Genomic DNA, 72089 nt, shown 5'->3' with positions numbered 1-72089 from the left:
CAGGCAGCTTTCTTCCAGGGGGGCTGATGATAACTGATCTTCACAGTACAAAGCTCCGCAGTCCTTTTCATGTCACCTTCATTGAGTGGAGGGGCTGCTGCTGCTGAACTGGAGGATGAAGTGGCTGGCCTATTGAAGAGAGTAAAGAGGCTAGTAACAGACAATGCTCCACTGCCATCGCGGTACCACTGAAACACACAACCAAAATAGGTATCATACAGAGACAGAGAGACAGAGACAGAGAGACAGAGACAGAGAGACAGAGACAGAGACAGAGACAGAGACAGAGAGAGAGAGTGGTGAGCTCTTTCATATATTACATGGAGCACTGAGAAAATGCATACACACATGCACGTGCACAAAAGAACTGCAGCAGTGCAACACAATTGGCAACCCTTTTGGATGCAAAATATTATTAGTTACGCACTATAATAAATCCACAATGAGATGAATAATTGCAAACAACACAGGAAAAATGTGAAATAAATCAGGCCAGGCCCCTGATTGAACTGGTCAAACATTCAAGCTACCTTTTTTAAACCTACTTATATAATATGATGGGCACAATGTTTTTCAGGACACGTACACTGCTGGTGCCATGGACGAGCCTCTCTGGATCTCAGTGTCAGGTGGAGCCCTGCAGTAAGATGCTCGAGTCTATGTTTGTCTGCAGTTCCCCTCCTGTGACCCCTCACCTTTGGCTGCTCATTCTCTCCTGCTCTCTTCATGGTCAACCAGCCCTGTCTGACCTGGGTGAGTGAGAGGCAAATGAAATACAGGGTGCACAGTATGTATGCTCTCGCTTTTGTTGCTGTTAATGCCGTTTAATGTTAAAGAGTGGGGCCAGATGTGGTCATGAACTTGGTGTTGCCTAATGATTGTATCCATAATTAATGCATAGACTGGTTGCTGCACAATTATTGCATAATACTGGTGATTTTTTACAGAACAATGTTTTCATTAGATAGGTCCACCTTTATGAATTGCAACACTAATAATACGAGATAATTATGTGTCAATTAAATACTGATAACTATCATGATTTCTGCAATGATCGAGACCAGTTTTTCTAAATAGTCCCAATGCAAATTTCCAGACCCCATGTATAATGTGACAAAAGGCTTTAAAAAAAAACCTGCTTCATCTGTCTCCTAGCAACATGCAGCTTCACACCACACTGTAATCTGTGATTTCACTCAGTCCTCAGGTAGACTGGATGTTTGGGAACATATTCAATCATTAGATCTTTTGTAAATTCATATATTAATGTTATTGAATACTCTTATGTTTTTATTTTATTCTGCAGAGTAATAACTCAAAACAATACTCACTTTTGCTGGGTACTTCACTGTCAATGATTGCATCTAACATGAATGTTTTGAAGTATTCATTTTACTATACATAACTAGCAATGTGGGTGCCTAACTGGTGCACTGATCATTGCTGTATCCTTTCCTATGACAAGTTACTGACAATTAGACTGACTGGGTCTCATGTCTTACTTAACATAACTTATAGGATCAACCCTTAATAGGGAAGTCTCAGAATACAATTTGTCAATTTGCCGCCTGTTCTCTCTCTCCGGTTTGTATCTCACACTTGTGTCTGTGTTCAGTGTTCTCCACCCATCCAGAGGATGGTGTTGGTGTACTGGGTGCTCCCCTCACACTGTACTGTGCAGTGTATGACTCCAGCAGCCAGGGGGAACTGTCTGTTAGATGGGAGAGGGCCAGTGGAGAGCCAGCAGCATTGAGTCCTGGTCCTGGCAGAGGGATCCACCAATTGGCCAACGGATCTCTGTTCTTCCCCCAGCTGAGAGAGGGGGACCTGGGGAGATATGTCTGTAGTGCAGGCATTGGAGCCAAACACATCATGACTGTTGTCCAAGTGATGGAAGCTGGTTAGTTGTCCTTCTCAGCTCTTCTATATTTTCTGCTGAAATAATACAATGCATTAGCTTTAATACACATATTATCTGGCTTTTTTGTGAAATCTGTCTCGGAAATTAGAAAAACATAGATACATTGGATCCTTTGTTTGATACTGGTGTCTTTGTGTGTAGACCTGGAGGGGGTGTTCTTCAGTCCTCAGTCTCAGACAGTCAGTGAGGGTCGGGCAATGTTCCTCCAGTGTGTCTCAGGGGACAGCTCCCCCCCAGCACACATCACCTGGCTCAAAGACAACACACTCTTCACCAAAGGCGCTCAGATTCAGGTATCAAATGCATTAGGCTTTGCATGTATTGTATGGATTTGATTGCATGTCAATTTTTATTTTTGTGTATGTACAAAAATGGATATGATCGCATGTCAATTTTTATCTTTGTGTATGTAAATTTGATTGTGTGTGGCTGTGTATGTTTAAATACAAAGTGTGTTTCTCTAGGGGCAATATGGAGGGGGTAACCAGAGGAAGACCTCGGGCACTCTTCACCTCTCTAATGTCTCAATGGAGGACGACGGGGAATACGTCTGTGTTACACACAACGCCTTACTGAACACCAGCCGGGAAAGCAAGGCAGCTACACTCACAGTACAAGGTGAGACAATGCACAGCCTCTCCCCTACTCCCTATCCCTTCTGTCTGCCCTGTCCTGTCCTCTTAGAACAGCATGGATGACGGAACTAGTGTTGAGGTCGGTCTGTTTCTGTATCCTGTATCAAAGCAGTGGTGGAAACAGTACACAATTGTCTAACTATGAAGGTAAAGATTTCACCTTTATTTAACCAGGTAGGCTAGTTGAGAACAAGTTCTCATTTGCAACTACGACCTGGCCAAGATAAAACAAAGCAGTTCGACACATACAACAACACAGTTACACATGGAATAAACAAACATACAATCAATAATACAGTAGGAAAATCTATATACAGTATGTGCAAATGAGGTAGGATAAAAGAGGTAAGGCAATAAATAGGCCATGGTGGCAAAGTAATTACAATATAGCAATTAAACACTGGAATGGTAGGATGTGCAGAGGATGAATGTGCAAGTTGAGATACTGGGGTGCAAAGGAGCAAGATAAATAAATAAATAAATACAGTATGGGGATGAGGTAGATTGGATGGGCTATTTACAGATGAGCTATGTACAGGTGCAGTGATCTGTGAGCTGCTCTGACAGCTGGTGCTTAAAGCTAGTGAGGGAGGTAAAGAGTCTCCAGCTTCAGAGATTGATGCAGTTTGTTCTAGTCATTGGCAGCAGAGAACTGGAAGGAGAGGCGGCCAAAGGAAGAATTGGCTTGGGGGTGACCCGCGCTACGGGTGGGTGGTGCTATGGCGACCAGTGAACTGAGATAAGGCGGGGCTTTACCTAGCAGAGACGTGTAGATGACCTGGAGCCAGTGGGTTTGGCAACGAGTATGAAGCGAGGGCCAGCCAACGAGAGCATACAGGTCACAGTGGTGGGTAGTATATGGGACTTTGGTGACAAAACGGATGGCACTGTGATAGACTGCATCCAATTTGTTGAGTAGAGTGTTGGAGGCTATTTTGTAAATGACATCGCCGAAGTCAAGGATCGGTAGGATAGTCAGTTTTACGAGGGTATGTTTGGCAGCATGAGTGAAGGATGCTTTGTTGTGAAATATGAAGCCGATTCTAGATTTCATTTTGGATTGGAGATGCTTAATGTGAGTCTGGAAGGAGAGTTTACAGTCTAACCAGACATCTAGGTATTTGTAGATGTCCACATATTCTAAGTCAGAACTGGACAGAGTAGTGATGCTGGACGGGCGGGCAGGTGTGGGCAGCGAGCAGTTGGAGGCCACGGAAGGAGAGTTGTATGGCATTGAAGCTCGTCTGGAGGTTGGTTAACACAGTGTCCAAAGAAGGGCGAGAAGTATACAGAATGGTGTCATATGCGTAGAGGTGGATCAGAGAATCACCAGCAGCAAGAGCGACATCATTGATGTATACAGAGAAAAAAGTCGGCCTGAGGGATGAACCCTGTGGCACCCCCATAGAGAATGCCAGAGGTCCGGACAACAGGCCCTCCGATTTGACACACTGAACTCTGTCTGAGAAGTAGTTGGTGAACCAGGTGAGGCAGTCGTTTGAGAAGCCAAGGGTATTGAGTCTGCCGATAAGAATGTGGTGATTGACAGAGTCGAAAGCCTTGGCTTAGTAAAGTACAGATACCCCTAAAAACGACTTAAGTAGAACTTTTAAGTATTTTTACTTAAGTAAACTCAGCAAAAAAATAAACGTCCTCTCACTGTCAACTGCGTTTATTTTCAGCAGACTTAACATGTGTCAATATTTGTATGAACATAACAAGATTCAACACCTGAGACAAACTGAACAAGTTCCACAGACATGTGACTAACAGAAATGGAATAATGTGTCCCTGAACAAAGGGGGGGGGTCAAAATCAAAATCTGGTGTGGCCACCAGCTGCATTAAGTACTGCAGTGTATTTCCTCCTCATGGACTGCACCAGATTTGCCAGTTCTTGCTGTGAGATGTTACCCCACTCTTCCACCAAGGCCCCTGCAAGTTCCCGGACATTTCTGGAGGGAATGGCCCTAGCCCTCACCCTCCGATCCAACAGGTCCCAGACGTGCTCAATGAGATTGAGATCCGGGCTCTTCACTGGCCATGGCAGAACACTGACATTCCTGTCTTGCAGGAAATCACGCACAGAATGAGCAGTATGGCTGGTGGCATTGTCATGCTGGAGGAGATTGCTTGCAATGACAACAATCTCAGTCCGATGATGCTGTGACACACCGCCCCAGACCATGACGGACCCTCCACCTCCAAATCGATCCCACTCCAGAGTACAGGCCTCGGTGTAACGCTCATTCCTTTGACGATAAATGCGAATCCGACCATCACCCCTGGTGAGACAAAACCGCGACTCGTCAGTGAAGAGCACTTTTTGCCAGTCCTGTCTGGTCCAGCAACGGTGGGTTTGTGTCCATAGGCAACGTTGTTGCCGGTGATGTCTGGTGAGGACCTTCCTTACACCAGGCCTACAAGCCCTCAGTCCATCCTCTCTCAGCCTATTGCGGACAGTCTGAGCACTGAGGGAGGGATTGTGCATTCCTGGTGTAACTCGGGCAGTTGTTGTTCCCATCCTGTACCTGTCCCGCAGGTGTGATGTTCGGATGTATCGATCCTATGCAGGTGTTGTTACACGTGGTCTGCCACTGTGAGGATGATCAGCTGTCTGTCCTTTCTCCCTGTAGCGCTGTCTTGGGCGTCTCACAGTACGGACATTGCAATTTATTGCCCTGGCCACATCTGCAATCCTCATGCCTCCTTGCAGCATGCCTAAGGCACGTTCACACCGGGACCCTGGGCATCTTTCTTTTGGTGTTTATCAGTCAGTAGAAAGGCCTCTTTAGTGTTCTAAGTTTTCATAACTGTGACCTTAATTGCCTACCGTCTGTAAGCTGTTAGTGTCTCAACGACCGTTCCACAGGTGCATGTTCATTAATTGTTTATGGTTCATTGAACAAGCATGGAAAACGTGTTTAAACCCTTTACAATGAAGATCTGTGAAGTTATTTGGATTTTTACGAATTATCTTTGAAAGACAGGGTCCTGAAAAAGGGACGTTTCTTTTTTTGCTGCATTTACTTAACACTACTTTATCAATGTATACCTCATTCCTGTAACTCATCCAACTCATATGCTGTATGCTAAATCAAGGTTGACTAAAGTAGGGCAACTAAACATGAAGAAACTGAACCTAGGAAAGAAAGCCACTGTATAGTATTGAGGCACACCCCCATGTTTTTCTGTTGCTCTGCAGGAGTTCCTACAAGGCTGCAGATCACTGAGGGCCCTGACAACATCACAATTGCCATAGAGACGGAGGCCTCCATGCGCTGTGCTGTCCGAGGATTCCCACCTCCCACAGTGCAATGGTTCAAAGACAGCCATCTCCTTGTGAACAACTCTGGCTTGAGTCTGCAGAACAAGGGACAGCTGCTTGTTTTCAAGTGAGATCTTGAGGACATTAAGACATTATAAAAGTTGTTTACCTTTAAATCAAATGTAAAAAGCAAGCAGAGATAACAAAAGTGATATTAATGTGTGTGCTGTGCTGTGCTGTGCTATGCCCTTTATCCCCAGGAACGTGTCTGAGGATGATGAGGGTTCCTACCACTGTGAGGCCAGGAACAAGAGGGAGACAGTCAGGTCTCAGACTGCCTTTCTCCTTCCAGCAGGTACTCTGGTTGTTGTCAATCAAACCCAAATATCATATCTATACTAGCCCCTTTACTGACATACAGTACCTCCCTCCCTCTCCACAGTGATGGGGTGGACCTTTGTCCAGCAGCCTACCAACAAGGCTGTGAGGATGGGGGAGTCTGTTACTCTGGTTTGTAGACCCCCCTACAGCAGGCCTCCAACAACAGTGTCCTGGTTTAAAAACAACCGCCTCCTCGCTCCCAAGACACACTTCACTGTCAGGCCTAGTGGAGACCTCATCTTCCACAGGTGTGTGTGTACAGTGTGTGCGTGTGTATGACTAGATTATTTTTCTGTATGATGGTAGTCCTCCAGTCATACTGTACCAGTTTCAAGCTGTATTTAACTGCTTGTTTCTCCAGTGTCTATGACACAGATAGTGGAGTCTACTTCTGCAGAGCATCCAACGTCCACCTGTACAGATCTGTGACCTCCAGCGCTGCCAGACTGACCGTTCTGGGTAGATACTGTATGACATCACACAGGATGTAGGCTTATTATTGTCTAGCCATGTGTCTGTATAGGAGATATTCAGGATGATACCTGATACAGCATGTTAATATTCATACAAATATACTTGTAATCATAATCAAAGACACAGTTTATTATCTGAGATATACTTCCTTAGGTACAGAAGTAACAAGCTCACCAGCCTATTCTTCCTCCTCCCCCTGACCACCAGCATCTCCCTCTGTGAGGCTGTGGCCACCAGTGGTGACGGTCCCTGTAGGGGCCCAGGTGGTGTTCCAGTGCCAGGTTTGGGGACAGCCCCTCCCCTCCATTGTCTGGTCCAAACAGGGACGCTCCATTCAGACTGGTGGCAAGATCGCTGTGGGGTACGTTCAGTGTAATAGAGGTGGTTCTGTGAGGCTTTAGCACAGTGGGCGAACACAGTCTTGTGCTACTGATCACTAGAGGAAGTATTTTGCGTAATCAACCAATCTGTCAGGAACCGTTAGCTTGCAGACCACTAACCTGCTTGTGGTAATGAATGACAAGCTTCTCTGTTCTCAGAGTGAGAAACACTACCCTCTACATCCTGTCTGTCAGGAGCTATGATGAGGGCACGTACACTTGTGAAGCCTCCAACACTGTGGGGCATGACCGGAGAACAGCTACTTTACGTGTCGCTGGTAACTTACCTCCCCCAGTACAGTACACACATTCTGTTTGATGTTATACTATAGAACTGTGTGTATAATGGATGTCTGGATGCCTTAATAGAGCCGAGTACTGTTGATCATGCTACAAATCTTGGCCTATATCCCATGTATGGACAACAAAGTTAACTTCATCACATTAGCCGGAAGTGAAGCTCAGGCGTGTGATTAAGGTGCTTAGTACCTGAATGTATTGAGACAATGTGGTGCTCTCTCTCTCTCCCCCTCTCTCTGGCTTAGTAAGCCCCATCATAGTGTCCTTCCTGGGGGCAGTGAGCAGCTCAGAGGGGTCCTCTGTGGTCCTGCCATGCAGGGCAGTGGGGGACCTCCCCATCAGGTACACCTGGACCAGGGGACACTCCATCACCCCAACCCTGGAGAGGCATGTAGATGGTGAGCCAGTCACATTTTAAATAAAACTTACACCTGCCAAGAAAGATACCCTACCACATTCCCTTATGACGGCATAGTCCCTTCTACTTTAGTGTTTGCAGATCTGAAGAGATGAGATTGGTGGTAAGGAGAGTAATGAGAGCTTTGGTGAATGTGTGACTGTGCCTTCATGTGTGTGCAGATGAGGGGGCTCTGCATATCTCCAGTGTTCAGGTGTCTGATGCAGGGGACTATCACTGTACCGCTGAGAACATAGTGGGACGACAGCAGAGAAGAGCCACCCTCACCATCTCTGGTTTAACCATGTCTTTATGATATCACCTCAACATTAAAGTAGACCACTTTTGCAGCTTCAAAATGACTAACAAATATATATTCATAATGAGTGAGACATAAGGTAATACACTTGACATCAACTTCTTATACATGTGTAGTAACTTTGAATATTACAATAGCAACATTGTTGTTACATAGGACTTTGAAAATTGCAATATAGTGCATCACTATTCCTCTTGTGTACAGTAGTTACAAAAACTCTCAGCTCATTGCTATGCATTTACCAAAGTATTATGGAACAACATACTAATAAAATGTTGCTCCAAAAGTAATTACAGTTTTATTACACAGGCACAATACCAATTTAATGTTAAGTGTTATTGAGAATGATAACAGTAACAAAATATGTCTATTAAGTGTTGAAAGGAAACTAAATATATAAAAAACGACCTTCTTGAATAAACTATGGCCAAGGTAGGTGGAAAATCATGTTAGTTTGTATTCAGTGTAACTATCCCTTTATAAATGGTATAGTGTGTGTTTGAAACAAAAACACTTTCCGTCAGATGGACAAAGAGGTTCAAAGTTGTTTTTGCTAAGCATCCAACTTGCTGTTTGCAATTGGATTTGAATTTCTCTTCAGTATTTTCAGGTATCATAAAATTAATGCCGTGGCTACAGATAAATTGTTTTCGCCCCACCTCGCCCCTCCTGAAACCGATTTCTCAAAGCTAATGCTTCTATCACACCTACATCATCTTTGCATTTTGGTACACCAGAAGTACATTCATTTCCAATGGAATGTTGCGTTTGCCTTGCAGCATTGCATTGCAGAGGCAGTGCATACATTGGAATTGACAGAAATGGTAGCAGAAGGTGAATGTTGAACTGTTGTTGCACCACACAGAACGCACTGCAACTGCCTCTGCTGGGCAATGCTGCAAGGCAAACGCAGCGTTCCATTGGAAATTAATGTACCTCTGGTGTACCAAAACGCAACTTCAATGTCGATGTGATATAGGCGTAACGTAGCTGCTGCTCACCCTCCCCCTTCCTTCGCATTTCGGTCTTTACTCACCCTCTTCTACTTCTGGGCAGCCGAACGTTCTAGGCAGCCAAGCATTTAACGTTATCCGAAAAAGTAAAAACTCATGTCGATAATGTATTTTGTGCAAAACATGTAAATAGCTGCATGTAGCCTACTCCCCACCTGAAAAAATAACATGACATCGCGCCTCTGCTTTTCTGAGGCATAGAATGCAATAGTTCGAAAAGTTTTGTGTATGACATGAAGTTTGTAGGAAATCGCGCTTATGCTAAATGGCCTACTGAGGGAATGCAATAGTTCGAACAGTTTTGTGTCCAACATGAAATGTGTAGGCTACACCAGTGACCAGCCAAAGAGGGGGGAGCGACTGTCAGATGGATTGGAATAGTACAGGAGATTGTTTGTGCTCTATTTATTTTATTTATATTTATTTTATTTCTATCTTCAACATGCAGTTCCAGATGCAGCCCTACCAATAGTTGAAGGCAGCCAATCCAATAGTTTCTGAAAAGTAGTTACTTCTCGAGATCTGTATTAAAATATATATGTTTAAGTAGTTGCTTTCTCAGATCTGTATTCAAATAGTTTAAAAAGTAGTTACTTTCTGGGATCTCTATTCAAATAGTTTCTGAGATCTGTATTTAAATAGTTTTAAAAAGTAGTTACTTCCTGGGATCTGTATTCAAATAGTTTTGAAAAAGTAGTCACTTTCTGAGATCTGTATTCAAATAGTTTAAAAAATAAGTTACTTTCTGGGATCTGTATTCAAATATGCTCATCATTATCTCCTCTATCTTAAGCCGAAGATGACCCAGCTGATAGAGAAAGGCAGCATAGACAGATTGTGTCTGCAGTGAATAATAATGAGGTTGGTGTGAAAGTCTCTATCGCTTGTCTGCTGAATTGTTTACCATAATCAGTAGTAGACATGTCTAACATCCTGAGTCACATATTTGTGGCTCTCTTCAGTTGTGTAATTATTTCAAACTGCTGTCAGTGGCTCTGTGTGTTATGCGTTTTATCAATGCCAAATTTCATGAATCTGACTAACATCTTTTCACAAATTGCAGGTCACAAAGACTGAAGCAGAGCAGAGAACTCCCCTGTCCAGTAATGACCTGAGTCTAGTTCAGCATTCTGAGATGACCCACTCACATGTCTCCCTACAGGGAGGAAGCACAGGTGTGTACAGACAAAACCATAAACTGTAGTATGCAGTGCAGGCACATCCTTGTACTAACTACCCTTTGCTGTATTTACTTGCCAAAACAATATTTTACCTTTTTTATGTAATGTGCATTCTTGATTTTGAATCACACTCTTTGACATCAAACTTTATACAGTCAGCTATTGAGCCTAGAAACACAAAGAAAGGAGTGGTTTTCTTGGTGTTCTACTAGCATGCATTGTTTTGTTTGATACAATTATTTTATATTTGCAGTCCGAGCAACTCAAAGAGACTCAAGCAATGACATCACCCAAGTGTCTACTCCTGACACTCTACGACCGCTCTCATCTCTCAGGCAGACAGCTTTAGGACTAGCAGGTCTCTTCAGAGGACAAACAGGACTGCTGGTGCCACCTGACCTTCACTCTCTGCTCCCATTGGACCTGGCCTCGGCCAATCCAACCCAGCCCCCAGTCACACAGATCCAGCATCCAGTGCTACAACCCCCACCTCCACCTCTATTTGAACCCTTAGACCTACTCACCCAGCCTTCAGTAACTCATAGAGTCATCTCACTCTCTCAGATTCAAATAATACATAAGCAGCCAACATTAACACACAACCCACCCCCAGTGACACATCGGCAGGTTTTAGTCCCACATAGCCAATCTCCATTAACACAGTCCATATCCCAAAGCCTCCACAACCAGCCATCAGTCATGCATATCCAGCGTCAAGTCACTGAGCAACCAATTAAACCCCTAAACCACATTGGCAGTATTGCCCAGTCTCTGGTCTCACTCCCGCAGCCTCCAGACTCTTCCAGCCACCCTTCTGATCCCTTTACCCAGCGTCCTGATTCTCTTACCCAGCCCAAAGAACCTTTGACTCAGTCTCTACTCATACAAAGCCTGCATGCTCCCGACTCAATCACTCAAACCCACCGTCCTGGAACTCAAAGTAATCCTTCAGACCCACATATCCAGGATCCTAGCACCATCACCCTGTTTTCACTCTCACAAACCCAGACTCAACCATCCAAAACTCAGCCTCAGCCTCAGCCATTACCAACCCAGCCTGAACCTACACAAACCCAGCGTACAGATCTCCTCACCCAGCCTTCAGGCTCAAACACCCATCTTCCTGACCTGATCACCATACCCCCCACCCCTGACCCCCAGGGCCCTAGTGCCCCCTATGCCTCCACCCCAGACCACCTGCAGCAGAACACGAGCCAGCCTGCTAACCCAGCTCATCCAGCCAAACCAACCAGGCCCAATGACACAGAGCCCACAGAGTGGCTGAAGAGGAACACCTCTCAGTCCCCCATGAGGACCAACGAGGACCCCAGGTAGGGCACCATGCGGTACAGAGAGAGGAGGCGGGAGACAGAGGGGAATTTTATTCCTCCCAGGCTTGCCTGCTTACATCACGGTTCCCCAACTAGCAGCTCACCACAAGTGATTTTATTTGGCCCCCCATGTTTTCTGAGCAAAAACAACACATTTTCTATTTTATTTTTACTGTTGCACATTAAAGACTGTAAAAACACCAGCAAATCAGTTCCAAGTTCCAACAATAAGGCTTAATCAATGCAAGAACTTTCAAGACCTGAATTTCTTAAAATAGATAAGGATCAGCAAAAGATGTCTGGATTTGGATTGGTGAAGATTGTAGATACCGGTATGCAGCTTTTATCTATCTGGGGCTGACAGGCTTAAACTCCGGATGAAACTCCACCACAGCTGATATCACTTTATCTTGCTTACATAGTTGCACGAGTTACGACATGCACGTGGGCGTATTATTCTGTTGACTGTAACGACCTAACTTTCTGCATAATGAGACCATGACTTGGTTATGTTCCTAATTATTTTGATTGGATAATGTTGCAAGAGAAATGTACATCACAATTGAACATCCTAATATCCAAAGTCTGTCTTTTACATACTGTATTTGGATCTTTTGACAATTATAATCACCATTAACAATGAGAATATTTGAATAATCTCTCTCGCTCTGTTTCATTCCCTCTCTCTCCTCCCCCAGAGTAAAGCCTCCTCCTCCGTGGCTTCCAGTACTGGAGAAACATGACATCCCCATCGTGGTGGGAGTGGGCGTGTCTATGGCCTTCATCTTCATCACCATGGCCTTCTACTCCCTGGTCCAGAAGAACGAGCCTGTCCCCACTATTAGAAGTCAGTGGGCCTGTATAGCTCACTCTGTACTGTAACTTCCTCCTATTGTCCACCCTTTGGCATACTGTACTCATTGTTTAAAATACTCTAAGACACACTCATAACAAACCAGGGCACTCCCTATTAATGTGGGAACCCCTATAAAAAATATATTTTTTTTTTGCTCATTGCCAAGATTCTGTATGTGATTTGAACCCTGCATGGTGTCAGAAGTGGAAATATTAATTTCTCTTATTGAATCCCATTAGCCTTGTCTTCCACAGTTCCCAGGAACCTGGGCGTCCCATGCAGACATGCTGAACGTCTGGACACTGGGAGGACCTATGAGAACAGGTGACTGTTTTCAGCACCATTGTTGTTGTTGTTGTTGTGGAGGATATCTCTATGAAAATAGGGCCGTACTTTCCGTGATGGCTAATATTAAGTACATGTATCCTCTGTTCTGAAAGGGCGTTTGAGGATGATGATTTGGTGGCTGTGATTGAACAAAGCCCCAACACATCAGATACACGTGCCAGGCCTCCTGCCCCCAGCCCAGTCACTGTGATGATAGACCCTGCCTCTGATGAGACACAGCCCCCGCACACTCCAGAACACTCGTTCATAGCAGAGACCTACCCTGAGCCCAGCGAAGACACACAGGTCAGTGTGTGTGTGTGTGCGTGCATGAATATGTAAAATCAGGTCAAATATAACATTTCCCACACATTACCATACCAATATATTACAAATTCGGTTGCAGCAGCTGTCTGGATCCTCTCCACCTCAGGTTGACCCCTTCCTGGATGAAGAGAAGGAATGCAGCCTGTCTCACCCCAGCATCCAGCTGCAGTGTGTGGAGGACTGGGGGGGCGGAGGAGTAGAATACGGACAATGCCAGGGCCAAGAAATCTTACCCCATCCCCCCTCTCTCTCTCCTTCCCCCCCTCCTGCGCGTGAGGAAAGCCTGCGCTCCTCCCTGACCCTCCAGACCGCTGAGCCCTATGCCACGCCGGTCCGCCACAGTGTCAGCATCTGCCACGGTAATGCCCCCCTCCTCCTCTCCCACTGCATCTCCCTGGGGCTTACCACCGTCGCCGTTGATGTCCACTTCTACCCAGCAGCCCCTGCTTCCACCACCACCACGACTGTGGCAGCCGTCACCCAGATCAATGCTACTGCCGCTGCTGCTCCAGGGCCCCAGCTCAGCTCCCGATTGGCCCACAGTCAGGAGTATGACCAATCGGCTCCTAGCGTGCGCCAGAGTAAGTAACTAGATATTGGGAAAGGCAGATGGAGAGATTATTCCAACACAGATGTTGCCATTAGTCCCCACTGGAGAGTTTGGCTAGATTGTTGGTCGTCTTCACATTTCAACTGTCTTGTTCTGTCGGTGGTGAGGAGAATGTGTGTGTATGAGAAAGAGGGATCCATCTGGATTCTGGAACCATCCATTGAAGACTATAGGACAACAGCCTTTACTCTGATGCCTTTTATCAAACCTAAATGTGCTACACATACTGTACCAGTCAACTACAAATGTGTCAATAACATACAGTAATTTCAATGTATTCTGTTTCTGTCCTTCGCAAAGAAAAATCATGAGAATAATTTATTCATATTTATTATTTCTGCTCAGTTTTCTATTTTCTTACTACTGAAGTCTTTGAATAGGGAAACAATGTATTATGGCTTCAATGTGTATTAGAAATGTCAGTTACATAATGGTTCTTTAGGCCTAAAATAATGCATTCATAGGAAGCAAAAACAATATGTAATATAGGCAAAAAAGTATTAACTGCTTCCATAATATTCTACATGCCATGGTTTCTGACTTTACTGAATATATATAGTGTTGTGTACATGTCCATTATATTTATATACTTCATGAACTAGTTTGAATGTGGCAAATACATTTTTATCAGTTGTATATTCTACAATGAAAAAGCCAAGGAGAAAACAGCAGTGTACAAAATATTGCAATCTTTGTTGCTGTACACTTCCTATTCAGGTAACCCTCTCTCTCTCTGTTGGGCCATAAACAGACTGTTACTTCTGTGCTGAAACCAAAGGAAGATGTTATGACGACAGGGCTTAAGTCCCAACTGAGACCCAGCGGACCCAAAATTGAGATGATCAGTGATTTTGTGTTTTCATTATCTGGATCAGTTCACTTTATGTTCAGTGAAATGTCTCAATTTCATGAATTTCCTTTTCTACTGCCATGAATTCATCCCTCAGACATTACTGTGTAACAATTTAGAATTCTGTTTTTCCAGTATTTATCATTTTATTTGTTTCAACAACATATACAGTATCAATTGTTGCTAACAATTACAATGTCAACAGAAGTGATTGTAAACAAAGGTTTTTATTTTGTAATCTTACATATTTATTTTGGTGGATAAAAATATCAATCTTTAGTGATCTTGTTACATTTTGTATGGGTGATAAAATAGCAACTAAAAATATTAAAGTTATTTGACACAGATCTAACATTCACATACTGTGAAGTAAAACAAACAAAAACAGTACTGTATCAAATAGATTTTTTATTTACTCAAGAATGGCCAACAAGAGGTTAAAATAATACTGCTGTACTTCATTTGACAATATTCTATTACAGTTTCCACAATGTGATTTTCGTTTGTACCTTTTTGCAAAAATACTGTTAAATCAATGACCATTGTTAGATCATTATGGATGTACTGTAATGTAGACCTAAATCAATATAAAATAAACTGTATTACAGACTATTTCACTGTCGGACTATTTTATGAGTTTTTATCCAGGCTACTTTTCATGTTCACAAAGTACAACGTACATAGGGAACTTGGTGATGATTCATAAATGCAGTCCTTGCATTGTAAACATAATATACAGTACAGGCATCAAAGGTGGGCAAGGGCATTACAATAATACCATACAACAACACTAACGTAACCATGAATTACAGTAAACTCACTATAGCTTACAGTTCAGTGGACGGTTTCCTTGGCGGCGGCTCCTGCCCGGCTGGAGGCACACTGAAGGCTACGTACGGACACCACTTACTGTTCAGACACACCAGTCTCTCCAGCGAGGCTGAGTTGACTATATCAAAGCCTGTCTGGCCTCCGAACGTGCTGGGCTTCCAGTACTCAGGGGAACAGATCGGGTTACCCAGAAGGCCTTTCAGGGAGAACGGAGCCCCCATCTCCACCATGCTCTCGCCAAATATGGCGTTGGGGCGTGTCTTCTCCAGCATGAGGGCGGGGTAGAACTCCAGCGCATCGATGTCACCATAGAGCTCCTCCAGCTCCCTGGCTATCTCCTCCTCACCTAAGAACAATAGAATAGATCTTTATTGTCCCAGAAGAGCTATTCAGTTGCAGCACAATTACACAGATAGGGCACATTTAAAGCAAATTAATACAACATTTATATGTTGGTTATTTAGCAGATGCTCTTATCCAGAGTGACTTACAGTTAGTGCCTTTATTTTAAGATAGCTACAGTGCATTCGGAAAGTATTCAGACCCATTGACTTTTCCCACATTTTGTTATGTTACAGCCTTATTATAAAATGGATAAAAAATTGTGGATACAGTACTTCGTAAAGAGGTAGGTTTTTCAGAATTTTTCGAAAGTTGTGCAGGGACTCAGCTGTCCCGACGGTAGGGCGAAGCTGGTTCCACCATTTGGGTGTATACAATACAGTAAAGAAGCGTAAAAGGGTTCATCAGAAACACATGAAGTTAAAGAGAAGACTGGTTTAAGATGACAGGACGACAGACTGCAGTTGGTTTCTTAACCCATAAGAGTCTAAGCCCCGTCTAATCTGGGGGAACCCTATTTTTGTTGTGTCTGGGTGTATTGATACACCATCCAAAGTGTAATTAATAACTTCTCACCATAATCAATGAATATTCAATGTCTTCTTTTTAACATTTTTACCCATCTATCAATAGGTGCCTTTCTTTGCGAGTTATGGGAAAACTTCCCTGGTCTTTGTGGTTGATTCGGTGTTTGAAAATCACTGCTCGACTTATAAGGTATGTGTGGGGTACAGAGATGAGGTAGTCATAAAATAATCATGTTAAACTACACTATGCAGGGCATTCAGAAAGTATTTAGACCGCTTGACTTTGTCCACATTTAGTTACGTTACAGCGTTATTCTAAAATGGATTAAAAAATATCCTCAATCTGCACACAATACCCCATAATGACAAAGTGAACAGGTTTTTAGAAAAGTTTGCAAATGTATAAAAATTAAAAACAGAAATACCCTAGTTAGATAAGCATTCAGACCCTTTGCTATGAGACTCGAAATTGAGCTCAGGTGCATCCTGTTTCAATTGATCATCTTTGAGAAGTTTCAACAACTTGGACAAGATTTGGAAAGGCACACAACTGTCTATATAAGGTCCCACAGTTGACATTGCATTTCAGAGCAAAAACCAAGCCATGAGGTCGAAGGAATTGTCCGTAGAGCTCCGAGACAGGATTGTGTCGAGGCACAGATCTGAGGAAGGGTACCAAAAATGTTATGCCGTATTGAAGGTCCCCAAGAACACAGTGGCCTCCATCACTCTTAAATGGAAGAAGTTTGGAACCACCAAGACTCTTCCTAGAGCTGGCCGATGGGAGAAACTTTACAAAGGACAACCATCTCTGCAGCACTCCATCAATCAGGCCTTTATGGTATAGTGGTCAGACGGAAGCCACATGACAACCCGCTTGGAGTTTGTCAAAAGGCATCTAAAGGACTCTCAGACCATGAGAAACAAGATTTTCTGGTCAGACCCAAAATTGAACTCTTTGGCCTGAATGCCAAGTGTCACGGCTGGAGAAAACCTAGCACCATCATTACGGTGAAGCATGGTGGTGGCAGCATCATGCTGTGGGGATGTTTTTCAGTGGAAGGGACTGGGAGACTAGTCAGGATCGAGGGAAAGATGAATGGCAGAAAGTACAGAGAGATCCTTGATGAAAACCTGCTCCAGAGCGCTCAGGACCACAGACTGGCGCGAAGGTTCACTTTCCAACAGGACAACGACTCTAAGCATACAGCCAAGACAACACAGGAGTGGCTTCGGGACAAGTCTCTGAATGTCCTTGAGTGGCCCAGCCAGAGCCCGGACTTGAACCCGTCCGAACATCTCTGGAGAGACCTGAAAGTAGCTGTGCAGCGACTCCCCATCCAACCTGACAGAGCGTGAGATGATCTGCAGAGAAGACCGGGAGAAACTCCCCAAATCAGAGCCGGTCAGCCCTATACATTCACTGCGGAAATTGTGTAGGGCCCCGCAAATTACACAAGGGCCCTGCCTCCCCCTCATGTCAAAGTGGGTGTCAATGTTTACAACTTCAATGAGAGGATAAAGCTGAACTATCCTTCTGGTCACGAAAAGAGAAAAAATAAAACACCAGAGTGAATTGCGGGAACAGCAATCAGGTAAACTTGTGTTCTCTCCTCTCCAAGTTTGATGTAATCAAATAACAGTACCGTTAAGTTGATGTGCTAGCTTGCAGTGCATCTCTCTCTAGTCTGTCTGTCTTGCTAACCTAGCTGGGCAGAGCATCTCTTGGTCTGTCTGTGTCTTGCTTGCTAGCCACTTCCACGGCTGTGTTCTGTGACTTTGTGCCTGACAAAGTGAGAATGAAATACAACTATTTGGGGCAACAGTGTTTATAAACTGCAGTTCGGAAAAGATAACCGTGTCGCGTGTGAACATGCGTTCATATGCGCGTGCACGAAATGAAACTTGCGCTTTCCAGCAGCAACCTCTGTGGGGACCAGTCCAGACAATATATGGGCGTGATGACACTCCTCATAGGCGCAAATAATTTTAAAACAAGACAATGATTATCTAGTCTCTCAGTCAAGGTTTAGTTACAACTCTGGACTAATGCAAGATGGAAAGCAATGGATTGACATTGACTATTGATTTATATATTGAATTTAAAATGTTGATTAGCTGGGCGTACTGGGCAATATGGATGCACATCTCTCAGTAAATAATAACCATCATTCAGCCAAGTCAGAGTATAAATAGGAGGGAGCCAGTTTGAATGGGCCTGATGCAGCTGATAAAATTAATAATAGTATTGTTATCTATAATTTACAGGTGCTATGCTTACGTTTGTCAGTAGAGGAGATGCTGGATCATCAGCCAGTACAAGCACAGACTCAGTTGATCCACATCCAGCCAGTACTAATACAGACCCAGTACAGCCGGTTTCAGCAAATACTAACACAGACCCAGTACAGCCGGTTTCAGCAAATACTAACACAGACCCAGTACAGCCGGTTTCAGCAAATACTAACACAGACCCAGTACAGCCGGTTTCAGCAAATACTAACACAGACCCAGTACAGCCGGTTTCAGCAAATACTAACACAGACCCAGTACAGCCGGTTTCAGGAAATACTAACACAGACCCAGTACAGCCGGTTTCAGCAAATACTAACACAGACCCAGTACAGCTGGCTTCAGCAAATACTAACACAGACACAGTACAGCCGGTTTCAGGAAATACTAACACAGACCCAGTACAGCCGGCTTCAGCAAATACTAACACAGACCCAGTACAGCCGGCTTCAGCAAATACTAACACAGACCCAGTACAGCCGGTTTCAGCAAATACTAACACAGACCCAGTACAGCCGGTTTCAGCAAATACTAACACAGACCCAGTACAGCTGGCTTCAGCAAATACTAACACAGACCCAGTACAGCCAGTTTCAGGAAATACTAACACAGACCCAGTACAGCCGGTTTCAGCAAATACTAACACAGACACAGTACAGCCGGTTTCAGGAAATACTAACACAGACCCAGTACAGCCGGTTTCAGCAAATACTAACACAGACACAGTACAGCCGGTTTCAGGAAATACTAACACAGACCCAGTACAGCTGGCTTCAGCAAATACTAACACAGACCCAGTACAGCCGGTTTCAGGAAATACTAACACAGACCCAGTACAGCTGGCTTCAGCAAATACTAACACAGACCTAGTACTGGCAGCTTCAGCAAGTACAGTACTAACACAGACCCAGTACAGCCGGTTTCAGCAAATACTAACACAGACCCAGTACAGCCGGTTTCAGGAAATACTAACACAGACCCAGTACAGCTGGCTTCAGCAAATACTAACACAGACCTAGTACTGGCAGCTTCAGCAAGTACAGTACTAACACAGACCCAGTACAGCTGGCTTCAGCAAATACTAACACAGACCTAGTACTGGCAGCTTCAGCAAGTACAGTACTAACACAGACCCAGTACAGCTGGATTCAGCAAATATTAACACAGACCCAGTACTGGCAGCTTCAGCAAGTACTAACACAGACCCAGTAAGTACTAACACAGACCCAGTACAGCTGGATTCAGCAAATACTAACACAGACCCAGTACTGGCAGCTTCAGCAAGTACTAACACAGACCCAGTAAGTACTAACACAGACCCAGTACAGCCGGCTTCAGCAAGTACTAACACAGACCCAGTACTGGCAGCTTCAGCAAGCACCAAGGAGTACAACTGCTCCCCAAAAAATCCCAGAGCCGTGTTCGTCCCATGTGTAGCACATACTCTAAACCTTGTCATTGCAGATGCTGCCAAATCTTCAAAAGATGTAGTTGGGTTTAGTGCAAAAGCTCTTCACCTTCTTTTCAGCTGGCACATAAAGATGGAGTGTTTTCAAGAATCACATGAACATAATCGTGAAGTCATGGAGTGACACAAGATGGGAAAGTAGGCTCCAAAGTGTTCTGCAATCAGGTATCAGGCTTCTGAGGTTCGGGAGGCATTACTGGAAGCCAGACAGACGACCACAACAATCCTGTGGCCAAAGTGGAGGCACAAGCACTTGCAGAGGAAGTTGGGTCCTACCGCTTCTTGATTTGCTGTGTCGTATGGTGTGAGATACTGACAATGACAAACAAGGTGAACAAGCTCCTCCAATCCGCCTCAATGCAGTTGGATATCGCAGTGAATTTAGTCTCAAATGCAAAAGGCCTCCCTCACTACATACCGGGAAACTGGATTCTGAGGCCCAGACAACAGCCAAAAGCATTTGTGAAGAAGTGAGTGCTGCATCAGATGACCTGGCCTCCACAATCCCCCAACCAAATTGAGATGGTTTGGGAGTCGGACCGCAGAGTGAAGGAAAAGCAGCAAACAAGTGCTCAGCATATGTGGGAACTCCTTCAAGACTGTTGGAAAAGCATTCCAGGTGAAGCTGGTTGAGAGAATGCCAAGTGTGTGCAAAGCTGTCATCAAGGCAAAGAGTGGCTATTTGAAGAATCAAATATATTTTGATTTGTTGAAAACTTGTTTGGTTACTACATGATTCCATATGTGTTATTTAATAGTTTTGATGTCTTCACTATTATTCTACAATGTAGAAAATAGTTTAAAAAAAACTGAATGAGTAGGTGTTCTAAAACCTTTGACCGGTAGTGTATGTAAACGTGATTTCATTTTATTTTGTGGGGTTTTATACATTTGCAAACATTACTAAAAAAACATTTTTGATTTGTCATTATGTGGTAGTGTGTAGATTGATGAAGGAAAAAAATAACTATTTCATATATTTTCAAAATAAGGCTGTAACTTAACACAATGTGGAAAAAGTAAATGGGTCTGAGTACTTTCCGAATGCACCCTATATACAAAAGTATGTGGACACCCCTTCAAATAAGTGGATTCGGCTATTTTAGACATACCCCATTGCTGACAGGTGTATAAAATCGAACACACAGCCAAGCAATCTCCATAGACAAACATTGGCAGTTGAATGGCCTTACTGAAAAGCTCAGAGACTTTCAACGTGGCACCGTCATAGAATGCCACCTTTCAGTTCGTAAAATGTTTGCCCTGCTAGAGCTGCCCGGCCAACTGTAAGTGCTGTTATTGTGAAGTGGAAACATTAGGAACAACAATGGCTCAGCCGCCAAGTGGTAGGCCACACAAGCTCACAGAGCGGGACCGCCGAGTGCTGAAGCGTGTAGCACGTAAAAATAGTCTCATCGGTTGCGAAACTTACAACCGTTCCAAACTGCCTCTGGAAGTAACGTCAGCACAAGAACTGTTCGTTGTGAGCTTCATGAAATGAGTTTACATGGCCGAGCAGCCGCAGACAAGCCTAAGATCACCATGCGCAATGCCAAGCGTCATCATGAGTGGTATAAAGTTTGCCACCATTGGACTCTGAAGCAGTGGAAATGCATTCTCTTGAGTGATGAATCACACGTCACTATCTGGCAGTCCGACGGACGAATCTGGATGTGGAGGATGCCAGGACATTATAGATGATTCTGTGCTTTCAACTTTGTGGCAACAGTTTGGGGAAGGCCCTTTCCTGTTTCAACATGAAAATGCCCCCTTGCACAAAGCGAGGTCCATACAGAAATGGTTTGTCGAGATCGATGTGGAAGAAATTGACTAACCTGCACAGAGCCCTGACCTCAACCCCAACGAACACCTTTGGGATGAATAGGAGCGCTTTTGGTCATGTAGTGTATTATTGCTCACAGAGTGAGTCCATGTGACTTATTATGTGACTTAAGAACATTTTGAATCCTGAACTTATTTAGGATTGCCATGACAAATGGGTAGAATACTTACAGTTGAAGTCGGAAGTTTACATACACTTAGGTTGGAGTCATTAAAACTAGTTTTTCATCCACTCCACAAATTTCTTGTTAACAAACTATAGTTTTGGCAAGTCGGTTAGGACATCTACTTTGTGCATGACACAAGTAATTTTTCCAACAATTGTTTACAGACAGATTATTTCACTTATAATTCACTGTACCACAATTCCAGTGGGTCAGAAGTTTACATACACGAAGTTGACTGCCTTTAAACAGCATGAAAAATTCCAGAAAATTATGTCATGGCTTTAGAAGCTTCTGATAGGCTAATTGAGTCAATTGGAGGTGTACCTTCAAACTCAGTGCCTCTTTGCTTGACATCATGGGAAAATCAAAAGAAATCAGTCAAGACCTCAGGAAAAAAAATTGTAGACCTCCACAAGTCTGGTTCAACCTTGGGAGCAATTTCCAAACGCCTGAAGGTACCACGTTCATCTGTACAAACAATAATACGCAAGTATAAACACCATGGGACCACATAGCCGTCATACCGCTCAGGAAGGAGACGCGTTCTGTCTCCTAGAGATTAACGTACTTTGGTGCGAAAAGTGCAAATCAATCCCGTGAAGATGCACGAGGAAACAAGTACAAAAGTATCTATATCCACAGAAAAACCGCTCAGCAAGGAAGAAGCCACTGATCCAAAATCGCCATAAAAAAGCCAGACAACGGTTTGCAACTGCACATGGGGACAAAGATCGTACTTTTTTGAGAAATGTCCTCTGGTCTGATGAAACAAAAATAGAACTGTTTGGCCATAATGACCATCGTTATGTTTGGAGGAAAAAGGGGGAGGCTTGCAAGCCGAAGAACACCATTCCAACCATGACGCACGGGGGTGGCAGCATCATGTTGTGGGGGTGCTTTGCTGCAGGAGGGACTGGTGCACTTCACAAAATGGATGGCATCATGAGGAAAGGAAAATTATGTGGATATATTGAAGCAACATCTCAAGACATCAGTCAGGAAGTTAAAGCTTGGTCGCAAATGGGTCTTCCAAATGGACAATGACACCAAGCATATTGCCAAAGTTGTGGCAAAATGGCTTAAGAACAACAAAGTCAAGGTATTGGAGTGGCCATCACAAAGCCAGCTCTGTCAGGAGGTATGGGCCAAAATTCACCCAACTTATTGTGGGAAGCTTGTGGAAGGCTACCCGAAACGTTTGACCCAAGTTAATAAACAATTTAAAGGCAATGCTACCAAATACTAGTTGAGTGTACGTAAACTTCTGACCCACTGGGAATGTGATGAAAGAAATAAAAGCTTAACTAAATCATTCTCTCTACTATTATTCTGACATTTCACATTCTTAAAATAAAGTGATGATCCTAACTGACCTAAAACAGGGAATTGTTACTGGGATTAAATGTCAGGAATTGTGAAAAACAGAGTTTAAATGCATGTAAACTTCGGACTTCAAATGTAAGTCAAGACATTTCAGCCTTTCCTTTTTAATTAATTTATTTTAAAAATTGTAAGCCAGTGACACAAAATCTCAATTTAATACATTTTAAATTCAGGCTGTAGTGTGGAAAATGTGGAAAAGTAGGGCCTCCCGGGTGGCGCAGTGGTCTAGGGCACTGCATCGCAGTGCTAACTGCGCCACCAGAGTCTCTGGGTTCGCGCCCAGGCTCTGTCGCAGCCGGCCGCGACCGGGAGGTCCGTGGGGCGACGCACAATTGGGCTAGCGTCGTCCGGGTTAGGGTGGGTTTGGCCGGTAGGGATATCCTTGTCTCATCGCGCTCCAGCGACTCCTGTGGCGGGCCGGGCGCAGTGCGTGCTAACCAAGGGGGCCAGGTGCACGGTGTTTCCTCCGACACATTGGTGCGGCTGGCTTCCGGGTTGGAGGCGCGCTGTGTTAAAGAAGCAGTGCGGCTTGGTTGGGTTGTGCTTCGGAGGACGCATGGCTTTCGACCTTCGTCTCTCCCGAGCCCGTACGGGAGTTGTAGCGATGAGACAAGATAGTAATTACTAGCGATTGGATACCACGAAAATTGGGGAGAAAAGGGGATAAAATTAAAAATAAAAATAAAAAAAAAAACATGTGGAAAAGTCAAGAAAACATTCTGAAGGCACTGTAGGTGCTCTTTTGACCGCAAATCAGTCTTTGTCGACGCTTCATCAATTGAGGTCGAAACGAGTCAACTTTATAATTAGTAAAAGAGCAACTATGCATTAGAAAATACATATGGTTGTTGCTGTCTTTTTGGATTCATGACTTTACCCAGATGAGCATCCGATTCCATAGAGCCATTTTCTGTTTATCATCAAACGTCACATTTGATTGATGCGCACGCATCCCGACATCAAAAAGCTGTCGCAGGATAGCTAATTCTGATGTCGAGACCTTGACAAAATTAACAGTGAGTGAGCGATGACCATGAAAACAAGCAAGACTAATGGCTATAGCTATGATCAACAAGTATATTATATTTTTGGCTTTATCTAGCTCTATTTGGGATATTTTACCTCGCCTCCCTGGCTTGCTAGGTAATCAAACCTCTCATGACATCTGCAATGTTGTAGACGATAACCATCTGATTAAGCGTTAGTTTACTTACACGATCTGCATTTGAAGTTGCATGTGATCGTATCCACTGCTATGTAAACAAAGAGGTTTCTGATTACGAACTGTTTGTGTGTATGCATTGATATGTAGGCTACATGTGCCTTTTGTAAAAAAAATATAAAAAAAATACTGATGCAGTTCTGTCCTTGAGCTGTTCTTGTCTATTAATGTTCTGTATTATGTCATGTTTCATGTTTCCTGTAGACCCCAGGAAGAGTAGATGCTGCTTTTGCAACAGCTAATGGGGATCCTAATAAAAGACTAATAACAATACCAACTGCGCATGCAACTTTTTATGATGCAGCCGTTAAATGGTTCTATAGAAGCCTTTAGTATCACCGGAATTTCCAAAACTCTAAATATGTAGTCTTACCAGTGAAATCAGAGAAAGATGTGTAGGGCCTCAGGTTGAACCTCTTCCTGTACTCGTTGAAGGGTTGGAGACGCAGAGCCCTGGACTCTTCAATAACACCCTCGGCCACCTTGGTCACCACTGGGTGGATGTTCTTCCCACCTCCTATCTGAGAAACAGAGAAAGGATTAAAACCAACTGACCCCATATACCCATAGGTACTGGTGTAGACTAGTTCTAAAAGGATCAGCATCAAGTTTATTGGAAACTCTCCAGTTAACTGTTAATAAACAATGATTAATTTATGATTGATTTCAAGTGTCCCTGTGTAGAATTTCCACAACAATAGAAATCTAAAAACAGGTGGCTGCGTCTGTTCTTTCACTTAACTCTTCCTGAGTAACCAATGACTATAACAGGCAGAGGATTGCTTCGCAGGCTACATGACAGAAGGTGAGAAAGGTGCCATCTCAGCAATTGTATATTTTGTATACAGTGGGAAAAAACCCTATAGACATGGTAGTGACTGCATACGAAGATGAAGTTATTAAAACTGCAGTTGAGGGTCAGCTACTCTAATGTGGTCTGGGTGAGAAAGGCCCTCCCAAGAAGGGCCCTAAATGTGTTACTCCATATACAGTATACACCCACAGGACTTCACAGTACATGGATTACATTCCGATTGTGTGTCACTGACCTACACACAACACCTCATGTCACAGTGGAATTATGTATATATTTTTTATTAATAAAAATTGAAAAGCTGAAATGTCTTGAGTCAATAAGTATTCAACCCTTAGTTAATTGTATTTATTATGGATCCCCATTAGCTGCTGCTGGATCCTACTAAATTAAGGCAGTTATACCTCAACTTGCTTTAAAAACATTACAATACATTCACAACAAATTTCACAACACATTAAGTGTGTGCCCTCAGGCCACTACTCTACTACCACATATCTACAACACAAAATCCATGTGTACGTGTGTGTATAGTGTGTATGCTATCGTGTGTGTGTGTATGCATGTGTCTGTTTGTCTCTCTTCACAGTCCCCGCTGTTCCATAAGGTTTATTTTTATGTTTTTTCTAATCTAATTTTACTGCTTGCATGAGTTACTTGATGTGGAATAGTGTTCCATGTAGTCATGGCTCTATGTAGTACTATGCGCCTCCCATAGTCTGTTCTGGACTTGAAGACTGTGAAGAGACCTCTGTTGGCATGTCTTCTGGGGTATGCATGGGTGTCTGAGCTGTGCCAGTAGTTCAAACAGACAGCTGGGTGCATTCAACATGTCAATACCTTTCACAAATACAAGTAGTGATGAAGTCAATCTCTCCTCCATTTTGAGCCAGGAGAAATTAACATGCATTTTATTAATGTTAGCTATCTGTGTACATCCAAGGGCCAGCTGTGCCTCCCTGTTCTAAGCCAATTGTATTTGACCTAAGTCCCTCTTTGTGGCACCTGACCACACGACTGAATAGTAGTTTAGGTGCGACAAAACAAGGGCCTGTAGGACCTGCCTTGTTGATAGTGCTGTTAAGGCAGAGCAGCGCTTTATTATGGACAGACTTCTCCCCATCTTGGCTACTGTTGTATCAATATGTTTTGACCATGACAGTTTACAATCCAGGGTTACTGGATTAGTTACCTCAACTTGCTCAATTTCCACATTATTCATTACAAGATTCAGTTGAGGTTTAGGTTTAGTGAATGATTTGACCCAAATACAATGCTTTTAGTTTAAATATTTAGGACTAACTTATTCCTTGCCACCTATTCTGAAACTAACTGCAGCTCTTTGTTAAGTGTTGAAGTCTAACAAAACTGCCTCGACAATCTTTTTATCAATTTCTCTCAGCCAGTCAGTCATTTGACTAAGTGCTGTGCTTGTTGAATGTCCTTCCCTATAGGCCTGCTGAAAGTCTGTTGTCAATTTGTTTACTGTAGCATTGCATCTAGTCAAACACAATTTTTTCCAAAAGTTCATTAAGGGTTGGCAACAGGCTGATCGGTCAGCTATTTGAGCCAGTATAGGGCGCTTTACTATTATTAGGTAGCGGAATGACTTTTGCTTCCCTCCAGGCCTGAAGGCACACACACTTTCTAGTAGGCTTAAATTGATAATATGGGAAATAGGAGTGGCAATATCGTCTGCTATTATCCTTAGTCATTTTCCATCCACCTTGTCAGACCCCGGTGGCTTGTCACTGTTGAGACAATTTTTCACCTCTTCCACACTCACTTTACGGAATTCAAAATTACAATGCTTGTCTCATAATTTGGTCAGATATACTTGGATGTGTAGTGTCAATATTTGTTGCTGGCATGTCATGCCCAAGTTTGCTATTCTTGCCAATGAAAAAAAACATTAGTTGGCAACATCAGTGGGTTTTGTGATGAATGAGCCATCTGATTCAGTGAATGATGGAGCCGAGTTTGCCTTTTTACCCAAAAATTAAGGCGCTTCAAAACTTTTTAATATCATTCTTTATATAATGTATTTTTGTTTCATAGTATAGTTTCTTCTTTTTATTCAGTTTAGTCACATGATTTCTCAATTTGCAATATGTTTGCCAATTGGTTTTGCTGCCAGACTTATTTGGCTCATTCCTCTCAACCATACAATGTTTTCAATTCCTCATCAATCCAAGGGGATTTAACAGTTTTTACAGTCATTTTCTTAATGGGTGCATGCTTATTAGTAACTGGAATAAGCAATTTCATAAATGTGTCAAGTGCAGCATCCGGTTGCTCCTCATTACACACCATAGACCAGCAAATATTCTTTACATCATCAACATAGGAATCATTACAAAACGTATTGTATGACCTCACACTATATTAGGCCCAGCCTTCAGCACTTTCTTTTTCCTAGATATGGTTACTATATTGTGATCACTACAGCATTAGTAAAGATGTGATCAATACATGTTGATTATTTCATTCCTGTGCTGTTTGTAACTACCCTGTTAGGTTGACTGATAACCCAAACCAGATTTCAGGCACTGGTTACAGTTTGAAGCTTTTTCTTGAGTGGGCAGCTTGATGAAAGCAAGTCAATATTGAAAATCACCCAGAAAATATACTTCTCTGTTGATATCACATACATTGTCAAGCATTTCACACATATTATCCAGATAGTGACTGTTAGCACTTTCTGGTCTATGGCAGCTTCCCACAAGAATGGGCTTTAGGAGAGGCAGATGCACCTGTAGCCATATTACTTCAACAGTACTTAACATGAGATCCTCTCTAAGCTTTACAGGACTGTGGTTCTTAATATAGACCGCAGCACTGCCTGCATTGACATTTCTGTATTTTCTGTAGATGTTATAACCATGTATTGCTACTACTGTATCAAAGGTATTATCTAAGTGAGTTTCAGAGATATGAATGTCATCTGTTACTAGTTAATGACTTCATGAACCTTGTTTCTTAGGCTACATATGTTAACGTGGGCTACTTTTTAGCACTTTTCTGGGATGTTTGATTGTTTTCATTGCTTTACTGGGAAGCATAGCAGAAGTAGACATGCTTATGCCAGTGCAGGGTGAGCTGCACACAATGGACTTCCTACTAGGGCACACCACCTCAGTGCAACTCTGGTTCATAGGCACATGATTATTGCATACAATATCTGTGGGATCAGCAGAGGCATTATGGCAAGCTTAAACAAGTGCAGGAGTAAAAATGTGCTTAACAAGTCACATAAAAAGTTGCACTGACTCTGTGTGCAATAATAGTGCTTAATAGTGTTGAATATCCCTTTGAGCACGGTGAAGCTATTAATTACACTTTGGATGGTGTATCAAGACATCCAGTCACTACAAAGATACAGGCGCCTTTCCTAACTGAGTTGCCAGAGAGGAAGGAAACCACTCAGGGATTTCACCATGAGGCCAATGTTCACTTCAAAACAATTACAGAGTTTAATGGCTGTGATAGGAGAGAACTGAGGATGGATCAACAACATTGTAGTTAATCTACAATACTAACTTAAACGACAGAGTGAAAAGAAGGAAACCTGTACTGGAAAAAAATATTCCAAAACATGCATCCTATTTGCAATAATGCACTAAAGTAAAAGTAAAACTGCAAAAAATGTGGCAAAGAAATGAACTTTATGTCCTGAATACAAAGCATTATGTTTGGGGCAAATCCAACACAAAATCACATCACTGAGTACCACTCTTCATATTTTTAAGCATGGTGGTGGCTGCATCATGTTATGCGTATCCTTGCTATCGGCAAGAACTAGAGATTTGTTTTTTTACAAAAAGAAATGGAAATTCACCTTTCATCAGGACAATAACCTGAAACACGAGGTCAAATATACACTGTAATTGCTTACCAAGATGACATTGAATGTTCCAGACGGGTCTAGTTACAGTTTTGACTTAAAATATATGGCAAGACTTGAATATGGCTGTCTAGCAATGATCAACAACCAACTTGGCAGAGCTTGAATAATTATAAAAATAATAATGTACAAATATTGTACTACCCAGGTGTGCAAAGCTCTTCAGCCTTTTTCACACCGCAGGCCTTAATGCTCAAATGAGTTTGTTTTTCAAATCCGTGTTGGACTACTGACTGTCCAAACAGCTAATTACAAGTGACCAAATTGGATGTGTTGGTTCTGACAGCAGTCATTTGCTGACAAGGCTATGCTAGTTGTCACAGTAATAATGGGTGTGTGCACAATTGTGTAGGCTGTTTTGTGGTGGTGCTTGTGCTTCCTATCACTCAGAAGTTACGTAGCAATTTGAATGTTCCAAATCATAGAGTAAGAACACTTTTAAACCTTGAAAGGATAAGACGATCCAACTTTCAAAACAAGTCCTTTTTGGCTAGCCACAACAGCCAACTAGCTTACTAGGTAGCTGTTTAGTTTTCTAGCACATTCCCAAATTTGTTTGTAAACAATTAACAAGCTAGTTAGCTACCACATGTGCTTGTCAAACTGTCAGAGTACCTAGCAAGCAACAAGATATGTCGAAAAACAGTCTAAAAACAACTTGAGGGCAAATATGTCAGATTTGACCGTTCAAACAAGTCACATGGCCAGGAAACAGATTTGTATTTGACTTCAAACCACCTACGAAGCTGGTTTGAAATGTGGCTTGAAATATCTGATTCCATGTGCTTTTTGGCTGTTCAGACTGCAGGAAAAAAGAACAGATTCGAATCGGATATGCAAATAAATAGGATTTGAGTCACTTTAAACTGCCATCTGCCAATTTAGAGACTTACTCAGAAAGACTCATAGCTGTTTATCGCTGCCAAAGGTGATTATAACATGTATTCACTCAGGTGTGTGAATTCTTATATAAATGAGATATTTCTGTATTTCATTTCCAATAAATTAGCAATATTTAAAAAAACATGTTTTCACTTTGTCATTATGGGGTATAGTGTGCAGATGGATAACCCCCATCCATTTTGAATTAAAGCTGTAACAACAAAATGTGGAATAAGTCAAGGGGTATGAATACTTTCTGAAGGCACTTTCACAGCCTTATCATTTCCTCTCCATCTCTCGTACACATAATTTGCCTGGCTCAAAAGAAGAACTACGACAACACACACATCAGGGTTGGGGTCAATTCAGTTGAAGTCACTTAAAATAAATAGCTTCTGCTTTTTGGGAGAAATAGAAAATAGATGTCATTTTTCAGAATTTCTGTTTACTCCCTGAATAGACTGACTTCAATTCGAATTGACCCTAACCTTGACACACAATCCTATCAGACAGATCACTATAGCCCAGATCTGTATGCACTTTAGACAACTTTCTATGTAGGGGAGAGTGCCAGGTAAGTTGAGCCAAAGAGTTAGTTGAGCAACCCTTTGTTTCTAGGAAACAAAATTAATAAATGTGACCAAATATTTAGGAAGAGGTCATCATTTCATGGAATCTGTAAAGGAAAATCCCACATGGAAAAAGTGGTTAGCAAGTTAGGTAAAATAAAAAAGATTCACAAAGTCAGATTAATTTATTGTGTTAAGAGATTTCATGATGCTTGTATCTAAACTGAATTAGATTGATTTATAAATCAGTTGGGATCTCTATAAGCTACAAGATGAGGTCCTAAACATAGCATGAAAGTGCATCCTTGTAGCTGTATGGGCTAATATAGTCAAAATGTTTGCCTAGGGGTAAGTTGAGCCAATGGCCAACATACCCCATACAAATTATGATTCAATTTTTGTCAGTTTGATGCATAATACGAATAGTATTTTTGCATTGTGTCATGCATATGAATGCATTTTTGTTACAGAGCAGATATCATGCAACAAGCCCCCCTTAAGGTTATTGAGAGAGCAGCCAAGGAAGTGAGAGAAGGGAAAAGTACAAGCAGCACCAAGGGATGATAAAAACCTATTCCCCCTCAAGAGACTGAAAAGATTTGACATGGATCCTCAGATTCTCAAAAGGTTCTACAGCTGCACCATCGAGAGCATCCTGACTGGTTGCATCACTGCCTGGTATGGCAACTGCTCGGCCTCCGAATGCAAGGCACTACAGAAGGTAGTGCGTACGGCCCAGTACATCACTGGGGCCAAGCTTCCTGCCATCCAGGACCTCTACACCAGGCGGTGTCAGAGGAAGGCCCTAAAAATTGTCAAAGACTCCAGCCACCCGAGTCATAGACTGCTCTCTCTGCTACCGCACGGCAAGCGGTACCGGAATGCCAAGTCTAGGTCCAAGAGGCTTCTAAACAGCTTCTATCCCCAAGCCATAAGATTCCTGAACACCTAATCAAATGGCTACCCAGACTATTTGCATTGCCCCCCCCCCCCCCTCTTTTACACAGCTGCTACTCTCTTATTATCTATGCATAGTCACTTTAATAACTCTATCTACATATTACCTCAACTAACCGGTACCCCCCTGTATATAGTCTCGCTGTTGTTATTTTACTGCTGCTCTTTAATTACTTGTTACTTTTATTTCTTATTCTTATCCGTATTTTTTTAAACTGCATTGTTGGTTAAGGGCTCGTAAGTAAGCATTTCACTGTAAGTATTGTTGTATTCAGCACATGTGACTAATACAATTTGATATGATTTACCATACTCTGTTCAAAGACATCCATGTCTCAAGGCTTATTAAATCGTTCTTTAACCTGTTTCCTCCCCTTCACGGATTGAAGTTGATTTAACAAGTGACATCAATAAGGGATCGTAGCTTTCACCTGGATTCACCTGGTCAGTCTATGTCATGGAAAGAGTTCCTAATGTTTTGTACACTCAATGTACAATATACCACACCCCCATCCCATGAATTAAACTTTGACCCATCAGCACCGTCACCCACTTACCCCAAGGCGGTTCAACTTACCCTGTCTCTATGCTCAACGTAACCCATACCCTGGGTAAGTTGTGCCAAGACACCACTTTTTTTGGACATGCTATTTTCTCAAACTGTTATGTTTACATGAATTCTAGCATCCTGAAATATATGTAGATATCTCTGTTAGAAAGAATGCTATATTTCCCTTGACTTAGTGATGCTGAATAACATATACCCCACTCTCCCCTATGGCATGACAATGATATTGAGACTAGGGTTCATCAATACAACACTGCATATGACATCCCATAGTCACCACACAACCCATACCTGTCCAGCACACTGGCGTGAGAAAGCGTCCACCAGTTTCTCCACCCCGTAGTGTGTGACGATGGAGGTGTTGAAGATGAACTGGGAGTAGGGCACCACGTCTCCGTCTATGTGGAAGCTGTCTGGCATCAGGGGGTGCCAGTGGTACAGTTGGTTGAACTCCACAGCGATGCGGTTCCTGTACTGGAACGTGGACTTGAAGAGCAGAACCGGATCGAACTTCAGATCCAACAGGTAGCCGCTCAGGTGCTGCACGTAGTCCTCGATCACTATCCGGATAGTCTCACCTGGAATATGAACAAAAAATGAATCTACTATAGCAGTGTGTGGATTATTTTCCCCGTAACTATTCACTCAACCCAGAACATGGAAAGGTTTCCTTAATATTAATATTCCAGCCTAAAGCACAGTGTCTAAAATGGACAGTGTCTGGCAACATGAAAGACTAGAGTGAGATCTGTTCAGTCTAGTGTGTACTTACCTATGACGATGAGCCTGGTGGTCTGGAAGAGCTGCTCATCCCCCCAGGTGGGGTGCTCGGCCTTCAGGATGTCACAGACGCGGTTGTGTTCTCTCAGCCACAGGGTGGCGTACATGGTGAGGCCTGGCAGCAGCCCAAACACCTCCTGCCCAATGGCCATGCGCTGCCCCACGGGAACCCCTCGAGGGTAGCTCATATTCACCGGTGCCTCGGCTACCGTTGGAGGGTACACCTCACCTTTAATTACCTGGAAGAGAAGATGGACAGTGAAAAAGGGAAAGTAGTACTATGGACCCTTTAAGAGCTTTACTGACTCAATAGCACAATACTGAGCTTTAGTGATTCAATGAGCATGCTTTACTAATTTCTTTGGATGATAAAAAACTAAACATTAGTGTCCCCTTTGGGGTTTTGTGGAAAAGACATTTGAAATATGTCACTGACAGGAATGGACAGGAATGTAAACTTTATTATGTATCCTTCCTTAATACATACTGTTCACCAACGTCTTCATCCTGGGACTCAATTTCACCAGCAACCTGCCAAACTAATCAATGAATATGTCTTGCCAGAGCCCAGTCATTAGTAGTGGAGGAATGGGCCATGCCCATGACCACAACATTTTGAAACACTACTGTTAGTTACAGTAAATACTGTTTACCTCAACAACCCCCCTAAATAACCAACAGTTGTACAGCCATCTCATCCTGAGTATCATATGCATACTGTTAAGTTAATGTTTTAAGTATCCCTATACTTCTGTTATTACGGTGCTATCACTCTGTTATTAGTGCACCTGCGCAGAAGTCTCTCTTGCAGTTGGACCTGGCCTGAGTGTGATCGCAACTAAGTACTGTGGAAATACGGTAAAGTAAACATTGTTAAACTGGAACCTAGTCGTGGTGTCATTTATAGTTTACACAAGCCACTGCTGAAAGAGACATTGATCAATGGGGTTGTTACAACATCAGCTCTCCCGGACTCTGAACCAACCGCCATTTGCCAAAAACGGATACCAATCCCAAAACAACTTTCTGTAGAAGTTCATTTCAACAGATAAAGCCAATGGGTGTACTTCTTTATCCCGACATGAGTCAAGATGTATTCCCTCTTAAAAGATATGTCTATTCTTTCATGCTAGTGATGCGATAAGATAATTTATGGGGCTCGGAACCAATAGTATTTACTTTAAGCACAAGTTCTTCAGAGTTACCACAGAGTGGTACCATGTTTACAGTAACATTCCAGTGGAGATTTGTCCATGCTTTCGCACAGCTGGAGTGGAGTTATGCATTATTCTACATACCTGGTATTTCATCTTTCCGTCTTTAAGAAGCCGGAGGTTCAGTTGACGCACCAGACTATCGCCGTAGACATGGCCGGCATCCACCTGGTTAGAGATTATTATAAAATATGAGATTAAAAAAGAGATTTTGTGAGACATGATGCATGGCAAGAGATAGATGAATATGGTTCTCATGTCTCTCTCTCATAGAGTGTGCAGGGTTTGTTTTGTTGATGGTGATGACATCATGATGAGACATGATGGTTTAGCTTATTTGAATTTGACTGGCGCTGTGCAGTAAAAGTCTGCACAGCGCACAAGTGACATTCAGTAACATGCGTATTCCTATAGAATATTTCAATCAATACAGTGAGCTCCAAAAGTAAAAGTGACATCTTTTGTTGTTTTGGCTCTGTTTAGTATTTGGTCCCAAATTCCTAGCACGCAATGATTACATCAAGCTTGTCACTACAAACTTGTTGGATGCATTTGCTATTTGTTTTGGTTGCATTTCAGATTATTTTGTGCCCAATATAAATTAATTGTAAATTACGTAGAGTCATTTGAGTCACTTATTGTAAATAAGAATCAAATCAATTTGTTATACATCCTCATTTTATTTACACCTTTTTCTACCGAATTTGGAAAGGCACACACCTGTCTATATAAGGTCCCACGGTTGACAGTGCATGTCAGAGCAACAACCAAGCCATGAAGTCAAAGGTATTGTCCTTAGATCTCTGAGCCAGGATTGTGTCAAGGCACAGATCTGGGGAAGGAAACCAAAATATGTCTGCAGCATTGAAGGTCCCCAAGAACACAGTGACCTCCATCATTCTTAAATAGAAGAAGTTTGAACACACTAAGACTCTTCCTAGAGCTGGCTGTCCTGCCAAACTGAGCAATCGGGGGAGAAGGGCCTTGGTCAGGGAGGTGACCAAGAACTCAATGGTCAAGCTGACAGTGCTTTAGAATTCCTCTGTGGAGATGGGAGAACCTTCCAGAAGGACAACCATCTCTGCAGCACTCCACCAATCAAGCCACTCCTCAGTAAAAGGCACATGGCAGCCCATTTGGAGTTTGCCAAAAGGCACCTAAAGAACTCTTAGACCATGAGAAACAAGATTCTCTGGTCTGATGAAACCAAGATTGAACTCTTTGGCCTAAATGCCACGTGTCACATCTGGAGGAAACCTGGCACCATCCCTACGGTGAAGCATGGTGGTGGCAGCATCATGCTGTGGGGATGTTTTTAAGCAGCAGGGACTGGGAGACTAGTCAGGATCGAGGGAAAGATGGAGCAAAGTACAGAGAGATCCTTGATGAAAACCTGCTCCAGAGCGCTCAGGACCTCAGACTGGGGTGAAGATTCACTTTCCAACTGGACAGCGACCCTAAGCACGCAGCCAAGACAACACAGGAGTGGCTTCGGGATAAGTCACTGAATGTCCTTGAGTGGCCCAGCCAGAGGCCATACTTGAACACGATCGAACATCTCTGGAAAGACCTGAAAATAGCTGAGCAGCGACACTCAAATCAAACTTTATTTGTCACATGCGCCGAATACAACAAGTGTAGACCTTACCGTGAAATGCTTACTTACAAGCCCTTAACCAACAGTGCAGTTGAAGAAGAGTTAAGAAAATATTTACCAAACAAACTAAAGTAAAAAATAATAAATAATAAAAGTAATAACATAACGAGGCTATATACAGGGGGTACCGGTACAGTGTGCGGGGGTACAGGTTAGTTGAGATAATTTGTTACATGTAGGTAGGGGTGAAGTGACTATGCATAGATAATAAAACAGCGGGTAGCAGCAGTGTACAAAACAAATGGGGGGGGGGGGGGGGGTCAATGTAATAGTCCGGTGGCCATTTGATTAATTGTTCAGCAGTTTTATGGCTAAGGAGTGGAAGCTGCTAAGGTGCCTTTTGGTCTTAGACTTGGTGCTCCGGTACTGCTTGCCGTGCGATAGCAGAGAAAACAGTCTATGACTTGGGCAACTGTAGGCTCTGACAATTTTATTGGCTTTCCTCTGACACCGCCTATTATATAGGTCCTGGATGGCAGGAAGCTTGGTCCCAGTGATGTACTGGGCCATATGCACTACCCTCTGTAGCGCCTTATGGTCAGATGCCGAGGAGTTGCCATACCAGGAGGTGATGCAACTGTCAGGATGCTTTCAATGGTGCAGCTGTAGAACCATTTGAGGATCTGGGGACCCATGCAAAATCTTTTCAGTCTCCTGAGGGGGAAAAGGTTTTGTCGTGCCCTCTTCATGACTGTCTTGGTGTGTTTGGACCATAATAGTTTGTTGGTGATGTGGACACCAAGGAACTTGAAGCTCTCGACCCGCTCCACTACAGCCCTGTCGATGTTAATGGAGGCCTGTTCGGCCCGCCTTTTCCTGAAGTCCACGATCAGCTCCTTTGTCTTGCTCACAGTGAATGAGAGGTTGTTGTCCTGGCACCACACTGCCAGTTCTCTAACCTCCTCCCCATAGCCTGTCTCATCGTTGTCGGTGATCAGGCCTACCACTGTTGTGTCGTGTTGGTGTTGGAGTCGTGTTTGGCCACGCAGTCGTGAGTGAACAGGGAGTACAGGAGGGAACTAAGTACACACCCCTGAGAGGCCCCAGTGTTGAGGATCAGCGTGGCAGACGTGTTGTTGCCTACCCTTACCACCTAGGGGGGCGGCCCGTCAAGAAGTCCAGGATCCAGTTGCCGAGGGAGGTGTTTAGTCCCAGGGTCCTTAGCTTAATGATGAGCTTCGTGGGAACTATGGTGTTGAACGCTGAGCTGTAGTCAATGAACAGCATTCTTACATAGTTGTTCCTTTTGTCCAGGTGGGAAAGGGCATTGTGGAGTGCGATTGAGATTGCATTATCTGTGGATCTGTTGGGGCGGTAATCAAATTGGAGTGGGTCTAGGGTATCCGGGAGGATGCTGTTGATGTGAGCCATGACCAGCCTTTCAAAGCACTTCATGGCTACCTACGTGAGTGCTACGGGGCGGTAATCATTTAGGCAGGCTACCTTCGCTTCCTTGGGCACAGGGACTATGGTGGTCTGTTTGAAACATGTAGGTATTACAGACTCGGTCAGTGAAGACACTTGCCAGACACTTGCCAAATGCAGTGTATGTCACAGGTGTAAATATGGGTCATAACAGTGTTACCTAACACATAACAGTGTTAGGACACTGGGTGTCAAGTGTTAGCTTTATTTTTATAACGGACACTATGTCACGCCCTGGCCTTAGTTATCTTTGTTTTCTTTATTATTTTAGTTAGGTCAGGGTGTGACATGGGGGATGTTTGTGTGTTTTTGTCTAGGGTGTTTGTATTGTCTAGGGGGTTTTGTAGAGTTCATGGGGTTGTGTTCAGTGTAGGTGTTTATGTAAGTATATGGTTGCCTGGATTGGTTCTCAATTAGAGACAGCTGTCTATCGTTGTCTCTGATTGAGAGCCATATTTAGGCAGCCATAGGCATTAGGTAGGTTGTGGGTAATTGTCTATGTCTTGACGTTAGTTGCTTGTGTCTGCACTTTCGTTTTGTAGCTTCACGGTCGTTTGTTGTTTTTTTGTTTAGTTTGTCAGTGTTCGTTTCGTGTTCTTCTTTAATAAAAGAAGATGTACTGTTATCACGCTGCGCCTTGGTCCTCCTCTCTTTCACCGAAAGACGATCGTGACACACTACCTAACTATCTTGTGTCTAGCAGTTTTTAAACGTTTCATTGTTTTATGCATGGCTTTTTCCTAATCAAACAATCCATCTAAAAAGTACGTTAGCCAGAGGACTAATAATGAGAGAGAACAATCAATATCAATAGCCTACAGAAAAATTGGATAATAAGCTTAAAATGTATTAAACTTAAGAAATTATCCATAAAGGCCGAGAAAATCCTTGCATGCGAGGTTGAAAACCAAATGGCCAATAACCCATCCTCCTACTAGGCCTATCATAAAAGCTTTAAGACAAGTTAAAGTTATGATTAGTAGCTTAATTCCCAAATATTCTAGCCTACGAAGGTGTCAAAGTTGTTGTAGGTTTCAAAAATAACATTGAAAGTCTATAAGCCTTACCCTTGGACATTCTCAAATCACAGCATTATGAGAGACAAGCAATATTTATTTTTCTATTATTTTATGAGACAAATAAAGCAAGTATTATCCAGTTCTGAAGACGGTAGACTGCTTCTATCCAGCCCATGGTGTACTGTAGGTTAATAACCCAGCTCATTATGGTAAGACGGTCCGTTCCTCAGACAGTCACTGCTCCATCATGTGCTCGCAACAGACAGACACAGACAAACCTATTTTGCTCCTCCACCAGAAAGGAATATAAGAAAAGTGCCAGGATTTCAACAACATTATCTTTTGCCATGATTCATTCAGTTGCATTTGATTTTGCGCTATAGCCCAACTGTCGTTTTAGCGGATATTTTTATGTAATTTTGGGGGATATTTTTATATACTGTATCACAATGTTTTATGGGTACTTATAATCAAGATAGGACAAAAAGTTTGACGTCGCCAAACACTAGTTGGAATAGATTTTTGTTTTGCGCCAAGGATTTGAATTGTCTGCCCCCGCTAATGCCTAAATACATTACCTCCCCTAAATATAATAGAATATAATGCGATAATTATATCATAATTGAATAATATACAGTACAGGAAGTACAAATACAGTAGCGGTAGTAACATTCTCACCCCATGCCCCAGCGCCCTGGTGAAGCCCAGGCCCATGCTGTTTTGAGTCTTGAAGAACTGATGGGTGAAGTGCTGAGCGAAGAAAGCAAACATCAGGTTGGTTCCCTGTGGATCCGGCCTGAACTTCCTCCTCAGCAGAAACGTCTCCACAACCAGCTTTGGGTCTGGGAGGACAGACTTTCCTGGAGAAAAGTATGTATGTTAGCTATGCATGTTGCCGTTGGGAAGATTTATTTTCGTAAGTAATCTTCAGTAGTCATTATTTTGATAGGAACTTTGGATGCCATCTCACCTTTGGCACCCATAGGGGTGGGGCAGCCTTCAGGCACAGGGGGTAGGATACGGGTGTAATAGGAGACATTGGAGTAGGATTCCCAGCTGAGGTATCCATACTTTGAGTTGAAGGTAGGAGGACTGGGAATAAGGTTTGCTCTGACTTTGGCAGGGAGAACACAGAATTGTTTGACATATTGATCATTAAAGGCCTGAAGTTTCACTGAAAAAGCAATAATGGTTGGAGGAAATACAACCCATAGGATGGAAATGCATGCATACGTACGTACATCACACATTTTAGATGAAGAGATGTCACTTCAGGAAACATTCTGTAATGTCAGAAAATAACTGACTTCCAAACAACCCTGATGATAATCATCTTTTAAAACGGCAACTTTCAGCTGAGTCAAGACACATTCTCAACTTTCAGCTGAGTCAAGACACATTCTCAACATTCAGCTGAGTCAAGACGCATTCTCAACTTTCAGCTGAGTCAAGACACATTCTCAACTTTCAGCTGAGTCAAGACACATTCTCAACTTTCAGCTGAGTCAAGACACATTCTCAACATTCAGCTGAGTCAAGACGCATTCTCAACTTTCAGCTGAGTCAAGACACATTCTCAACTTTCAGCTGAGTCAAGACACATTCTCAACATTCAGCTGAGTCAAGACGCATTCTCAACATTCAGCTGAGTCAAGACACATTCTCAACTTTCAGCTGAGTCAAGACACATTCTCAACATTGAAGAAACTTCCAATTGAAGTTGAGAAACATTCAACTTTTATAGTTTAAAACCGGAATCTAATCCAAGGCCATTGGCAGAGATTCCACTCATGGTAAACGCTGAGGAGGTCGGCTCAAGCGTAAAACACCTTTAAAAAGGGGCATTGTTGGCAGTGTAGTGCCCTGCAGTATAACACTCCTTGGATTTCATCCCAAATAAAAGTAAGTTAAAGTTGAGAAACAGTCTAGAAAATATGATTTACTTCATCAGAAGTGTTGCTTGACTTTGCAAAGCCACAAGCAAACATTTGAGGGAAGAAAGTATCAATATGATGCAACTAAAAACAATTATCATTATAGTACATAATATCAAGAAACAAACTTTGTTGTTCATCTGCAAAGCAAAATAAACCAATATTTCTTAGACACACAAGTCAGTCAGGTTCTGCTTGTGTTTATAGCACATGACAATCAGCTATACATCTTGAAACAACAATGGCTGTGGAAAAATACACGGATCAGATCCTGTAATAAAACTGAAAAACCGTGAGGAAATCCAGCTGCCAGACAGAGAGGGAATATAATCCTGTGAGGAATGCAGCTGCCAGACAGAGAGAGGGGGTGAGGGGAAGCCAGGACATTCAGTAAACAAGCTCACGTCGACAAACACACTTAGCTCAGACGCCATGCCATGAAAGATTAGACCTTAGGAATTCTTAAGACACATGGGGCTTGCTATGGCAGACGAACATGACATGGTTGTTAACAGGGTTGACACAGATATGTTGGTGTTTAGTGGAGACAGTACATACTGATGAGATGAACACCATGGGTTTTATTGTTAAGGCTTAACACAGTAGCCTTTTAGTATAATGGAAGTACAGAAGTGACCCATGCTCCGTCCCGCCATTCTCTTCCATTTCAGTCATTTAGCAAACGCTCTTATGCAGAGACTTACAATCAATCAATGCTTTAAAATAAAGTAGGTAAAACAACCACATCACACCTAGACGATACCAGTATTGCAATACTCGTTAGTATGGCAGCAAGGAAACAAAACACAAAGCAGATTTAACTTCTTTAGGAAAACAGCCCTAATGTTGGAAACAAACATGTTGTCATCCAGAGTCACATTTATTTCCCAAGCTAAAGAACACAATATTTTACATATAGCTGTTTTTTAAAAGGACCAAAAACTTTGGTCTGCTTTAGGCTTTAATTTTTGGCATGGAAAATATATTGCGAAACTGGTATCGTCCCGGGCCTAATCACTACCCTCTCTCACCTTACCACCCTAACACACCAGAGATTGGTAGCACACTAGTGTCTCTTCCCAGTCATGGGGTTAGAAAGAGGGGAGACAGAGGTGAGGAAGTCTCCATTCCAATCTCCATGGAAGGAAGTGATGTGTAGAGCAAGGTGGTAAATCAGCTGGAGGACCATGGAGCACAGGCCTGGGAGAGAGACTGAATAAATAAGGTCAGGATGTCAGGCCAGGGTACGCTGCTCCACCCAACTACCAGTTAGCACGCACACAAACACAGACAGGAGGAAATTGGTTGAGAGAGTGTGGGCCAGCATAAAAACACTGGACCATGTCAGCTTAAAAACAACCTAGCTGTACAAATGAATGACAGTATGGTTAGTAGAAAGCGTTGTAGGATGCAAATATACATAAAAAAAAATATTGGACAACTCAAATAAAAAAGTCCATAATGATCACAGCTGCTGCAGCTATTTCGACTTTAAGGCAGTGTGTATCTGCAGATGAGTAGTGAACTCAGTGACCCCTTTCCTTAAGGCAACAGCCCGGGCTTCTGAGATGACTTACAATACCTCACCATGCCCCTCTCTTAGATGTTAAACCTTGTAAATACACCTAAAACTGTATGCAGCTGTAGCGAGTTAGAAGGGAGAGCTCAGAGTGTGGTGATGAAACCATGGGCCAATACGTGTTTTCCAAATATTTACATGCTGGGAACATAACAAAAGGAACCAAGAGGCAAATGAACACAAGTTGTAAGCAAACTGTCCAATTAATCTGCCGTAGTCGGAGTACATTGGTAGGGAAGAGCAACTCTTCTCTTAGTGCAGTAACATAAGAGTAGATATGAATATATGGCTCTGGAGAGCGTTAAAGCATTTTCAACAACATAATTGATCCATGCATGCATTTCCATCATCATAACTTGTTCCCCCTGGTTACAAAGCACTGTACATAGTACGGCATTAAGTTAGCCATTCCACCCCTTATACACAGCACCCACACGGCAACCATTTTGTGCCAGAATGCTCACCACGGCTGCATTGAATGCCAGGCGACTCACCTGTGAGGACTACCCTCATGAGCCAGTCCCGTAGGAAGGTCCTGTTAATGAGGCTCCACAGCCAGTGGAAGTGTGTAAGGATGTAGTGGACCACATCAGGGCTCGGCTTCAGCTTCAGGTAGACCCTTGTCCAGAACTCAGCTACACACAGAGATAAGGCACACAGCAGGGATAAAAAAGATAATGCACAAAGCTTTGATAAAGCAGGCGTTGCATAGAGTACAGCAGAGTTCCCAAACTGGTGGCTCACAGGTTTCATTTGGTCCCCCCTAAGTTTTCAGTTAAAAAAATGAGGGGACATAAGACTAAAAACAGGAAATCAGCTCCAAGTGATTTCAATTTTGGAAATATGTTCCCAAGTATTCCCACTCTTAAGAGAGAGACACGTGATTGTATACAAATGAAAGCAAGATTTGAAATAATTATGTTTTAGTCAAATATGTGTGTTTTGGCTTCTTGTGGTCAATTTGCAGTCTACAAATTATTTGTAATTTACTTAAGAAAAAAATTAATAGTTGATGATCCCTGCAGTACAGTATCACTCTGGGGCCCACCTAGACAGCCAGTCAATGTTTCCCTCAGATTACTTTACAGGCAGAGTGAAGAGGGTCCCTAAATAATCATCCAGGGTTTCCAAAGCCAACATTTTCAATTGAGACTAATTCAGGCCAAACTAAAGGGGAAACAGAGCAGGGCAGATGGCCCACCCTGCCTGAATAATAGTAAGGGAAACACTGCTGCTGCCAACTATAATAGCCAGGATTGAGGCGATAAACCATGGTAGCATTCTAGACTACTGATGAGCACTCCACATAAGGAGACATTTAGCAGAGACAGAATGATGACAAGGAAGAGTATATACAGACCGTTGATGGGATAGAAGAGACTCACTACTGAGTTTATCCAATTTAAAGTCTACTGTATTTGACATTGAAAAGCTATATTATAAAGACAACCCCCAAGCAGGACAACACTGGAAATGGCTTGCTTTCCTTTTAATCTAATTTATATTGGTGTTCACCTGAAACCTGGCCGGTTTCTTTTGACTTTGAGCTGTGATAAGGGGATGTTGGTTCATTTCACCTCATTTTGAAAGTCCCCTCTCCACAGACATGCAGTTGACATGTTACTGAAAGTCTATCCTTTATTGAGTATCTATAGATGGACTATGCAAAAACTTCCACAGCTTAAATGTCCTGAAAGTAGAGTTGTATAGTGCCCAAAACAAACATGCCTGTTAGATATGCTGGGCCAGCCCAGGACAGAGTGTCCTAGTAGTGGAGGTTAGAGAGGAGGTGAGAAATGCAACCATGTAGTGCCATCTGCATCAATCACTACTGATCCCTGGCTCCTCTGGTATGAAAATATTTACATATGTCTGGATTTCCAATGCCTTCAGAAAGTATTCACACCTCTTGACTTTTTACACATTTTGTTGCGTTACAGCCTGAATTTATAATAGATTACATTGAGATTTGTCACTAACCTACACACAACTACCCATAATGTCAAAGTGGAATTGTTTGTTTTTTTCGAAATATTTAAATGAAAAGTTGAAATGTCGTCTCGAGTCAATAATATTCAACCCCATTATTATGACAAGCCTAAATAAGTTCAGGAGTAAAACATGTTCTTAACAAGTCACATAATACGTTGCATGGACTCATTCTGTGTGCAATAATAGTGTTAAATATGATTTTTTAATGACTACCTTATCTTTGTACCCCACACATTCAATTATCTGTAAGGTCCCTCACTCGAGCAGTGAATTTCAAACACAGATTCAACCTCAAAAGACCAGGGAGGTTTTTCAATGCCTCAAAGAAGGGCACCTATTGGTAGATGGGTAAAAAAGCAGACATTGAATATCCCTTTGAGCATGGTGAAGTTATTAATTACACTTTGGATGATGTATCAATACACCCAGTCACTACAAAGATACAGGCGTCCTTCCTAACTCAGTTGCTGGAGAGGAAGGAAACTGCACAGCGATTTCACTATGAGGCCAAATGGTGACTTTAAAACAGTTCGAGTTTAATGGCAGTGATAGGAGAAAACTGAGGATGTATCAATAACATTGTAGTTACTCCACAATACTAACCTAATTGAGTAAAAAGGAAGCCTGTAGAGAATACAAATATTCAAAAACATGCATCCTGTTTGCAACAAGGCACTACAGTAATACGGCAAACAAATGTGACAAAATGAACTTTATGTCCTGAATATAAAGTGTTGTATTGGATTTGCCCAAAACATATTACTGAGTACCACTCTCCATATTTTCAAGCAGAGTGGTGGCTGCATTATGTTATGGGTATGCATATACAGTGGGGAGAACAAGTATTTGATAACCTGCAAAATCGGCAGTGTTTCCTACTTACAAAGCATGTAGAGGTCTGTAATTTTTATCATAGGTACACTTCAACTGTGAGAGACGGAATCTAAAACAAAAATGAATTAATTAATTAAGTAGCATTTATTAAGTAAGTAGCAAAAAAAAATGTAATGGAGCTAAGCACAGGCAAAATCCTAGACACTGGGAGATGAATTCACCTTCCAGCAGGACAACAACCTAAAAAGAATTTGCCTGTCAAGAAGACAGTGAATGTTTCTGGGTGGCCGAGTTACAGTTTTGACTTAAATCTGCTTGAAAATCTATGGCAAGACATGAAAATGTTTGTCTAGCAATGATCAACAACCAATTTGACAGAGCTTGAAGAATTTTGAAAAGAATAAATGGGTAAATATTGTACAATCCAGGTGTGCAAAGCTCTTAGTGACTTACCCAGAGAGACTCACAGCTGTAATCTCTGCCAAAGGTGTCTAACATGTATTGACTCGGGTGTGAATACTTATGTGAATTAGATATGTCTAAAAACATGTTTTCAGGAGAAGAAGAAAAATATTTAATCAATTTTAAATTGAGGCTGTAACACAACAAAATGTGGTCAAGGGGTATGAATACTTTCTGAAGGCACTGTAAATGTTCAATTCTTTGATAAGCAAGGTTTTATACTGGTTTGCCTATTTGAACAAGGCATTCATTTTTAACCCTAGACCGTATATCTGTTACCTTATTTCACAACTGCCAGTATTAAGAGACAACATTGAAAGTAATTTCATTTCGTTTTGTATTATTCATTATTAAATCATGCACTATGATTCCCAGAAACCTTTCCTACAAGTGTGAATGGTACGTCACAAAACATGACTGAATTCGAAACACTATTAACTATTACCCATGTCAGTTCCCGTTAGGATGGAAGAGGGGGAATGAAACAAATGAAGTGTTTACAAGCTACTAGATGGATGAGGGACCAGTGGAACTTTAAAATGCGTAGACATTTTTCAAGTAAACTATCAGTGTTAGTTAGACTGGACACAAAAATGTCTCCCTGGCTTTGTAAAGCCATACCCCAGCTGTGCAGAACCCCACTACCAAAATCATTCACTTTTATGGCCTAGGAATGTTATTTCCTGGTTATGTAATGCGCTTATCTTCTCTTTCCATTTTACTTGTTACAAGTCCTTCTGCACATCAGGAAAGGATAGCAATATTTTGATAAGCCAGGGAGGAAAATGGAAAATGTAACTTAATCAAAAGAATGTATAAGCCAAACATTTCACTTACGGATAGTGCAATTCTGTCCATAGAAGCCGGTGCGAGTGCAGTCACATTCATAGCGGTCAGTGCCAAACCTGACACACACAGCCCAGTTCTGACAGGGGTAATAGCAACAGGGATTCACTGCAAATGAGAAAACACACACTTCGATTAAAGTATAGTTTGGGCACTGAGCTTTTCCTGACCATTTGAAATGACCAAGAACGCCAAAGTTTTTCCTAGTAATGCACATACTTTTTCCTGATCAACATCATTGTCATAACAACGCACGTCCGTGTTGTCAGCCAGGACAATATTCAGATGGTGTCCAATGTCTCTCTAGCTTGGATGCCACACTGAAAAATGTGCTTAAAGCATGAGCAGAACAATAATCTCAGGCTGGAATTTGATGTGTTTCCCTCCTCCCTGGCGAGGTAGGGAAGATATTTAATAATACAGTTATGTGCACACAGTAGAAGGGAGGAGGGCAAAATCAAGTTCCAGCCTGAGTTCATTGTTTTGCTCATGCTATAAGCACATTTTTCATGATTGTCATCTGGCGAGGACACTCACCAAAACGACAGCTAAATGAGCACGTCATCTTAGTCTGGGCCAAATCCTAACTCGAGGTGTGTACAACCTAACCTACTATTTTCACACAAATCTTCCATTAGCAACGATGCACTAGTGCATTAACAGTAAGTTGAATGATTTCCAGTTGAGATTTAGCCTACAATTAATTTACAAGCCAGGAAAGAAGAGTGTTGGGACTACTGAGAGTCAGACTGGGGTTGGAGAGCTGTGCTAACAGAAATGTCTGCTGCCATGAGACAAGCAAGATGCCAACTCTCACATCCTTGGCCATGCAGTCACTATCATGTTATGGCTTCCTGTCCTTCCCTACAAGACACACATCCATTGAGATAATCATAAATATAATTTTCACAATGAAGAGTATGTATGAGTGGCAGTAGTTCAGCCGATCCTTCCTCATTAAGCAGTATTCTTCAGTCATTTAGATAGCAGAAAGAGACTGAAAGAATCCAGTTAAGAGGAAATGGTGGCTTCTTGATTGGAGACATAGCCCTATACTGTACTAGTAGTCAACTCATTCAACCGACAGGACAGATATTTGGTTGAATATTTATAGTATGAAATATGTATTAAACGCCATAGTGTTCCTAACCCATTCAAATGTACAAACAATGGAAGTTTAAGATTTGTACCGTTAAGTGAAAAAAAAAAAAAAAGTATGATACAGCAGAATTTGTTCCCGGCAGATCATGTAAATTTAAAACAGTCTTCCTCCGCCTGCAAATATGCTTTGTGCCATCTGTGTTAACACAAACAACTAAGTGTGCCAGTCGGTATTAGGCCATTATTACTACAAGTTTAGATAGCTGGCTAACTTAGCAATCTAAAAATTGTTAGTTTACATTCTAATTGAGTGACTTTCAGTGACAAATAAGAGAAAAGAAAATTCTAAATTGTGTATTTTACTATTCTAACTCTTAACAGTAAGTTGAGAGCCCGACAGTTTATTATAAATATTGAACTGGGGTGTATTCATTAAGTCCTGCACCAGAAACCGTTTAAGGACCAAATGGAATAAAACGGGGAGGGACCTACCTGGGGTATATTCATTACGGAAATCGTTTACCATTTAAGAACCAAACGGAAGCAAAACGAGAGCTTCTATTGGGCAATTTTAGTTAGGTCCCTCCCTATTTCGTTCCATTTACTTCAGTTTAAGAAACTCTTTTTTTCCCCATTGCTAAATGTTTTCCGTTTGGAGTAAACAGTTTGTCGCAAAACATTTTGCAACAGACTAACTATTGTCTTTCAAATTAACTCATGGCTAGACGGCTTGCCTAGGGCACATAGCAGTCCTATGAGTGGGGGCTATCAGTCAGGGATGTAAATCACGTCTTGAATGGCAAACTACACTTGCCCGCTGGCGGTAGGAATTTATGGTCTAAATAGTAAGCGGAAAATAGCAAGCGGGAGGAATTCTTTTGCCATCTGGGCCCCTGTTCATTAGCTTCATATTCATGTTGTATACTTTGGAAAATGTACATAAAACTGTGCTCTTTATACGTTTTGGACATTATTTTTGCTGTTTTCATCACCCACACCAGCAGAAATCCACTTTTTCGAGCTGAAAGACAAGAGCTTACCCATGATTTTGCACAACGATGCAAGTCAATAAGTCATTGTTTTAGTCAAAGTATGATACACACAGAACAGAAATATAAAAACGCAACATACAACAATTTCAAAGATTTTACTGAGTTACAGTACATTAGGAAATCAGTCAATTGAAATAAATTCATTAGTCCCTAATCTATGGATTTCACATAACTGGGAATACAAATATGCATCTGTTGATCACAGATTACTTTTTTTTTTTTTTAAATGTAGGGGTGTGGATCAGAAAACCAGTCAGTATCTGGTGAGACCACTATTTGCCTCATGCAGCGCGACAGATCTCCTTCGCATAGAGTTGATCAGGCTGTTGATTGTGGCCTGTGGAATGTTGTCCCACTTCTCTTTAATGACTGTGCAAAGGTGCTGGATATTGGCGGGAACTGGAGCACGCTGTCGTACATGTCAATCCAGAGCACCCCAAACAATGGGTGACATGTCTGGTGAGTATGCAAGCCATGGAAGAACTGGGACATTTTTCAGCTTCCAGGAGGTGTACAGATCCTTGCGACATGGGGCTCTGCATTATGCTGAAACATGAGGTAATGGCAGCGGATGAATGGCATGACTATGGGCCTCAGGATCTCGTCACGGTATCTCTGTGCATTCAAATTGCAACTGTGTTCGTTGTCCGTAGCTTATGCCTGTCCATCATGGGGAACTCTGTTCCGCACGCCCACACGACGCCATACACACTGCTTGCCATCTGCCTGGCACAGTTGAAAACGGGATTCATCCATGAAGAGCACACTTCTCCAGCTTGCCAGTTGCCATCAACGGTGAGCATTTCCCCACTGAAGTCGGTTACAGTGCCGAACTGCAGTCAGGTAAGGCACTGATGAGGAGGACGAGCACGCAGAAGAGCTTCCCCGAGACAGTCTCTTGACAGTTTGTGCAGAAATTCTTCGGTTGTGCTGTGGAGGTCGTGAAATTTTGTCAGCCGGTAATTGCCAAGCAAATAACTGCTAGTCTCACGGTAATTAACTAACACTTTTAGCATCTCCTGGCTTCCACACATAACCTACAAGCCACTGATGTGGACCTTTGGAACATCTACATTTTAAAAAGTCTATAGCCTACCCATCACAATAAATTAATTATTTATAGCATATTCTGAGTTTTCCTTATTTTAAGCCCTCATCTGGCTTTGCCATATGGCTTTGGGCTACACTAGTTCATTTAGAAGGCAAGATTTGCTTTGAATTCCATGGTGTTATTTTATATTATTTTACAGTATGAAGAAAACAGGGAGAAAGAAGAAATGTAAGCCATCTGAAATAGCCTATAGCCTACTCCATACGCGCTCAGCCATGCATTGAACTGTCTTTTTTTGCGAACAGTGATCGAGTTATATTAGCCTACATTATGACTATCCAATCTACTCATCACATTACGAATAGTAGGCTAGTCTAAAAATGTGATAATGAATGGAATGTTTTATTATAGAGGTTCAATTTTATGGTGAAAATGTGCTTCCCCAAACTTGAAATACACACACCACATACTGTATGTTGTAAAGCAGATTAAATGTGCTTACTTTCGCAAATTTTGCAATAAATATATAAGCACGAGAAAGCTGGGATCTTCTTTGAAATAGTGGCTAGTCAAAACTCTTTTCACACCCAATTGCGCAATGACTAGGCTTATAAGAACAGATGTTTCACTAGGCTCTGTAGGCTATGTCCACTCCAACCGTGTTGCAGGGGTCCTTGGCCTATAGGTGACGTTTGGAGTCATTTGGCCATTTTAGTTGTAATACAAACCTTATAAAAACATATAGGCCTATGGACTAGGCTACATGTGTGCCACTATGATTTGAAAAAGTCAACAAAAAAATTTGCCACTGTTTCTTGCCTGAGACTGCACATGCTGGGCATAATTCACAAGTGATAATATTGTCACCCATCAGACTATTTTCAATTGAATCTTGTCTTTATATATACGTGTGTGAAATTAGTTTTAATTTAGAATGTAACATTATCATGCACCTGTCGGAACAGGGTCAGGGGGAAAAAAATAAGTGTCATATGCACTTAAATAGCGAATGGAGGAAGCTTTTCCCACAGTAAATTTTTATGCCAGCCTGGTAAGCTATACTCCTGTTGTAAAGCAAAGCAATGTGTTTAATATTAGGAACGTTGACAAATAAACAAAATAAATAAATATAGTAGGTCTAGCCTATAGAAAGCTGATGGGATCCTCTTTTTAAGAGACCATCAGAACTGTTTTCTCACGCGATTGCATAGTCTATAGAAATGTTGCGCAACATGAGCTCATGGACTCTAATGAAGTGTTGTATTTGCAATAGCATTTGCATTGACATCAGAGTGATTAGAGGGACAATAGAGCGCTGAGTACCAGGCCATTAGCAACTGGCCGTTAGCAAGTTTGGTAGGCTACTAATGACCATCAGCGGCATCAGAGCGCAGATTTGGAGAATCCTAGTTACCCTGACTAAACGGTCAGGTGGAATTTGACTGCGGCCATGACTTGTGATGGTAATATGCTCACCTTAACAACCCTAGCTGTCCAAACCCACAGTTTCATCAACCGTCTGGGAGGCTGGTCTCAGATTATCCTGCAGGTGAAGAAGCAGGATGTGGAGGTCCTGGGCTGGCATGGTTACACGTGGTCTGTGGTTGTGAGGCCGGTTGGCTGTATTGCCAAATTCTCTAAAACGACTTATGGTACAGAAATGACCATTTAATTCTGTGGCAACAGCTCTGGCAGACATTCTTGCAGTCAGCATGCCAATCGCATGCTTCCTCAAAACTTGAGACATCTGTGGCATTGTGGTGCATGACAAAACTGCACATTTTAGAGTGGCCTTTTATTTACATTTGAGTCATTTAGCAGACGCTCTTATCCAGAGCGACTTACAGTAAGTGCATTCATCTTAAGATATGTGTAGCTATCACAGGCATAGAAAGTACATTTTACCTCAATAATGTAGCTGTCAGTAGTGTCAGAGCTAGAAGGTGGGGTGGGAGGAGGATTATTTAAAGATACTGTTTGAAAGGTAGGGTTTCAGATGTTTCGGAAGATGACTCTTCAGAGACTCTGTTATCCTAGCGTCAGGGGGAAGCTGGTTCCACCATAGGGGTGCCAGGACAAAGAAGAGCTTGGACTGGGCTGAGCGGGACCTGCCCTTCCATAGGGGTGGGAGGGCCAAGAGACCTGAGGTGGCAGAATACAGTGCTCAGGTTGGAGTGTAGGGATTGAGCACAGCCTGAAAGTAGGGAGGGGTAGTTCTTGTTGCTATTCCGTAGTTAAGCACCAAGGTCTTACAGTGGATGCGAGCTTCAACTGGAAGCCAGTGGAGTGTGCGGATGAGCAGGGTGACATGAGAGAAATTGGCATGGTTGAAAACCAGGTGGGCTGCTGCATTCGTTGCAGGGGTTTGATGGCACAAGTGGGGAGCCCAGCCAACAGCGTGTTGCTGTAGTCCAGACGGGAGAGGACAAGTGCCTGGATTAGGACCTGCACCACTTCCTGTGTAAGGTAGGGTCGGACTCTACGGATGTTGTAGAGCATGAACCTGCAGGAGCGGGTCACTGCCTTGATGTTTGCAGAGAACGACAGGGTGTTGTCCAGGGTCACGCCAAGGTTCTCTCCAGTGACACTGGAGTTGTCAACCGTGATGGAGAGGTCTTTGAGCGGGCAGGACTTCCCAGGGAGGAAGAGTAGTTTCATCTTGTCGAGGTTGAGCTTCAGGTGTTGGGCCAACATCCAAGTTGAGATATATGCCAGGCACGCAGAGATGCTTGTCGCCACACCTGGGCGTCAGAAGGGGGGGTAGTTGAGTGTCATCCGCATAGCAATGATAGGAGAGACGATGTGAGGACATGACGGAGCCGTGTGACTTGGTGTATAGAGAGAAGAGGGCCTAGAACAGAGCCCTAGGGGACACTAGTAATGAGAGTATGTGGTGCAGACACAGATCATCTCCACGTCACATGGTAGGAGCGGCCTGCCTGGTAGGATGCAATCCAAGAGTGTCCAAGATAGAGCCCCACAGTGGAGGTGTCATCATACCCCAAAAAACATAGCGATCAAACAGGGAAATGGTTCCAATCGTTGTTCCACCATTCATTTCTCCCATAGGGGATTTTAGAAACACTTAAAATAAGGTCTGTGTTTCGTGTAGGCTTACCCTAGCGTGATGTTTTGATAAATTTACATGGTTCTCACGGACAAGATGACTTTTATCAATCCCCCGACCTCAACCAAATTGAGATGGTTAGGGATGATTCGGACCACAGAGTGAAGGAAAAGCAGCCAACAAGTGCTCAGCATATGTGGGAACTCCTTTAACTTCTCTAGGATAGGGGGCAGCATTTTCACGTTTGGATGAAAAGCATACCCAAATTCAACTGCCAGCTACTCATCCCCAGAAGATATGTATATTGTTAGTAGATTTGGATAGAAAACACACTGAAGTTTCTAAAACTGTTTGAATCATGTCTGTGAGTATAACATAACTTATTTAGCAGGCGAAACCCAGAGGACAAACCATTCAGAGTAGTTTTTTTTTAGGTCACTCTTTCCAATGGATTTTCATTGGGAATACAATTGCAGTTCCTACCGCTTCCACTGGATGTCAACAGACTTTAGAAATTAGTTGAAGGTTTTTCCTTTGTGTAATGAAGAACGGCCATTTTGAATCAGGGTCACTTGAAGTGTCCTGTTAGATAGAGGCGCGTGACCAGAAAGCATGCTACAGATTGTTTTAATCCTGTATTGAACACATATCATCCCGTCTTCAATTTTATTGATTATTTACGTAAAAAAATACCTAAAGTTGTATTACAAAAGTAGTTTGAAATGTTTTGGCAAAGTTTACAGGTAACTTTTGAGATATTTTGTAGTCATGTTTCACGAGTTGGAACCTCTCTTTGTTTACAATGGTGCTAACTCAGATAATAGCATTGTTTGCTTTCGCCGAAAAGCCTATTTGAATTCTGACATGTTGGCTGGATTCACAACCAGTGTAGCTTTAATTTGGTATGTTTCATGTGTGATTTAATGAAAGTTTGATTTTTATAGTATTTTATTTGAATTTGGCGGCTGCATTTTCTCTGGCTTTTGGCCAAGTGAGACAGTAGCGTCCCGCCTAAACTCAAATTTTTGGATATAAATATGAACTTTACCGAAAAAAACATACATGTATTGTGTAATGAATGAAGTCCTATGAGTGTCATCTGATGAAGATCAAAGGTTAGTGATTAATTTGAACTCTATTTCTGCTTTTTGTTACTCCTCTCTTTTGCTGGAAAAATGGCTGTGCTTTTCTGTGGCTATGTACTGAGCTAACATAATCGCAAGGTGTGCTTTCGCTGTAAATCCTTTTTGAAATCGGACACTTTGGCTGGATTAACGAGAAGTTTATCTTTAAAATGGTGTATAATACTTGAATGTTTGAGGAATTTTTATTATGAGATTTCTGTTGTTTTGAATTTGGCGCCCTGCAATTTCACTGGCTGTTGGTTAGGTGGGACGCTACCGTCCCACATATCCCAGAGAAGTTAAGACTGTTGGAAGAGCATTCCAGGTGAAGCTGGTTGAGAGAAAATGCCAAGTGTGCAAAGAGTACAGGGTGGCTATTTGAAGAATCTGAAATATAAAATATATTTTGATTTGTTTAGCACTTTTTTGGTTACTACATGATTCCATATGTGTTCTTTCATAGTTTTGAAGTCTTCACTACTATTCTACAATGTAGAAAATAGTTTTTTAAAAATAAGAAAACCCTTGAATGAGTAGGTGTTGCAGTTTGGATTTACGCATCCTGAAAATAAACGCTTAGACGGCAAAGGCTTTCTGTGGCAGAAAAATCTCTGTAGAACCATTCCCATCCCTTACAATGGGCAAAAATATAGGTTCATTTGTGTGCATATCTCAGCAAAAACACTGTTATTCCTCATACTTTTATTTCCCTTAGCCTAATTACGTCAGCAAATTCTGTATTTAAAATCTGATATGCCAACTTGTGTCTTTGAAAATAAATGTAATAAGCATTTATGGACAGTGATGAATTTAGGCTAAGTCATAAAATGAGAAATGCCCCTTGCCTTAAATATCCAGTTTTGACATTTTAGTATAGTGCACAAGCTGCTAGGCAAAAAAGGTAAGCATAACTGCAAAAGATCTTGCCTATGTAAGATGGCAAGGTTTTGCAAATCAGCCTCAAACACCTTAAAATTGATATTCATTAGATTTTTCTTGAATTTGGGGTTAATTGTGTAGAAATCAAATGTCACACGAACATATTCAAACTCCCAGTATTTGGGGAAAAGATCAGGGGTGGGAAGCCAACCCTCTTGGAGAGCTACAGGTAACTGACAAAATAAAGGAAACGCTTGAGTAAATAAGCGATAAAGCATATTGAAAGCAGGTGCTTCACACAGGTGTAGTTCCTGAGTAAATAAGCAATTAACAGCCCATCATGCTTAGGGTCATGTATAAAAATGCCCAGCATTTTGGCTACCATGGAAAAGAACTCAGTGACTTTGAATGAGGGGTCTCAAAGAAGCATAGGGAGTTTAAAGTGTATCTGTGTTTTTCCAAGTGTCCAAGCCATAGACTGTTCACTCTGCTACCCTCCGGCAAACAGTACCAGAGCATTGGCTCTCGGACCAACAGGCTCCGAGACAGCTTCTACCCCCAAACAAAAAGACCGCTAAATAGCCATAAGACTGCTAAAATGGTTAATTAAATGGTTACACAGACTATCTGCACTGACCCTATGCACACTCACAGACTATATACACACACACACACGCACACTCCCTCACACACAACACAAACACACTTTTGCACTCATCATATGCTTCTGCTACGCTGTTCTTTATTATCATCATCATCAATCCTGATACCTAGTCACTTTAACCTGCATTCATGTAGATACAGTACCTTCAACGAGTATACATACCGCCTTGACTTAATCCACATTTTGTTGTGTTAAAGCCTGAATTCAAAATGGACTAAATAAATAAAACAATCACCCATCTACACACAATACCCCATAATGACAAAGTGAAAACATGTTTAGAAATGTTGGCAAATGTATTGAAAATGAATTGCAGAAATATCTGAAGTACATACCGTACCAGTCAAAAGTTTGGACACACCTACACATTCAAGAGTTTCTTTACTTTTACCATTTTCTACATTGTAGATAAATAGTGAATACATCAAAACTATGAAATAACACATATGGAATCATGTAGAACCAAAAAAAGTGTTAAAACAGTTAAGAGGCAACTCCGGGATGCTGGCCTTCTAGGCAGAGTTCCTCTGTCCAGTGTCTGTGTTCTTTTGCCCATCTTAATCTTTCATTTTTACTGGCCAGTCTGAGAAATGGCTTTTTCTTTGCAACCCTGCCTAGAAGGCCAGCATCCCGGAGTCGCCTCTTCACTGTTGACGTTGAGACTTGTTTTGCGGGTACTATTTAATGAAGCTGCCAGTTGAGGACTTGTGAGGCGTGTGTTTCTCAAACTAGAAACTAATATACTTGTCCTCTTGCTCAGTTGTGCACCGGGGCCTCCCACTCCTCTTTCTATTCTGGTTAGAGCCATTTTGCACTGTTTTGTGAAGGGAGTAGTACACAGCGTTGTACGAGATCTTCAGTTTCTTGGCAATTTCTCGCATGGAATAGCCTTCATTTCTCAGAATAAGATTAGACTGATGAGTTTCCGAAGAAAGGTCTTTGTTTCTGGACATTTTGAGCCTGTAATTGAACCCACAAATGCTGATGCTCCAGATACTCAACTAGTCTAAAGAAGGCCAGTTATATTGCTTTTTTAAATCAGCACAACAGTTTTCAGCTATGCTAACATAATTGCAAAAGGGGATTCTAATGATCAATTAGCTAATCCAAGTTTATAATTTTAAAAGGCTAACACAACGTGCCATTGGAACATAGGAGTGATGGTTGCTGATAATGGGCCTTTGTACGCCTATGTAGATATTCCATAAAAAATCTGCTGTTTCCAGCTACAATAGTAATTTACAACATTAACAATTTCTACACTGTATTTCTGATCAATTTGATGTTATTTTAAATGGACAAAAAAATAGCTTTTCTTTCAAAAACAAGGAAATTCCTAAGTGACCCCAAACTTGAGTGGTAGTGTATATATAAAAAATGTATTCAACTGCAGTCGCAAATACAATCAACCGCAATGATGAAACTGGCTCTCATGAGGACCGCCACAGGAAAGGAAGTCCCCAAGATACCTGCTGCAGAGGATAAGTTTATTAGAGTTACCAGTCTCAGAAATTGCAGCCTGAATAAATGCTTCACATAGTTCAAGTAACAGACACATCAACACCAACTGTTCAGAGGAGACTGCGTGAATCAGGCCTTCATGGTTGAATTGCTGCAAAGAAACAACTAGTAAAGGACATCAATAAGAAGAAGAGACTTGCTTGGGCCAAGAAACGTGAGCAATGGACATTAGACCAGTGGAAATCTGTCCTTTAGTCTGATGAGTCCAAATTTGAGATTTTTGGTTCCAACCGCTGTCTTTCTGAGACCCAGAGTAGGTGAACGGATGATCTCCACATTTGTGGTTCCCACCATGAAGCATAGAGGAGGTGGTGTGATGGTGTGGATGTGCTTTGCTGGTGACACTGTCAGTGACTTATTTAGAATTTAAGGCACACTTAACCACCATGGCTACCACAGCATTCTGCAGCAATACACCCTCTCATCTGGTTTGCACTTAGTGGGACTATCATTTGTTTTTCAACAGGACAATGACCCAAAACACACCTTGAGGCTGTGTAAGGGCTACTTGACCAAGGAGAGTGATGGAGTATTTCATCAGATGAACTGGCCTCCACAATCAACCCAATTGATATGGTTTTGGATGAATTGGACAGCATAGTGAAGGAAAAGCAGCCAACAAATGCTCAGCATGTGGGAACTCCTTCAAGACTATTGGAAAAGCATTCCATGTGAAGCTGGTTGAAAGGATGCCAAGAGTGTGCAAAGCTGTCATCAAGGCAAAGGGTGGCTACTTTGAAGAATCAAAAATATATTTTAATTCATATAACACTTTTTTGGTTACTATATGATTCCATGTGTTATTTCATAGTTTTGATGTCTTCACCAATTTTCTACAAAGTAGAACATTTGACAAATAAAGAAAACCCCTGGAATGAGTAGGTGTGTCCAAACTTTTGACTGGTACTGTGTGTGTGTATATACACTGCTCAAAAAAATAAAGGGAACACTTAAACAACACAATGTAACTCCAAGTCAATCACACTTCTGTGAAATCAAACTGTCCACTTAGGAAGCAACACTGATTGACAATAAATTTCACATGCTGTTGTGCAAATGGAATAGACAAAAGGTGGAAATTATAGGCAATTAGCAAGACACCCCCAATAAAGGAGTGGTTCTGCAGGTGGTGACCACAGACCACTTCTCAGTTCCTATGCTTCCTGGCTGATGTTTTGGTCACTTTTGAATGCTGGCGGTGCTTTCACTCTAGTGGTAGCATGAGACGGAGTCTACAACCCACACAAGTGGCTCAGGTAGTGCAGCTCATCCAGGATGGCACATCAATGCGAGCTGTGGCAAGAAGGTTTGCTGTGTCTGTCAGCGTAGTGTCCAGAGCATGAAGGCGCTACCAGGAGACAGGCCAGTACATCAGGAGACGTGGAGGAGGCCGTAGGAGGGCAACAACCCAGCAGGACAATAGGCAAGCAGCTTGGTGAGAAAGCAACAACTGTTGGTGCAATTATTAGAAAATGGAAGAAGTTCAAGATGACGGTCAATCACCCTCGGTCTGGGGCTCCATGCAAGATCTCACCTCGTGGGGCATCAATGATCATGAGGAAGGTGAGGGATCAGCCCAGAACTACACGGCAGGACCTGGTCAATGACCTGAAGAGAGCTGGGACCACAGTCTCAAAGAAAACCATTAGTAACACACTACGCCGTCATGGATTAAAATCCTGCAGCGCACGCAAGGTCCCTCTGCTCAAGCCAGCACATGTCCAGGCCCGTCTGAAGTTTGCCAATGACCATCTGGATGATCCAGAGGAGGAATGGGAGAAGGTCATGTGGTCTGATGAGACGACAATAGAGCTTTTTGGTCTAAACTCCACTCGCCGTGTTTGGAGGAGGAAGAAGGATGAGTACAACCCCAAGAACACCATCCCAACCGTGAAGCATGGAGGTGGAAACATCATTCTTTGGGGATGCTTTTCTGCAAAGGGGACAGGACGACTGCACCGTATTGAGGGGAGGATGGATGGGGCCATGTATCGCGAGATCTTGGCCAACAACCTCCTTCCCTCAGTAAGAGCATTGAAGATGGGTCGTGGCTGGGTCTTCCAGCATGACAACGACCCGAAACACACAGCCAGGGCAACTAAGGAGTGGCTCCGTAAGAAGCATCTCAAGGTCCTGGAGTGGCCTAGCCAGTCTCCAGACCTGAACCCAATAGAACATCTTTGGAGGGAGCTGAAAGTCCGTATTGCCCAGCGACAGCCCCGAAACCTGAAGGATCTGGAGAAGGTCTGTATGGAGGAGTGGGTCAAAATCCCTGCTGCAGTGTGTGCAAACCTGGTCAAGAACTACAGGAAACGTATGATCTCTGTAATTGCAAACAAAGGTTTCTGTACCAAATATTAAGTTCTGCTTTTCTGATGTATCAAATACTTATGTCATGCAATAAAATGCTAATTAATTACTTAAAAATCATACAATGTGATTTTCTGGATTTTTGTTTTAGATTCCGTCTCTCACAGTTGAAGTGTACATATGATAAAAATTACAGACCTCTACATGCTTTGTAAGTAGGAAAACCTGCAAAATCAGCAGTGTATCAAATACTTGTGATGGAATTTCTCATGGAAGAATGGTGTTGAATTCCTCCAATAGAGTTCCAGACACTTGTAGAATCTATGCCAAGGCGCATTGAAGCTGTTCTGGCGGCTCATGGTGGCCCAACACCTTATTAAGACACTATATTGGGGTTTCCTTTATTTTGGCAGTTACCTGTACCTCAAGGCAGGATTTGCAAAAGTCCTATTTTCAAGGGATAGTTAATCCAAATGAATGACATATTTACATGTTGGTGTCTTAAAGTCAAGGAGAGACTGCAATTCGTACTATGGTTAGCCACTGCCACCAACCATTAATATCATATACAGTTAGCATACTCTAAATTCAATGGCCAAATAATCTGAAAGTAACTTAAACCAAGTCGTTGAGTTTTGAATGTGTATATTTAAAATAAACCTTAATACATCTGACCAGTGCTTTAAAAAGGGCCTAAGGCTAAACCATGAGAAAACATGTAGATTTGCAGGAAATTAGCTTTAAAACAGATTTTTTTTCCGGACCCCTGGAAAAAGGTTGACACCCCTGGAAAACTTGGCACCCCTGAATAATACTATAGGTTATAATAATACAAGATATTATACGCTTACCAACATTCGCAGAGGCGTCTTTGATCGCTTCCCCTGGACATGTTGGTAACCTTAGCAGCAGGATAAACGCCCATACGCACACGATGCACTCTAGAAACACAATTATCAAAGTTAATTAATTGAGAAACAACCTATAATAACCAGGGTTGGCGACTTTGATTAAATATGTTCGGGGGTGAATTAGTTGTAAGGAACTCACCTCTCATTGTAAGATGTAATGCATAAAACGCACCTTCAACGCGCGCGCTCTTCTCATTAGGGCAGTGCAACAAAACAAGTAGTTATTAGAGTTCTCTCATAATTAAACACCCATACCCGATACGAAGTATTTTCTGACAGGAACCTGTTTAGATACCATCTAAAAACTTGACAAGTCCACACAGAATTACATACAGGACATTATGACTGCGAGAAAGTAGGAGCGAAACGAGCGGTGTAGCTCCCCATCTCCTGGTTCACTTCAGTATGCAGCCTACTCAACACCCAGATTGGCTAGTGTACAATGTAGTTTACTGGCTCCATCTATTGGTTATTATGAGGGCATTACAATCCAGGTGAAGATACTTTAAACTAGTATGAATACTTGCTTTTCTTGCAATTGCAATATCCTTCAATTTTGCAAATTACTCACCCTGAAAATCATCATCATTGTAAGTGTAACCAGTATAGAGGTAAAATGGTTTTATATTGGATATTCAGTTCTCTCCTCAATAGCTATTGAACCAAACATGCCATTACTATGAACATAGTATATTCTGAATCAGGGGTGGATGGAGAAAAATCCACATGAGTTTTTATAAATAAATAAAAACGATTTCAGATTTCAATCTTCAATAGCTCTTACACGAAGCGTTCCAAAGACTATGAAAATGACATATTCTGAATCAGGGGAGGATAGACAAAAACGTACAGAGTCATCATTTAGGATGTGGAGTTCCAGGTCCCAGTGGGAATTTACAATGCAGGAGGAAAAAAATAAGAATAATAAACAAACTTTAAAAAACACGAGGCTAGACTTGAACTTGCTTTTAGGCTACGTCCATTTGGTGCAGGCCTACATGTGTAACAGTTTAACTGTAGTCCGTCCCCTCGCCCCGACCCGGGCGCGAACCAGGGACCCTCTGCACACATCAACAACGGTCGCCCACGAAGCATCGTTACACATCGCTCCACAAAGGCCGCGGCCCTTGCAGAGCAAGGGGAACCACTAGCTAGCCATTTCACATCCGTTACACATGCAACATGCTTCTGAGTATCCCGTCATCTGCAGTGGGGAACTTTACGGAAAGAAACCTTTTATTTTTCTTCTTCTGTGGGTTTTATGGCGGACTACACCCCCAAAAAGTGTATAGCCACTACAAACTGGACAGGGTTAAAACATTTTTCTTTAAAGAAAATCCATATGTGATGGGGAAAACTAACTTCATCCACCCAAATAAAAACAAAAACAAAACTCCCACTTCTTCCTCCCTTCAAATCTTTGCATATGGCTCTAGCCCAATATTGGACTAAAGATGCCTAATGTTACTCCTTAGTCCAAGGACCTTACTTGTTCTGTTTAAAGTGTGAATTGGCTCTTGGAGCCAAAACAGCCAAATAATCCAATGAAACCTGATTCGATTCTCAATTGTAGTATGGTTCTAGAAACATAACCGGTTTTAACTCAGTTGCAGCCAACAGTATTTGTCAGACAGTGAAAACACATTTGTGGTGTCTGTGCTGACATGGTAAACATCTGTCGTTCTGCCCCTGAGCAAGGCAGTTAACCCACTGTTCCCCCGGCGCCGAAGACGTGGATGTCGATTAAGGCAGCCCTCCACACCTCTCTGATTCAGAGGGGTTGGGTTAAATGCGGAAGACACATTTCAGTTGAATGCATTCAGTTGTACAAATGACTAGGTATCCCCCTTTCCCTTTCCTCCGTTTACAAACAGATGTTCGGAGATGCAGATAGCTAATTAGCACAGGTAGTCGACTCTGTCTTCAATCTGTTTTCCGTAAACAAGCGCTGTAACATGGAAATATGGTCGTGTGGGAACACTAACCCTATAAAGGTGTGTATCAATTTAACCTTTTTTTAATGATTTCTCGCAAATATAAAAGATACAGTCGTTATGCTTCCAAACCGCAAAGCGGTGTGTGTTGCTGTTCAGAAGCTTTGCGGCTCTTAACAAAACTCCCCCCTACAGAAGACACCTTCATCCAATGACTCTTATGTGTAATGTAATGAAACTGAGAGTCATGATCAAGGGCTAGTACGTCCCGTGACAATACTCCACGCAATTCCTTCAACGAGAAGTCTTTCAGTCCCAGGAATCGCTCCAACGCCTCCACAATGATATCTATTTTCCTGGACTTCCTGTCAGTGCCATTTATCACCATAGCTATAAAGACCACAAAGTACACCTTCTTAACCTGTAAAATATCTGGGTCTTGCTGGTGAAAGGCAACCCCTGCAGCCTGTAGTGAAGGCCTATCCACCACTAGGGCTGTTACGGTGACCTTATTGCCAAACCTGCGGTCACAAGTCATGAAGGCAGTCAAATTCCATGTGACCGTTTAGCCATGGTAATTAGGCTTCTCCAAGCTCTGATGCTGCTGATGGTCATTAATAGCCTACCAAACTTTCGAACTGCCTGGTACTCAGCACTCTATTGTCCCTCTAAACACTCTGACATCAATGCAAATGTAATCGAAAATCTAATCAAACACTCCATGAGAGCCCATGAGCTATTGTTGCGCAACATTTCTATAGGCTATGCAATTGCATGAGAAAATCAAAGTGATCATCTTTCTATAGGCTAGGCTTACTATATTTATTTCTCAACTTTCCTAATATTAAGCACATTGCTTCTCTTTAAAACAGGAGTATAGCCTACCTGGCTGACATGAAAATCAACCACGGGAAAAGTGTCTCTATTTAAGTGCATAGATGACATGTATTTTTTCCCGCTGCCACTGTTTTGAGACAGGTGCATGATAAGGGTCCATTCTAAATCAAAACAAATTTCCCACATATATTATTTAGTATATGTAAAGACAAGATTAAATCAAGAATAGTCTGCTGGGTGACAATACTAGCCTATCACTTTTGAATGATGTATTATCACTTGTGAATGATGCCCAGCGTAAGGCAATAAACAATGGCTTTTTTTGCGACTTTTTCTAATCATAGTCTCACACCTCATGTAGCCTAGCCCATAGGCCTATATGTTTTGATAACGTTTGTATCACAACTAAAGTGGCCAAATAACTTCTTAAAATGAAACACATGAATCCGCTTTACAAGGGGTGTAGAGCCTAACTGGCATACATAAGCAGCGCGTGAGTTTCAAGTTTGGGGAAGATAATTTTCTCCATAAAAATGCACCTTTATAATAAAAGCATTACATGCATAATCACATTTGCGGTCACTTTTGATAAAGGTGTTTTCCTGCTAATGGAACATTCGCACTTATAGCCTACTGCCCTGTGCACATTGCTGCGCTTATAATGTGAAGAAGAGTTTATCAACATTTTAAGCTAAACGTTCTGATCTGTTGTGTCAGCTTCATTGCGTAAAAAAGTTTTTGGGATGCTAGTGGTTGTATTAATTTGGGATCTATGGCATCCTACAACTGTTCCTGACTATGTTTGGAATATTTATTTATTGCACAGAATAGGACAACTTTTGTAATATGGGGGATAGTAGATTGACATAGGCTAGTACTTTTGCTGTTCGTTAGGCCTACTCATCTTGTTGGCTGATGAAAAGTAAATGTGGACAGTTCTTCCAAATTCTTCAATATGCACCTCGGATTTGGATAATGACACACGCAGTGGCTTTCCTGATTTGTCTGTCTTCACTTGTAGCCTGTGAGAAAGACCTGATCACATGATGGAGAGCCATGTGAGTGAGATGTGCTTCAGAGCACACAGCATTATCAAGTGCTTGTCAAATTGTGAATGAGAGACTGATGAAGTTTAAACAGCCTATGCAAAAAACAAAGCAGAGTTCATGCCTTTCATGGAACTTTTTTCAAATCATCATTAGAGTCGCATCATGCACCTTACAATGTATTAAAAATCAAAACATACAGCTCAACATTTGTAGAACAACTAAAGTTACATTAATAACTCTAAATGAAGCATATAGGAGTACCTCAACACAGAATAGCAGCATGTGCGCACTCCCTCAAATCGTTTGGAGAAAATATCCTTTGTATTTTATTCAGCTTTGTTCAATAGTATTATTCATACTATGAAATAATAATAACGCTATGGGAATTCGAAACAAATCTTGTGCGCTAAATGAACTAGTGTAGACCATAGCCATAGTCACTAAGATGGTGCCGGAGGAGATGGCCGCCGTTTTACGGTCTCCTAACCAATTGTGCTATTATGTGGGGGTTTTTCGCGATATTTGTAAATTATTTTGTACATAATGTTTCTGCAACCGTATCTTACGGCAGAAAAGAGCTTCTGGATATCAGGACACCCCACAGGGTAGACATCCCAATTATTTGCAAAAGGAAGCGACGCAGATAACAAAGAGCCGGATGCCTCGTCCGGACCCGCAGAAGGCGAGTAGGAAAGCTGCCGTTACCGTCAATATTACTCGCCAACATGCAACCACTGGACAATAAACTAAACGAGGTACGATCACGAATATCCTACCAACGGGACATCAAAAACTGTAATATCCTATGTTTCACGGAATCGTGGCTGAATGACGACATGGATATTCAGCTAGCGAGATATACGCTGCACCAGCAGGATAGAACAGCACACTCTGGTAAGACGAGGGGGGGCGGTCTGTGCATATTTGTAAACAACAGCTGGTGGACGAAATCTAAGGAAGTCTAGATTTTGCTCACCTGAAGTAGAGTATATTGTGATAAATTGCAGGCCACACTACTTGCCTAGAGAGTTCTCAGCTATACTTTTCGTGGCTGTTTATTTACCACCACAAACAGATGCTGGCACTAAGACCGCACTCAGTCAGCTGTATAAGGAAATAAGCAAACAGGAAACACCTCACTCAGAGGCGGTGCTCCTAGTGGCCAGAGAATTTAATGCAGGGAAACTTAAATCAGTTCTACCAAATCTCTATCAACATGTTAAATGTGCAACAAGAGGGAAAAAAGTTCTAGATCACCTGTACTCCACACACAGAGACGCGTACAAAGCTCTCCCTCGCCCTCCATTTGGTAAATCCGACCACAACTCTATCCTCCTGATTCCTGCTTACAAGCAAAAATTAAAGCAGGAAGCACCAGTGACTCGGTCTATAAAAAATGGTCAGATGAAGCAGATGCTAAACTACAGGACTGTTTTGCTATCACAGACTGGAACATGTTCCGGGATTCTTCCGATGACATTGAGGAATAAACCACATCAGTCACTGGCTTTATCAATAAGTGCATTGAGGACGTCGTCCCCACAGTGACTGTACGCACATACCCCAACCAGAAGCCATGGATTACAGGCAAATTTCGCACTGAGCTAAAGGGTAGTGCTGCCGCTTTCAAGGTGCGGGACTCTAACCCGGAAGCTTACAAGAAATCCCGCTATGCCCTGCGACGAACCATCAAACAGGCAAAGCGTCAATACAGGGCTAAGATTGAAACATACTACACCGACTCCGACACTCGTCGGATGTGGCAGGGCTTGCAAACTATTACAGACTACAAAGGGAAGCACAGCCGCGAGCTGCCCAGTGACACGAGCCTACCAGACGAGCTGAATCACTTCTATGCTCGCTTCGAGGCAAGCAACACTGAGGCATGCATGAGAGCATCAGCTGTTCCGGACGATGTGTGATCGCTCTCTCCGTAGCCGACATGAGTAAGACCTTTAAACAGGTCAACATACACAAGGCTGCGGGGCCAGACGGATTACCAGGACATGTGCTCCGGGCATGTGCTGACCAACTGGCAGGTGTCTTCACTGACATTTTCAACATGTCACTGATTGAGTCTGTAATACCAACATGCTTCAAGCAGACCACCATAGTCCCTGTGCCCAAGAACACAAAGGCAACCTGCCTAAATGACTACAGACCTGTAGCACTCACGTCCGTAGCCGTGAAGTGCTTTGAAAGGCTGGTCATGGCTCACATCAACACCATTATCCCAGAAACCCTAGACCCACTCCAATTTGCATACCACCCAAACAGATCCACAGATGATGCAATCTCTATTGCACTCCACACTGCCCTTTCCCACCTGGACAAAAGGAACACCTATGTGAGAATGCTATTCATTGACTACAGCTCAGCGTTCAACACCATAGTACCCTCAAAGCTCATCACTAAGCTAAGGAACCTGGGACTAAACACCTCCCTCTGCAACTGGATCCTGGACTTCCTGACGGGTCGCCCCCAGGTGGTGAGGGTAGGTAGCAACACATCTGCCACGCTGATCCTCAACACTGGAGCTCCCCAGGGGTGCGTGCTCAGTCGCCTCCTGTACTCCCTGTTCACCCACGACTGCATGGCCAGGCACGACTCCAACAGGATCATTAAGTTTGCAGACGACAACGACGAGACATCACCGACAACGACGAGACAGCCAATAGGGAGGAGGTCAGAGACCTGGCAGTGTGGTGCCAAGACAACAACCTCTCCCTCAAAGTAATCAAGACAAAGGAGATGATCGTGGACTATATGAAAAGGAGAGCCGAGCACACCCCATTCTCATCGACGGGTCTGTGGTGGAGCAGGTTGAGAGCGTCAAGTTTCTTGGTGTCCACATCACCAACAAACTTACATGGTCCAAACACACAAAGACAGTCGTGAAGAGGGCACGACATTGCCTATTCCCCCTCAGGAGACTGAAAATATTTGGCATGGGTCCTCAGATCCTCAAAAAGTTATACAGCTACAGAAGGTAGTGCATGTGGCCCAGTACATCACTGGGGCCAAGCTTCCTGCCATACAGGACCTCTGTAGCAGGCGGTGTCAGAGGAAGGCCTGACAAATTGTCAAAGACTCCAGCCACCCAAGTCATAGACTGTTCTTTCTGCTACCGCACGGCAAGGCTACTCGGACTATTTGCATTGAACCCCCCCCCCCCCCCCCCCCTTACTGCTTCTCACTGTTTATTACGTATGCATAGTCACTTTACCCATACTTACATGTACATATTATCTCAATTACCCCAACTAACCTGTACCCCTGCACATTGACTCGGTACCGGCATCCCCTGTATATAGCCTCGTTATTGTTATTTCATTGTTGCTCTTTAATTTTTTTACTTTACTTTATTTTTTAAATATTTCCTATCTCTTATTTTTACACACAATACCCCATAATGACAAAATGCTAGATTCATTATTTGATCATTTTAATGGGTGCAGAACATGTCAGTTCATGCTGCAAGAGCCCTGATAGGTTGGAGGACATCCTCCAGAAGTTGTCATAATTACTGTGTATGTCTAAGGAAAGGGGTGAGAACCATGAACCTCCTATGTTTTGTAATGAAGTCAATGTACCCAGAGGAGGATAGAAACTAGCTGTCCTCTGGCTACACCATGGTGCTACCTTACAGAGTGCTGTTGAGGCTACTGTGGTCCTTTATTGCAAAACAGTGTGTTTAATCAACTATTTGGTCACGTGAATATATTTAGAATAGTTTTATCTAAAAATGATACATTTTTTATGTTTCATTGTTTTTATTTTTATTAAATTCACTGAGGATGTTCCTCCCCTTCCTCCTCTGAGGAGCCTCTACTGACACAATCTGTACACAAGCCATTCACATGCTTGCCAACCAGAGATAATGATGAGTTTAATGTACAATGTCCTAGTTTCAACTGAACAAACAGCACCTCTTCCTTCCTAATCGGACCTTTGAATCTTGTTCCACAGACCTTTCTTTGGAGGGCATATAAATGTTGGCCCTTGGGCTCGCTGTCTCAACCCTTCTGCCACACATCTATCATAATGGCTCTAATTTTACATTTTGCCTCACCTATACCCAGGGAAGCAATAATTTAAATCTAGTTTGAAAGCCCTTTTGGCTACCTGATCTACTTTCATTACCGCCCACTCCCGAGTGGGCTCAGACCCAGCAGAATCGCACTTCTACACCCAGTCTCTCCATAATAGTAGGTCACTCCTATTAGATTTGCCAGATGATAAACTATTCAATACAGACAGGGAATCTGAGCATACTACAATTCTGACAGGTTGAACATCCTCCACCCACTGGAGGGCAACTACTATCGCCAACAGTTCAACAGAGTAAACTTAAAGTTCATCTGTTAGTCTTTGATATATCTCCACATCAAATTCAGGAATGTAAACTCCTGCTCCTGTGCGACCACTATCTGGGTCTTTGGAGCCATCTGTAAAAAATGATAAAAGCTTCTACCAGTGTAATTGTTAACCAGTACCATAGAGATAGATAAATGACTCATCTTTATATCTGTGCCATTATAGCGTCTGTGACAGCAGGGCATCGCTATTGAGGCTACAACCCTTAGGAATCCCCAACCATTTGACTACTCTGACTACTTTAAAATGGTGGCAGCATCGTGGAAGCCCTCAATGGCCCTGCCCATGCTAAAATGGCCTTTGGGTCACTAAAGGCCTCTATCATTCTCCATGACCAGTATATTATTTTTCTTCTTCTCTAAGGTTTTATGGCGTACCACAACTCAGTGCTGTATTGTTGCCACCAACTGGATGGGGGTGAATAAATTCACAAAAGAAAAGCAGTGTAGGCTGCAGTGTAGGCCTACCGGTATTCACTACCATGGGACCTTTACAGATCTTTCTACCTGTTTGACAGCCTCCACATAGAAGACTCTCTAAAGCACCCTGATTTTGGCAATCTCTTTCACTCTAATTGGGCATTCCAAGGACTTCAATTCATGATCTCCACCACAGTTACTGCACTTTGCTCCTTCATCATTCTCTCCTGCTACACATTCTCCTTCATAGTATTTTTTTCATACATATCCCACACATTTGCATCTTCTTCTTCTTCGGTTTTTAGTGGCAGACTACAACCAAGAAAAGGTGTATTGCCACCACCTACTTAATATTTTTGCAAGAAAATATTAATATTAACTACCAATTTTTTAAAATAAATTCAACTCTGCATTCATTTCCGCCATTGTTCCCTCTCCCTTCGGCAGACACTTGATACATGTCCAAACATTTGACAGTGGCTGCATTGCAAAGGCCTGTATACAAACACTCTGACATTACAGAAACCTGTTTGCACCAGCCCTTTTGTAGCCATAGCTCCTCCTACAGAGACTAACCAAAGATGGGTAATCCAATGAAACAGCACAAAATTCAAAATTATAAATAACATTCTCCATAGTATAAGGTAGGCTACCATAAATTAATACAAGTATATTATAATTAAAATACCTAAATTTAAGGGTATACTTAAACAGTAGGTTAATTAATAGGATAAAATTCAAAACTTTTCACATGGAAAACTTACCACTTACTATACTATACTATACCATAGCCTACAGTACCTGGTTTGAACCCCTACTTTCAGCCAGGGGTAAAGAACAGACTGCTGTAACCTGATTGGCTGAATACGGTGTGCAACATCCGGAAGTTGTCAGAAAATCCAAAAATGGTGGTGGAAAGTTGTGTTTTATTAAGACAGTACGCATATTCTTTTCTGGCGGCACACCATTAAACTAGTTAAGGAGGAAACCGAAGCCGTTGCAGCCTTAATGGAGGATGTTTTGTGTACGAACCTGTCGCGGGGGGACACGAGTGTAGTACCAGCAGGGCACTTTAAGCCAAGACGATAGTGGAGATCCATAGCCCCCACTAGCGGCTGCCCAGATTAACCACAGCATGTTTGGAGTGGACAGAAGGAGACTTCAATGGCAACAACAAATAATTCTGATTTCAATGATTTACTATAAAGATAACATAATTATCTTAAATATCAAATTTGTATTTCTTTGAAATAGTAAATACATGTCATGATAAATCTGCAACAATAAGATATAACAATGATACGCGAGGACGTGCTGGCAAAATGAATGTGCAGCGCTAATAATACACAAGTAAGTATTGCAAATATGTTATTTATTGTGTGTCGGCATGATGCAACTGAGATATACAGGAATGAAAATGACTTGTATGGAGGGTTTCTTGTAGTTCTTTCACATCAATGCGGGTGAAGAGAAATCCACTTTAGACTATTGAAATGCATACAATAATCCACTAAAAGTAGTGATGGTTTTTCAATACTTTCAAAAGTCATCCTCAGCACAATCAGTTTTTAGCTTTCTATGGAGCCCAAGCATGAGCCAATCCCAACCCTCTGAGACTGCCAAATTCATTCTGTGTGTTCTGAGAGGGGGGAATATATATATATATATATATATATAGAGAGAGAGAGAGAGGGGGAGGTGTAGTTGCATCACTCAACAGCCCAGAGACTGGAGTAGAGAGAGAAGACCCAGCTCACCCTGTATCCTTCATGTCCAAGAACCCAAGACTGTGTCAGCAATACATTCACTCTGACAGTGGCTGGCTCTCTGTCAGGGAGCAGAGACACGTTACGCAAACAGACGCAGCTTTTCTCTTTTAAGGCTAATCCCAAAATGGGAATTTTAAATCTGTAAACTGGAGTATTGCAAGCTAAACTCATTGATTTGCTATTAGGCTGTGCCAATCAGACCTGGGTTCTAATAAATATGTATTTGAGTATCTGGTATTTAAAATGTTTTTTTCTGTGTATTTTTGTATTTTCAAATACACAGTCCAAAATAAGTACTTTTATTTGAGTATTTGAATGGTTATTTGAAAAAATAAAAAGGCTACCAAATTGTGTTTGAAAGTATTTTCAAATACTTATTTCAAATACTATTTTCAAATATCTGGATTAAATTCACGGAGGTGCATTTGAGTCAGTGTATTTGCTATTTTAAAATACTTTCCAAGTGTTTTTATATTACTTGTATAAATATTTAACTACTTTTCTTTTCAAATTAAATATATCTGAATACAAATGTTATTTGTCACATGTACTGAATTGAATACAACAGGTGTAGACCTTACTGTGAAATGCTTACTTACAAGCCCTTAACCAACAATGCAGTTCAAGAAATCGAATTAAGAAAATACTTACTAAATAAACGAAAATAAAAAAATCGAATCAAATCAAAAAGTAACACAAGAAAATTACATAACAATAGCGGGGCTATATACCGAGTCAATGTGAGGGGTTACAGGTTAGTCAAGGTAATTTGTAAAGTGACTATGCATAGATAATAAACAGCAAGTAGCAGCAGTGTACAAAACAAATGGGGGGGTCAATATAAATAGTCCGGGTGGCCATTTGATTAATTGTTCAGCAGTCTTATGGCTTGGGGGTAGAAGCTGTTAAGGAGCCTTTTGGTCCTAGACTTGGCGCTCTGGTACCGCTTGCCGTGCGGTAGCAGAGGGAACAGTCTATGACTTGGGTGACTGGAGTCTTTGATAATTGTTTGGGCCTTTCTCTGACACCGCCTAGTATATAGGTCCTGGATGTCAGGAAGCTGGGCCCCAGTGATGTACTGGGCCGTACGCACTACTTACTTTGAAATGTATGTGAGGTAATTGAGATAGAACCTTATAGTCCAATCTCTCTATCTGCATTTTTTGTCAAAATGTTGTTATTGCCATAGCCTTTTCCTGTTCAATTTTCTCTACTTATATAGTACTCAAAATATCCCAAATTACGTTGTTAAGTTCAAAAGAATGCAATGTAAAAATTGTTGACACCCTTCAAACCAATTAGGGTTCAGAACTTTAAAGCCAATTATCTCAGAATCATCTTTTTGTAGATAGAACCTTATATTCCCAAGCTCTCGATATTTGAAAAATTATTTGAACCCAGATCTGGTGCCAAAACAGTTCCCTCTGGAATGTTTGTGATTGTACAGTACACTCCATAGAATTAGAATATTTATATTCTATTACATTCTATTTCTATGGTACACACCATGGTCTACTACACCCCAGAACACTACAGTCTGAACTTGACTATATCTGATGTCTCTCCAAATTGAGCTCGCAGCAACAAAACCACATGCATCTCGTGATGGATATTTAAAGAAATGAAAAAGCACCAGGAACCAATTATCAAATAATAATTTACCCCTTTTCATGATGCATACCGTATCTGTATGGGGCTATACTCTCTCTATTGGTTACCATGGCTGCACTGCATTATTTGCTCAGGCATGGGTAGTGTTGAGGTTCATATATAGGTTCCCCAGGCAGCAGTAATTGAGATCAGATGCGTGATACATCTCCGACCTGGGCCCTGACTATGACTGAGTAACCTGGAAGCATTTATTTTATCGAGAAGATGTTTAGTTAAGAGCGGCAGTGTGGCTTAATGAGTCTGGACCCGGGCGGCCCGGCCTGGTGATGAATAT

The 72089-nt window shown here is 42.2% G+C and overlaps 1 protein-coding gene across 1 annotated transcript; it reads right to left on the bottom strand.

Annotated features, from left to right (window-relative positions):
- Nucleotides 1-14957: 14957 nt before the first annotated feature.
- ptgs1 (prostaglandin-endoperoxide synthase 1) lies at nt 14958-60141 on the bottom strand. The gene is made up of 11 exons (XM_039006311.1): nt 59899-60141; nt 59700-59789; nt 46071-46187; nt 42440-42580; nt 39403-39546; nt 39111-39292; nt 34416-34499; nt 33110-33356; nt 32629-32915; nt 25017-25164; nt 14958-15746 (listed from the first exon to the last, which is right to left on the bottom strand). The coding sequence occupies exons 1-11, from the start codon at nt 59903-59905 to the stop codon at nt 15397-15399; spliced, it is 1797 nt and encodes a 598-aa protein (XP_038862239.1). The 5' UTR covers nt 59906-60141; the 3' UTR covers nt 14958-15396.
- Nucleotides 60142-72089: the final 11948 nt, after the last annotated feature.

This window comes from Salvelinus namaycush, chromosome 1, assembly GCF_016432855.1.
Source record: "Salvelinus namaycush isolate Seneca chromosome 1, SaNama_1.0, whole genome shotgun sequence".
In the NCBI taxonomy this organism is placed as follows: Eukaryota; Metazoa; Chordata; class Actinopteri; order Salmoniformes; family Salmonidae; genus Salvelinus; species Salvelinus namaycush.
The sequence above is the reverse complement of the archived record's forward strand: the minus strand, read 5'-3'. Positions and strand labels throughout refer to the sequence as shown.

Coding starts and splice junctions, on each gene's coding strand:
- ptgs1 (XM_039006311.1), bottom strand. Junction 46,188..59,699: donor AGACGCCTCTGCGAATGTTG/GTAAGCGTATAA, acceptor TCTCATTTGCAG/TGAATCCCTGTTGCTATTAC. Junction 25,165..32,628: donor CACGCCAGTGTGCTGGACAG/GTATGGGTTGTG, acceptor TCTGTTTCTCAG/ATAGGAGGTGGGAAGAACAT.